Source organism: Gigantopelta aegis, chromosome 3, assembly GCF_016097555.1.
Source record: "Gigantopelta aegis isolate Gae_Host chromosome 3, Gae_host_genome, whole genome shotgun sequence".
NCBI classification, from domain to species: domain Eukaryota; kingdom Metazoa; phylum Mollusca; class Gastropoda; order Neomphalida; family Peltospiridae; genus Gigantopelta; species Gigantopelta aegis.
In genome coordinates this window covers 24607253-24679341 of record NC_054701.1, presented here as the reverse complement: position 1 = coordinate 24679341, position 72089 = coordinate 24607253, and the positions used below count along the sequence as shown (strand labels likewise).

The 72089-nt window shown below is 37.3% G+C and overlaps 2 protein-coding genes across 3 annotated transcripts; one reads left to right on the top strand and one right to left on the bottom strand.

Moving 5' to 3' along the window:
- Window positions 1-27715: 27715 nt before the first annotated feature.
- On the bottom strand, window positions 27716-41618 carry LOC121367740 (leukocyte receptor cluster member 1 homolog). Of its 2 annotated transcripts, XM_041492080.1 has the most exons (8): window positions 41575-41618; window positions 40451-40515; window positions 35522-35621; window positions 34928-35092; window positions 33425-33542; window positions 32240-32309; window positions 30972-31068; window positions 27716-28729 (listed from the first exon to the last, which is right to left on the bottom strand). In XM_041492080.1, the coding sequence occupies exons 2-8, from the start codon at window positions 40471-40473 to the stop codon at window positions 28448-28450; spliced, it is 855 nt and encodes a 284-aa protein (XP_041348014.1). In that variant the 5' UTR covers window positions 40474-40515; window positions 41575-41618; the 3' UTR covers window positions 27716-28447. The 2 variants fall into 2 exon arrangements, with proteins under 2 accessions (XP_041348014.1, XP_041348013.1); XM_041492079.1 differs by lacking the exon at window positions 41575-41618 and having other exon boundaries at window positions 40451-40576.
- A 340-nt stretch (window positions 41619-41958) lies between these two features.
- On the top strand, window positions 41959-59365 carry LOC121389438 (ester hydrolase C11orf54 homolog). Its single transcript, XM_041521070.1, has 9 exons — window positions 41959-42129; window positions 43511-43609; window positions 46074-46147; window positions 47334-47435; window positions 49453-49533; window positions 50775-50861; window positions 53184-53333; window positions 53744-53857; window positions 56823-59365. The coding sequence occupies exons 1-9, from the start codon at window positions 42054-42056 to the stop codon at window positions 57009-57011; spliced, it is 972 nt and encodes a 323-aa protein (XP_041377004.1). The 5' UTR covers window positions 41959-42053; the 3' UTR covers window positions 57012-59365.
- The last annotated feature ends 12724 nt before the right edge of the window (window positions 59366-72089 follow it).

Here is a 72089-nt window from a genome sequence, read left to right as displayed (position 1 = left end):
GTTATAAAATGTATAGAAACAGTCGCGGCAAGAGTTTTGGAAACTTTCAGTGTTATTGTTAAGAATGTGTTACTGCTAAACAAGTGAGACATTTAAACTGATAACTGAATGTCAAGTTGTTGTTTTTTCATTCATGACATTATTGTGTTTAAGTGTTGTGGTAAATAGTTATATACTCTAATGTTTCTTTACAGTTATTATGGTAACTCGGTTTAAACACAAAATGCAGTAAAAATGTTTTTTTTAAAAATACACACACCCCTAAAACAAAGAAGAGAAAAAAAAGAGCAAGCCCTTCCTCCAATAAACAAAAACATCATCAACAACAAAGAACTAAAAACCATAAAAAGAATGAATGAATGAAAGAATGTTTAACGACACCCCAGCACGAAAAACACATCGGCCACTGGGTGTCAAACTATGGTAATGCAAATAAATAAAGTGATGATCAACATCAATATACAAATTCAAGGTTTAAACAAAAACAGTGTAAAGAACTGTGCAAAAATACAAATACAGATATCACAGAATTTTACGGACACCGAATTTTACTCTAAACTTCAATTTGTGCTGTATTGGCCATTCTCAAAGAGAATGTTACACCCCTGCACCACGGTGAGGTTACAGCACGCGCAGGGGCATAAAAAGAAATACACGAAACGAAAAACGAAACAAAACAAAACAACAACAAAACCCACTCAGTACTAACATTCATAAAAACAACGGTGGTTAAAAAGCTATGAAGATGTTTAATAATTTGAAATCATCAATTAAAATCTATTTGAGAGAGAGAGAGAGAGAGAGAGAGAGAGAGAGAGAGAGAGAGAGAGAGAGAGAGAGAGAGAGAGAGAGAGAGAGAGAGAGAGAGAGAGAGAGAGAGAGAGAACGTATGTTAGATGAGGAAAACATCAGGTCTTCGAGACCTTGGAAGAACTTAAATCGTTAAAGTGTACTACTGGTCTTGTCGTTATGACTTATTAATCACCACCTTTCCAGTCACTGATTATACAGTCCTTTGTTGTCTGATCCTTACAATACTCATCAATATAAGTAGCCATGCCACAGGTTTTCTGCTATGTCTTAATTATAAACATAATGATAACAACAGTGACAATGAAAATCTACACCTGGAAATTAATTAAGCATCACCCAGGTTTGGCCTTGTGGCTTATATTTTTTGTTTACAATACTATCTGAGGATATCATTACCTATTTGTTATTCATCTCTTATCACAACATTTCGTGTTTAATCACACCAATTATTCAGTGCACAAGGAAGGTATTATGGAACTGAACAATCACAGACAAATGTGTGTAATCGGGATAACATTGAAGATGAATTTCATTTTATTTTAAAGGGACATTCCTGAGTTTGCTGCAATGTTTAAGATGTTATCGACTAACAGACTCTTTAACGATTGTAATTACATATCAAATATATTTTTTTCTGCATAAAATATTAGTGGCTGTATATTAAACGTGTTTCTGACCGGTCTAATATTTATACTAGGTTACATTTCATTTTATTTCCTTAAATATATTTTTTCGTACGTACGAAATTATTTGAAGACAAAATCCAGTTTGGGCTTCTTACAAATATTAAGACGACCAGGAACGCATTGAATATAGAGACACTGATATTCTACACAAGAAAATATATTTAATATGTAAGTTTAATCGTAGAAATATTTTATTAGTCGTAAACATCTTACAGTGCAGCAGACTCAGTAATGTCCCTTTAATATGTCCATTGTATTTTCATATTCATTACTGCCTGTTGAGCTCCTCTTAATCCTAATGCATGTACAAAGGCAAAGATTCTGAAGAACGGAACAGAAGAGATTTGTATTTCCCACAAGGCCACCAACTGTCAGCAAAGATTCTGAAGAACGGAACAGAAGAGATTTGTATTTCCCACAAGGCCACCAACTGTCAGCAAAAGAGGATTATGTAGATGTAACAAATACATTTTGTATATACATATAAGAGAGGACCAAACAAAACAGTATAGGTTTTCAGGAGGAAAAGTGGCTATTCACACATTTGCAGTTGAAGAGTTCGCGTATTCTAATCACTTTTGGGCCAGTCGGGCAAAGAAAAATTCCGGAAAGCATTATAGAAACTTAAAGAAAATTATCTTCTTGACTGTTTAAGGAGTTTTAGACTATTAACTACTCAGCACGAGCACGAGAAACTGGCCATGTCTAACAAAATAGTTGGGGGGTTTTCATTCGCGCTTCTTTAATTAAGTTTATTACATATAAAAAGATAATGAAAATCGTATGTCAAACTACTGAAACGTCAGTCGTTCTAACCAAAATGAAAACTGAGCAAAATTCGATAGTTATTCATACCTATGAAACTTGATTGCTAAACTATTTTCAGTTGTTCCATTACTTATTATATAAAATGTCGAATACATGTTAAAAACGAAATACTATTTTTTTATATAGTACCCAGTAACAATCAACACCTAGGAAACAATGCGATTTAAAATATTTGTGAGTTCAGGTCAGGGATTCGAACCCACTACTGAAAAAACTTGTACTTTCTAAACAAGTATATATAGAATATCCGGTTACTACGTTTTGATATCGTGGTTATTTGGCGAGGTTTAGATAACGGTGTAACAGACGAGCTTCAGCGAGCCTGTATCAAAACGTAGTAACCTATTTTTTTTTTTTTTTTATCATGCAACCCCTTTCAAGTTATATTTTTGTAATATGTTTCAATCAAAAGCGGTGTAGAAGGTATTAGTTTTATCGTGTAGAAACTACTACCGGAAATCGGACAATAGCAGGTGCCCGAAAGCCTAAAAGTTATATGTTTCCAAATTTTAAATAAAATACTTATATTTCAGTCTGTTATGTCACAACATTACAATTTTTGTACATTTTTCTGTGAAAATAAACTCAAGTTTATGTGTGACCTGAAGAAGATCTACATCACTGGCTGCTAGTGACTGTGACGTCAGACGCTGTTCCAATGTAAACATTATTTGCAGGAAGCTACTTGCTTTTTATTTTTTGCATCTTTTTTTTCTTTCTTTTTTTTTGGGGGGGGGGGGGGGTGACAATCCATATAATGCAACAAAAGTTATAAATTAAAATAGTGATATTTCATACATCAGATGGATCAAATATTTAAAAGGCAATATATTTAATTTTTAACGAGTATAATTTAAATTGAAAATCACAGTGTTTTTGGTATATCGATCTTGATGTCGCATATTATAGAAACAACAAGTATGTATATATACAGTTCTACAAATACACGTTTTAAACAAATCCATGTCTTTGTAAGCCCAAACTCAATGCTTTTGATTTATTGTGACATTGTGCAATTAAACTGTTTGTCAAAGGCGTCCTTAACTTAGATGTTCGAATTATTTTGGGGAAAAAACCCCAGTCTACTTTGTTGACAAGCTGCCAGCAGGCAAACAAGGACATGTACTACTGAAGCGGTATAAATATGTCTGTAGAAGCCTAGCACAGACATCTCAAAACAGGTCTATAAATCTTGTGACATTTCTCACTGACCACAGAGTTATTCCAGAAATTATCACATATGAGTAACCTGGACGTGGAAGCTTTTCGTATTTGTTTATGCCTGACGAATGATCTATAGAGAATAACACATGAGTGGACGTTAGATACCATTTATCTTACAACGAGTTGTTTATCTAACGAGCGAAAACGAGTTTGATACGTTGTTAAACAACGAGTTGTAAGATAAATGGTATCTAACGGAGACGAATGTATTATTCTATTTCTTATATATCCTCAAAAAACCTGATTTTAAGCAAATTTTAACATCTTTTTCGACAAAAGGTTATTTACAGCCCTTGCTTTTGTAGCTAAGTTACGCGTCACAGACAAATGATTGCCAGGGCCCATGCTTATAAAACTTAAAGTCTAGACTTTAATAAAGTGCAGACTTTAACGTCATGCTATTTGAATGGCGTTGCCATGACGTGAAAGTCTGGACTTTATTAAAGTCTAGACTTTAAGCTTTATAAGCACGGGTCCAGGTTAATCATACGTCACAGTGTAATCGATTCGATAGTGCTGTTTTTTTCATTGGATGTATAGCATTAGTGACCTGGTCATCACCTAGGAGCAGCCAGTCGTATATCTTGAAATTGTTAACATGTAAGCAAGTATGGGTTACAGTGCATGACTGTAATACCCGCCAATCACCCCTCTTTTTTGATCCAACATCTTTTGTATGTACCTATCACCCCCAACACTCATATCCCGATTTTTAATGTAATTTCTTTCCAAAAAAAATGTGATCAGAAAGCAGCTCGGCTAGCCAGCAGAAAACACCTCAGAATAGCCCATGAAGGGGTCAATTTTTTTTTTTTTTCGGGGGGAGGGCCCCACAGACCCACAACCACGAGCTTCGCGCCTGCGGCGCTCGCGGTGTCGGGCTTCGCCAGACACCTCGACCCCCCCCCCCCCCTACAAAATGTCCTGCGCACGCTCCTGTATGTCAATGCCTATGCACCGCATCTCCAACTTCTTCGGTTCTGATAATGAAACAATTACAACAAACAAACAATCAATCACTTACCTCTAATGATATATCCGATCAACATTTGCAAGAAATATTGCAACAGTCCAGCACAGCAGTTAGATGTCATCATTAGGTTGTATTAGAAGATCCACACATAGGCATTTTATAATTATACACATGTAAAATAAATATGATTATAATTGTCAAACAGCGATTCTTTCGCACATTTGTGAAGTTAAACTATATTCAGACGAATGTACGTAGTATCGCTTTGACATAAATATGCATATTAAAACGTAAAAGCATTGTTGACGTCATATCAAAGGACAATCTAATTAAAATTAGCTCCACAATTACAAAATAATTTGAAAACATTCCGAATTATCCTGAGGGTATACGACATGTTTCGTGTGAATTACGAATGCCTTAAAACATGTTTTATTTTATAAAATAAATAATTTGTAATGTAAAACTGAAGACTGATTTAGTTGGGGGGTTTTATAAACAAATAAATAATTTTTAATGTAAAATTGAAGACTGATAACCCACCCCGTACGTATTGGTATGGTTCGCTGTACTGCGGCCACTAAAATAGACTCGCCCGATATTTTTAGAATTTGTATGCTCCCAAATAACGTTATAAAAGGCGAAGTGTGATTGGTCAATATTTAAGTTATTATTTACAGACGAAATGTTACCTGGACATTGGGGACTACGCAGTGTTGTTAGTTTTAAATCACTGGCAGGATTCTGCAAGTAAGGTTTTGATTGGTGGACATGAGCTCCAGCTGGCTGGTGTTAGATCCACATGTAATTGTGGAGCTAATTTTAATTAGATTGATCAAAGGAATGTTGACGTTTTCACGGTAACGTCTTCGGCAATTTTCGTAACTTAACGGAAACTGTCGAAATGCCATTGGAATGAGCACCCCCAGCACCCTCACCCCCACCCGCACTGGATCCACGCCAAACGGGGAATACAAGTAGCGCAGAACTATCATGTACAGTAATAATCCATTGTCTGTCACCGGCAGGATTGATGTTGCATAAGATATTTATTAAGTACATTAAAAAAAATTCCAGTTCTTCGCCAAATTCAGAATGTAATATCACCGTGTTAACTTGTCGGTCATCCTTATTGGATGTTTCAATAAAATAAAATAAAAATAGTAGTAAATAAAGTTAAGGGGTTTATTTTTATCTGTTGTGTGGTGGGATAGGGATATTAATTCAAGGTAAAATCGTTACATTTCACAAGAAAAATCAATATTTTGGTCGTTATGCAGCTCCAAATGACTGTATCTTAAAACTGCAATCTCTGGGTTTATATATATTATTTAACCATTTAGAACAGACCAAGCTTTTCGTCTACATCGGCGAGAGTCTAAGAAAAAAAGTGGATTTAGAAAATTGTAAGAAGATTCCTAATTTACATTGCTCAATTTGGTTAGCTTTAAATAACGTACAGCATTTGTTTTAATGTAATATAATATTATGTAGCTACTGGGTGTATACTACCAAATCAAATCCCATAGACGACAATAGTAACATATGTGGCTAAAACTCCTACTTGCAGCGTATCAACCGACATAAACGCCACGAATATAAATACTACGACCCCTCACACTTAAAGTTAATCAGAAAAAATTGGGGGTCAAGCTGCTCGTTTCTGAGATAACGGGTAGCGTCTATGACTACCCTAGTTCCGCACAAAATTCGAGTACTTTTTTTTACAGGTACCCCATACATGTTTCACGCACAAGGCTACTTGACACACTGGTACTAGATGAAATAAAATTGCATATTGTTTTACCCAGATGAAACTATTATTTTTTACAACCAACACACTCGCATTTATAACCAATCACAGGACTTGTGGTGTTCACTTCTCTATCAAAAGTTCGGTGCACCTCCAACTTTGACCCAGCCGGAAGTTATTTGGTTTAGTACTACCTACTGTGTGACACGAATTAAAAGTATTTTTTGGTGACCCATAACGTTCTCCAAAGGAGGGGTCACGGGACCCTTATGACCCCTACCCCTTTAAATCCGCGCCTGCATCGGAACAGTAACCAGTTCTTGACCATTCAGTGCTGGGTGCAAAACATATAGATCTACGAGACAACATTGACGGTATAACCTGTTCAAAACATATAGATCTACGAGACAACATTGACGGTATAACCTGTTCAAAACATATAGATCTACGAGACAACATTGACGGTATAACCTGTTCAAAACATATATATCTACGAGACAACATTGACGGTATAACCTGTTCAATTCAATTATTTTTACTACTAGTAAATGAAATTATTTGCTTGTAATTTTTGTGGACATGCTATTCAAGGAATAGTCTCTAGATTAAAACATATAGAAGCTGTTTCATGTATTTTTATGTGTTTTTGTGTGTTTGTTGTTGTTGTTGTTGTTTTTTGTTTGTTTTTGGGGTTTTTTTTTTTTTGTGTGTTTTTTTTTTGGGGGGGGGGGGGGGGGGGGGGGGTTCGTATACAATTTTTGAAATTGTAAACGAGTGAAAGTCATATTTTCACGAATTGCGAAGCAATGGTTTTTACTCATCACGAATTAACATAAAAATCGTTGCACCCCCACCCCTCCAACCCCCCCAAAACCCTCCACAACCCCCCCCCCCCACACCAAAAGACAAAAAACAACAAACCCACCAAGACAAAAAAACTACAAAAAACAAGAACCCCCTCACCCCCCCCCCCCCCCCCACCCCCCACCATGATGATATATTTGTTATATACATCTTTCCTACTTTTTGACAATATCTTACGCTTATTCGGTCATATTTAAATTAATAATTATTTAATAATACTGCTGTGAAAACAAACTTGGACAAAGAGATTGTACCAAAAAACTAAAACTAAGAAAAAACAAAGAAAGAAAAAAGAGAAAGAAAGAAAAAAAAAAAAAAAAAGAAAGAAAGAAAGAAAAAAAGAAAAACGGAAAACAGACAGGAAATTGTATCACGATTATTTGGCTTCGTCCACAATCAGTTTTCAAATATTTTACCGTCAAGGCAAATCATATCCATTTTTATAGGTACAATTTTTTTTTTAAACATGATATAGTGCATTAAATGAGTATTTTTACGGGGGTTGAGAGAGAGAGAGAGAGAGAGAGAGAGAGAGAGAGAGAGAGAGAGAGAGAGAGAGAGAGAGAGAGAGAGAGAGAGAGAGAGTCTGTGTCTGTGTGTAAAGAAATAACGAGGCAGCGACACATAGAGAAGAGCAAGTTGGGGGTAGAATGAGAAAGTAACGGGAACTCGCTTCCGCCACATAGGCTATTCCTACCAAAAATGCACAAGGGATCTTTTATATGCACTTTTGCCACAGAAAAGCCAATACATAACACGATCTTTCATATTATATTATACCGGTCGTGCAGCACTATTTGCATCATTTGGTACCTGAAGAAAAATAAGTCCACAAACGACAATCAGAGGCGGATCTAGTGGGGGAGCCCCAGGGGCCCGCCCCTACCCCTAACTTTTGCGACAGTTATAATTTTATTATATATTAATTTTCATTGTTTCAAAGTTCCCTTGGCATTCCGCCTCATGTCATTGAGGCCCCCCTAAATGGATTTTCTGGATCCGCCACTGGCAATCGATGCTAGAACCCATCGGATCTTTTAGACGACCATGTGAGCTAAGCCACGCCCTCGTGAGAGTATTGCGTCATAGGATACAACAGTAAGTAACAGACTATTTTCTTGCACCAAGAAGTCGGTAATTTTTTTTTCTCTAAATACATATACAAATATCAATAATGATATTATGACAGGTCATTACACCCGTGGGGCGTTGATTATTTTCCTGTTTGTAAAGTCAACAACCTATCTTGAACTTTGGTTCATAATCGAATTAGGAAATGACAATTTCCGGATTAAAACTAAACGTGCATCGATACGTCCGGTATAGTAACAGAGCGAACGATGCACTTTAAAAAACATATCTCACGTGCAAAATTGAGAAATAGCTTAGCTTGTTTAACGACACTACTAGATCACATTGATTTAGGAATCATCGGCTATTGGATTTGTTAATTTGAAATATAGTGTTACAGAGGAAACCCGCTACATTTTTAATTAGTAGCAAGGCATTTATAAATACCATCCCACAGACAGGACAGCACATGCCGCGGCCTTTGATATATCAGTCGTGGTACACATGCAGTAACATAAAACAGCCGACGGGGATCGATCCCAGACCGACCGCGCATCAGGCGAACACTTTACCACTGAGCTACCAACTGTCAGCGCTAAATTGAGAAAGTATTATTTTAGTATTCTAGATCAGTCAGAATAGTGCTTGCATGAAGTCCTGGGATTGTAGGATCGAACCCCTCTGTGGCGCTATTCTCTTATTTCCGCCCCCCCCCCCCCCCCACAGTGCACCACAACTGATATATTAAAGGCCATGGTGTGTGCCGTCCTGCTGTGGGAAAGTGCAAATGGTGAAATGGTTTTCCTCTAAGACTAAGTCAGAATTAGGAAATGTTTGACATTCAGTAACTGATTATTAATAAATCAATGTCCTCTAATGGTGTTATTAAACACAACAAAATGTAATTAATTTGTTCTATAGCAAACATTGTTGTATGTGGCATGTTACACGTACGTATTTTTTCTTTAAAGCTCCAATCTTGCCTATACATTAATGCAAAATTCTCTCGCTCTCTCGATCATCACTCGTTCGATGCGTGGTCGGTCTGGAATCGATCCCCGTCGGTGGGCCCATAGGTCTATTTCTCGTTCCAGCCAGTGCATCACGACTGGTATATCAAAGGCCATGGTATGTACTACCCTGTCTGTAGGATGGTGCATATAAAAGATCCCTTGTTGCTAATCGAAAAGAGTAGCCCATGATGTGGCGACAGCGGGTTTCCTCTCTCAATATATGTGTGGTCCTTAACCATATGTCTGATGCCATATAACCGTAAATAAAATGTGTTAAGTGCGTCGATAAATAAAAAAATTTTTTATCTCTCGGTCATACACTCACACAGGCCTACATACACACAGCGTCACTTACACTCAAACACATACACAATTATATTCATACGCGCTCATGCAGTGATTATCCAGAAATTAAGTCTTAAAAATGTTAAAGGCAAGTTTCTTCGGCGCCTTCAATAAGGTGCCATCCCATACGGCTATGCTGATCTGAGAAATCACAGCTGACAGCACTGGGTGCAGCTTTCCTCTCAGTGAAGCGTGGTACAGGGGCAAGTTATTCTTATCGACCCGATATCGACAGTTTGTTTTAATAACCTTTTCATATCTCCCTCGATTGTCGATTCTTCTCGCCCACAACATCCCACCTTTTTATCACGGCACCAACCCGTATCTGTGAGGCTGGTCATAAATGCGGATATGTCAATAAGAGCGTTATGATAGCAAAACATGTTATGGCGGCTCAAGCAATACGATGAGAGAATGATCTGGTTTAAACAATATTTATTTGACGTGAAATATAAAATATCTCACATTGGGATTGACCAACAGGCGATAGTCCGTATTAAGGCATTTCCTAATATTTTATAAGCTAACAACCCATATTAAAAAATAATAATAAGAGAGCGTATTTTCACCACTCAATACGATAAATAAAGGATTCGTCACTTGTTTTTTTAAATATGGAAAATATCTACCGAGTCTATGTCTGCCGGTACAAATACGAGGTTGATATTTTACACATGAATTCTATTTATCCAATAACACTTCTAAAATAACATTTTCATTCAATATTTAGTAAATTACAGTACTAAAGTCACCTCCATCGGTAATATGACGCACAAATTACATTGACGTCACGCACTTTAACTAAATCTTATGAAAACGTTACGCTTAGATATACAGATCTTGATGGCTTTTAAACAAATGACCCATTGATAGCAACCTAGAGACCTTGAAGATTTGCATATACATTGAAATTTGCATACCATTAACCGGATTAATACAATTTCTTTCTTCTTTTTTTTCAATTTTATTTCTTTATATAATATGAATAATACAAAGAACATGGCACATTTTAAAACATAAGTAAGAATATTTAAATGAGAACATATATACAGTCATGTATGGATTTTAAGTGAATAATTGCACAAAATGTTGTATATAATTTAGATGGTTTAATAATAATTAATAAACTATACTGCTTATACTGAGGTAGAGGATCTGAAAAGTTATGTTTGTCTGCGTAAAACATACACTAAATTATCACATGCGTTTATGACGTGGATATCACAGGTAAGTTATAGGATAATATAAACTATTTTGGCATTGTTTTAAAAATATTTCTTGGAATGTCTCCAGTGATTTGTTTTGTTACGGATGAGCCTGCCTCCCACCTCCGCGTCCTCATTATCAAAATAGCTCTTGTTAATAATACTGTCTGTAATGATAAAAGTGGTATAATTGTTATTGACTAATGTCTATTGTTCATATTAGCCTACCTCTAAACCATTGTTCTACCCGATAACGCTAATACATGTACAAATGACTGAAGTTTTGTGATGCAATGCAAAACATATTACATAGTGTGTAGGCAGACTTGTTAGTCTCGCGCAGTTAGGGACAAAACCACCACTTATCGTGTCGTTACTTGTAGCAGCTTAATATAGTCCAGTTTAGGAAATAGTTCCTTATTAAAAAAAATAAAAAAAAATAAAAAAATCTGATATGCCTTTTAAAATCTTTCTTTGCTGGTTACAAGTAGGTTGACCTCTGTACTATTTAAATAACCCATTGGTTTAAAGTTACCTGTTAATATATGTAGTACTAACTGATAACAACTTTGCAAGTGGTATAGTGTCACTTGTATAGCAGCAACACGAGGCGGTGCTCTGGCATGAAAGTGGTTAACTGACAGCAACTGCACACGTGGTGTAGTGTCACTTGTATAGCAGCAACACGAGGCGGTGCTCAGGCATGAAAGTGGTTAACTGATAGCAACTACACACGTGGTATAGTGTCACTTGTATAGCAGCAACACGAGGCGGTGCTCTGGCATGAAAGTGGTTAACTGACAGCAACTGCACACGTGGTGTAGTGTCACTTGTATAGCAGCAACACGAGGCGGTGCTCAGGCATGAAAGTGGTTAACTGATAGCAACTGCACACGTGGTATAGTGTCACTTGTATAGCAGCAACACGAGGCGGTGCTCTGGCATGAAAGTGGTTAACTGATAGCAACTGCACACGTGGTATAGTGTCACTTGTATAGCAGTAACACGAGGCGGTGCTCTGGCATGAAAGTGGTTAACTGATAGCAACTGCACACGTGGTATAGTGTCACTTGTATAGCAGCAAACCGAGGCGGTGCTCAGGCATGAAAGGGGTTAACTGATAACAGCTGCACACGTGGTATAGTGTCACTTGTATAGCAGCAACACGAGGCGGTGCTCAGGCATGAAAGTAGTTAACTGATAGCAACTGCACACGTGGTATAGTGTCACTTGTATAGCAGCAACACGAGGCGGTGCGGTGCTGGCATGAAAGTGGTTAACTGATAGCAACTGCACACGTGGTATAGTGTCACTTGTATAGCAGCAACACGAGGCGGTGCTCTGGCATGAAAGTGGTTAACTGATAGCAACTGCACACGTGGTATAGTGTCACTTGTATAGCAGCAACACGAGGCGGTGCTCAGGCATGAAAGTGGTTAACTGATAGCAACTGCACACGTGGTATAGTGTCACTTGTATAGCAGCAACACGAGGCGGTGCTGTGGCATGAAAGTGGTTAACTGATAGCAACTGCACACGTGGTATAGTGTCACTTGTATAGCAGCAACACGAGGCGGTGCTCAGGCATGAGGGTGGCTAACTGACAAAATCGTGGTCGACCTATGTTGATTTTTTGCAAGGTACTTGTAAGTCGAAAACACTCCTTAAAACAAGTAGTCACAATATCCTCTCGATGGTGTTGGATTTTTCACTGAATATATTCTGACATAGAAATTGTATGGAACTGCATGGAGTAATTGATGGTGGTGTGGAATCTTTACATTATTTCTTTCGCATTTACGCGAGCTCCGCCCGGTGCATTCTGATCAGAACTGGACCTAACCTCAAATAATTAGGGGGAGGTGGGTGTAAAAAATAATCTAGGAACAATAATATACAATTTAGCCTTCTCCAGCAAGATAAAAAAAAAAACGATTTTATATTAAAAAGGACTAGTTTACGAGTTCTTCGGGATGGGGAGTGTGGTGGCGGTGGGGGAGGGGGTGCATCTGTACCTTGCCGCACACTAGGTACGATCGTACCGAAACAAGTACATAAAATGAGATTCCTTTTTAAAAAATCGGAACATCCAATGTTATTTCCCATAATATCCACACATTCAGCAATTTCTTACATAGCCTGCAATAAGTGGAGAAAGCCTTGACAGGTGTAGTGAGGGGTGCGGGGTGGAGGAGGTAGGCGAATACACAGTGCACGTGTAGACTTGGTTATATAATAATACTCGTGTATAAAGAAATTATCTGTGACAAATAGAGAATACTGTACTTCTTTCAGTTTAATACATGCATTTTTATGAAGTAGGACTATATTTTTTTTAAATGTCTTACATATCTTAGCAAGCGAATACTAACCCTGGTAATTTCATTTCTTTTCAACTTATTTTCGTGCTTATATCCAATTAAGGTTCAAGCACGCTGTCCTGGACACACACCTCGGCTATCTGGCCTGTCTATCCAGGACAGTGGGTTAGTTGTTAGTGGTTGGTGACAGAGAAGAGGGTGTAGTGGTCTTACACCTGACCACTGAGTCGTTGAAACTCGCTCTGTGTGGGAGCCGGTAACGGGCTGCGAAACCTGTACCTACCAGCCTTATTTCCGATGGCTTAACCACGACACCACATGAGGCCGGTCCTGGTCATTTAACCAGATACGTTAACCCTGATACCAAAGCTTTATTATTAAAAGCTGTGAAACAACGCAGAAGGTGTAAAACTATAGGTTATATTACTCTGACCAGTGCATGTATTTCTGACACATATTGATGAATATCGCACTTTGTTACATAATAATGAGATATTCTGAATGTTTAACGACACCCCAGCACTAAAAATACATCGGCTATTGGCTGTCAGACTATGGTAAAACTTGTTACATAATAAAGCGATATTCTTCAATAAAATACTCTTTCGTGCCACACTTCATATAATTATGTACTATTATGCATTTATTATCAGCACATTATGTAGAATTCAAATTGTTAAAAATAATGACAGGCTTTGAGACTGCTTATATACAAGTGCTGCAGAATGTATATGTGTATGATAAAATCCACTTGTTATAAATACAACTGCTGTAGAATGTATATGTGTATGATAAAATCCACTTGTTATAAATACAACTGCTGTAGAATGTATAGTTGTATGATAAAATCCACTTGTTATAAATACAAGTGCTGTAGAATGTATAGTTGTATGATAAAATCCACTTGTTATAAGTACAAGTGCTGTAGAATGTATAGTTGTATGATAAAAATCCACTTGTTATAAGTACAAGTGCTGCAGAATGTATAGCTGTATGAAAAAATCCACTTATTATAAATTCAAGTGCTGTAGTCACACACACACACACACCCACACACACAACACAACGCTGTAGAATGTATAGTTGTATGATAAAACCCACTTGTTATAAATTCAAGTGCTGTAGAATGTATAGTTGTATGATAAAATCCACTTGTTATAAATACAAGTGCTGTAGAATGTATAGCTGTATGATAAAATCCACTTGTTAACAATCTAATTAAAATTAGCTCCACTATTACATGTGGATCTAACAGCAGCCCTTTGGAGCGCTTGTCCAATTGACCTTTCATTCGACCAATCAAAACCGTACTTGCAAAATCATGCCAGTGATTTGAAAATAATTTGAAAACATTCGGGTTTATGCCGAGGGTATACGAAATAATTCGGGTGAATTACGAAGTATGCCGAAAACTAATTTCAATATAAAATTTTATATAAAATTCGTTTCAAGACAAAAAAACCCAAAACAAACTGTGATGGTATAGCCATAAAATCTGTTTATACTAGTATACAATACAGAGTTTATTACTGCACTTTCCTCCCTGTTTTTTCAATGTTGAAATAGACCAATAAGTTCGCCTATTGCATAAATAGTCTCGAACGATATTTTTAGAATTTGTATGCTCCTGAATAACGTTATAAAAGGCGAAGTGTAATTGGTTGATATTTAAATTGTTATTTATAGATCAAATGCCACCTGGACATGGGAGTCCATGGAATGCTGTTAGATCTACTGGCGAGACCAGTAGAGCTAATTTTAATCAGATTGACTTGTTATAAATACAAGTGCTGTAGAATGTATAGTTGTATGATAAAATTCACTTGTTATAAATACAAGTGCTGTAGAATGTATAGTTGTATGATAAAATTCACTTGTTATAAATACAAGTGCTGTAGAATGTATATTTCTATGATAAAATCCACTTGGTATAAATACAAGTGCTGTAGAATGTATATGTGTATGATAAAATCCACTTGGTATAAATACAAGTGCTGTAGAATGTATATGTGTATGATAAAATTCACTTGTTATAAATACAAGTGCTGTAGAATGTATAATTGTATGAATATAAATTAAAGTGTGGTTTTGTTTAACAACACCACTGGGGCACATTAATGTATTAATCATCGGCTATTGGATGTCAAACATTTGGTAATGTTGATACGTAGTCTTGGAGGAAACCCATTACATTTTTCTATATGCACTTTTCCACAGAAAGGACAGCACATACCAGTAGCGGCAGTTGACCGGTTCACAGCTGGTGTCTCGAGAATATTTAAAATATTTTATAATTTAAACTAGATCATCCAGATCAAATGTTTTTGACTGTCGCACGCCTTTCTTCATTACCTTTTGACGGAAGTTGTAAATACATTTCGAGGGGCTTGCCTGAGGTGTTTGCGTCGGTGGATCGAATCAGCTCAGTGGATCCTTTCTCTGGTTGAACTTTTGCTCGTCCCAACCAGTGCACCACGACTGGTATATCAAAGGCTGTCGTATGTCCTGTCCTGTCTGGGAAAGTGCATTTAAAAGACCCCTTCTAAAAATGAAAAAAAATGTAGTAGGTTTCCTCTCTAAGACTATATGTCAAAATTACCAAATGTTTGACATCCGATAGCCGATGATTAAGTAATCAATGTGCACTACTAGCGTTAAACAAAACAAAATGTGTAACTTTAAAATAAATTTTGATTCATGATACAAAAGCGCTTACATTTGATATTTAATATTTTTAATACCACGTAGGTCTGTTGGAATTTTGTTTAATTCAAACAATACCAGAATTATTTTATTTAATGTTTGAGGTTATTGTAATACAAGCAGGTATTGATGAATTATGTTACATTATTGCAAAGTATTGTTTCCCAGATGTCTCTATTCTTGGATCAGCTCTTACTCAAACTAATAATACAAATACCTCAAAGGTGTGCATTACAAATACCAGTATGGCAAATATGTACACTCACTTGACAATGCATTCAATTATAATAATGAATGGTCCATAAATAAAACATCAAAGGACTGCAGACATTTTGCTTTAGGAGAAAAAAACAGGACATGGTTTTTGGCATGCACGTGAATCTGTTGTAGATGCATTCTCGAGTGCCATGCAAATGAATTAGGATTACCGTCCAGCCATGCTTGAACTTGTGAACTAGCTGAATGCTGAAAGAAAAACATAAAAACGCAAACCTGGTCGTAACGCCAGCTTGGCGCGTTGTGGCAGGTGACGTCTGGAAGTACGCCTTAATGCTGTCGTCTGACAACAAACAAGCAGATGATAACCAACGCCCACTTATTGTCCAGTGTGACAAACTAAAGGCTCATGGGATGTGGTGTCCCTCTCGTTTTGCAACTAATTTTGACTACACTCATCTCGTTTCCAATCGTTTCGCCTACGGCAACTAACGATGGCACCTATGTCTATGAAAGTAATAATAATAACACGAAGAAAGGAAGGAAATGTTTTATTTAACGACGCACTCAACACATTTTATTTTACGGTTATATGGCGTCAGACATGTGGTTAAGGACCACACAGAGATTGAGATAGGAAACCCGCTGTGGCCACTTCATGGGCTACTTTTTTCGATTAGCAGCAAGGGATCTTTTATATGCATCATCCCACAGACAGGATAACGCATACCACGGCCTTTGATATACCAGTCGTGGTGCACTGGTTGGAACGAGAAATAGCCCAATGGGCCCACCGATGGGGATCGATCCCAGACCGGCTGCGCATCAAGCGAGCGCTGTACCATTGAGCTACGTCCCGCCCTCCAATAAGTTATAAAAATTACAGCTTTACTGGAAACAAAGAAAAATGTTTACAAAAACATTTTCGCTCTAGGTATCATTTAAACACCAAAATGTTAATCTCTTTTGCTCCACTATATCCAGAAGAAAACGTTAACACTTTAATGCAATCCCCCCACCCCCATCCCCGAAAAACAAACAAACAAAAAAGACCCGTCCCTCAAACAAGAACAATAACTAAAAGGGAAACAAGGTAAATAAAAGAAAAAGGATCAAGGAGACCAACTTCATTTATTTTCGTTCAATGATTATTGTATTTTTATTTGTAAAGTGTTTTTGCCCAGAACCCCCCCCAATTGATGTGAAATTTTATAGTAGAATGGGCTCATAACTAATACCATTTTAGTGTTATATATTTATTATAATGAATTTCGTCAACGGGCGCTATTACTAGCCACTCTAATCGTACACCAACCAAACAGAACTCACGAACAATGTTTTAGTCAGTATCGACTGTTCCCACCCCACCTTCCCACCCCCACCCCCGACCCCCCCCCCCCACCCAATTTAAAATTCACACTCAAAAAAAAAAAAGCATTGCGTCGGGCACGTCTATCCCAAGCATACAACCAGAACAGAAACGTTTAATTATTTTTAATCAAATCACAATATATGGCGATACATAGAGACTTGCATGTAATTGTCTTCGTAAACTTTAGATACTAGGCTTATAAACACTTATTACTGATGTAATCAAATCTTACCCAGTCCAACTTTGTTTAGAGTTTGTTAATACAAGTTAACCATTTGAATTTACCCATATGTTCGGTTCCATTTGTTAGCATGAATTTATTTGTATAATATAGCTGATATTTTAAAGGGACACACCCTAGTTACGTTTATTTGTTAACCATTACGGCGTTGTTTTTCGCTATTAAACCCCATTTTTTATAAATAAAATTGCACTTTACTTACATTTTATTATTTAGAATACACATTTCCATTCACCTGAAGTGCTTTTTGGTAATCCTGATGTTTGTAAAACCACGAAATGCATTTTTTGCATTTTTTCACAAAACGTGTTGTCGAGAAAAAACCGTTAAGCAAGCGAGGTCCAATCTATTTTTAATGTCACAGACGTTGGTATATCACGTGACCGTTATCATTTTGGTTCGGTTTGTTTTCTCGTGCACGGTTCGCGCAATCAACATCCGATTTGTTGTTGTTCATTTGTGAGATTTTTCTTCACAGTTCGTGAACATTTTCAGTAACAAAAAAGTTCAGACAAGTAAGTGTCTCAATACAAAACGTTACAAACCCTTAAAACCAATAATTTTGCTAAGTCTTACGATATCTGGAGAGGGGATACAACCAGGACAGAACAGTTGGAACATGTCCAGGAGAGGTGAAACGAACGCACCCCAAGTCTGTGAAATTTGTCGTGACGTAGGCATTGTTGTGCTTCTACCGGTGACATCAGAATACTAACTTTCAAAATTATTTCAAGCAATTGGGACATGGGGATTCCCATGGTATTTATCGATATAAAACCTGCTTTTTCACTCTATTTGATAAAAACGTGATCTAAGTGTGTTACAGGTTTGTAGATTAACTAAATTATAATTTATTTTCGCTGGATGGAACTAGGGTGTGCGGCTTTAAGTGGCTTACAACGAGCTACTCTCGGCTTACTAAATTCTAAAACTATATACGTAGCTCCCTTCTTTACTATTTCGGCGGACCGTTCAAAAATACACCTAATTTCCTTCTCATAAATGCGCACCATTTCTCTTTGCACTTATCCTTCAGGACTCAAAATTCCATAGCACAAACCACCCCTCCGCCTGTTACCGATCACGGTCGAACTGCAGGTGATCTCTTGCACCTGACAGTGCAGGCGGTCACTCCTTCACCCTCCCCACCCCTTTCCTGTCCTGGACGGAGGAACCGTCTGAGGCCGACACCTGCGTCCAGGACAGGCGTGCGCTACAACAGCTTGTTCTGAATGTGCACATTAAACTCTCTGACTTGACCTGACCTAAGTGGCTTACCTGTTATTACTGAAGCCCAGAAACTGAACATTCTCGTTTTTATGTTAATTTCTAAAGGGTAAATACCGAATTCGCCATAAAACATGGATAATGGAGCACATTTTCTTACTCTCAAGGTATCTCTAAAACAAAATGAATTGTATCTGTTCAATAATTTGATTGTTACCGAAACCCCAGATTTCTGATCCAAGCAATTGTGCTTTCAAATAGTATAAGCTGACAATGTATAGGTATATTTAAGTTTCTGATTCTAGTATTTAGGACAGCTAACCGTTTCTTAGCTTGTGCTACTAACGCCTTTTTTGTTTGATAGAAAGACACGTTTTTTGGTAAACAGAATGCCAAGGTATCTACAGCTGTCTACTATATCTATTTTTATATTGTTTATATAAAAAAAATATTTGTATTTGACGATGCCATTGTTGCAAAGAAAATAATTTTGGTTTTATCGATGTTAATTTTTAATTTCCTTTATTATAGACTGGTATCTGGTAATTACTCGAGACCTTTGTTACACACCTATATCCACAGGCGTACGGGCTCCTTCCTTTTTAGAAGAAAGAAGAAAAATGCCTGAATCTGGATAACAACATTTATTCATATTAGCAATACTAACAAACAAGTACTTATCATGATTAAAGTTACGTAAATCCGAAAGATATACACTATTTTAGCTTCAACAATATTTATTTCCAAATTTCATACAAGATTCGATTAGTCAGGAATAAAAAAAATTCGAATCTATTTTCACTAGCGGAGTCGAAGGTGGCAGGGCACTCGGATTATTTGTCACTGAAATTAGCTGTATAGTATTAGAAAATAATTATTAAACAATTATTCAAAGTAAAACATCATATAGTGCCCAAAATAACTATTTTCGCGGGGTTGCGGTTTTGAGTGCGTGTGCGCGTGCGTTTGTGCGAGAAAGAGATTGAAACACAGAGAGACAGAGATAAATCGAGGCAGAGACAGAGACAGACAAGACAGACAGAAGGTTGAATCTTTTCAGAACAAACATTGGGCAAATTCTTCTAAAACGTTTCATTATTTTGATTTTTTAAATTTGTTTGTGATTGTTTCAGTGCTTGCTAGGATGTATATAGCTGATTTCTTCCGATCTTGTTTCATTTTACACCACATATAATTTTTATGCGGAAATAAAAAAATATTTAGGAATCTCAAGGCAAATTCCTGCCGATTCTCCAAAGAAGTGTCATCATAGACGCCAATGGGTAATAAAAAAAATATCAAAGAATATTTTGTTTTATGACGTAAGACAGTGGAATGCTCTACATCACATTTTGACATATTTAGGCCAAAAACAAAAAAGTCATTACTTGTACTTCTCTTTGTTAGATGGGAACTGTGTTTTCATTTGACATCTCCGATTTCCCCGCTAATCAGTTTATTGCGTCGTCGTTGTCCTCCTGTCGTGACTGGCACGTGAACGAAGGTGTGGAACCAACGTGAACCTCAGCACCATTGTGAAGTGCTGATTGAAAATATCGCTGAATAAAACGAAGACGACAGGGTGTATCCAGTTGTTCATTAGGTGCAATTAAATTGCAATCAGAATAAACACAGCTTCCATTACATGGCATGGTGTTATGAAAAGATATTTTGTATAAGGTCAATAACGTGACAGAAATGCAAGACGCTGGAATTGTCATTCGTATAAATAGAGACATTGGCACGTCCCAACGTTGTCTTGTTTTCCTGAGTAGCCATCTTGTAAATGTGTACTTTCCACAGTCAATAATAACATTAGAAGTCGTGATAAATCCAGTGGCGCAGCGTGGGTTGCCAGCGCCCGGGGCAAGGCACGTATTCCGACCCTAACCAGTGGACCGTTAGCACTCCCCGAGTCCCTTCCACCAGTCCAGAATTTTGCGCCCAGGGCAGCCGCCCCGGTGGCCCCGCCCACGCTACGCCACTGGATGCATCTGAATGTGTAAGGTGTTTTTGTAGTCGTCAACTGTGTTTGATCCGTCTGAAAAATGTTCTAATTGTTCACAAGTCATGTTTATTTAGTCAAATGTTTATGAACTTGTGAAATGCATATCTCTACTTTAGCTTTAATAATATTTATTATCTTCGACCCGCTCAATTAAAAACAAAAATCAAGAAAAAATAAACCCAGCCTGGACAACTACCTACAAAATACAACACAATGTATACAATGTCGATGGGTATCCAAGTTGGTAATCTAACTAAAGGAAAGGAAGAAATGGACTATTTCTTAGACTTTGGAAGATGATAATAACTGGTAGAGCCAGTGATATATTAATTCGACTTCCAGTAGGTGTGTAGCGATATATTCTTTTTATTTTTAGAGTTGGAGGCGATGACCCCCTCCCCCCATCCCGCCACCACACACACACATACTTCCGAGGTCTATGTTTAACGAAATCTCGGCCCATTTTCTATCAAGTGTGTGTGGTGTCTGACATATGAAGAGTCTACAAGAGAAATGATCTAAGTCAAATTTTGGTGAAATGAAGATTTTGTTTTCACTATCTTAATATATCGACATCTTAGTTTAATTGTGTATTAAACTATTTGTAAAACTGGTAAAATTGTTATGTTATTCTACTAGTAATTAATTCATTCTGCTAGCCTTAATTGTTGAAAAACATAAATGATCAATGTCCACAAGACCAAGTTAAAACGACAACAACAACAACAACAAAACACAATTTTTTTTAATTTTTTTAAATCAACAAAAACATTATATCATGTAGCCTATAACATCATCAACAACCCACAGCAGTACAGTATGCAGTGTTGTTTATGAGCAGGGAATGTGGACACATTCAGGCAATATCAACCTTTAAAAACAGTATTTCTCTAAAACTGTAAAATATGACTGATCGTTTTTCCCGTGGACTCTTAATTCAGATGGTTATATCCACATTTGGTTGATAGAGAGAGAGAGAGAGAGAGAGAGAGAGAGAGAGAGAGAGAGAGAGAGAGAGAGAGAGAGAGAGAGAGAGAGAGAGAGAGAGAGAGAGAGAGGAAACCCACTACCTATAAAGTAGCAAGGGATCTCTTAAGACTTTTATATATGTACTTTTCTACAAACAGAACAGTACGAACCACACCCTGAATGTGTTGTACCATTCCGTGAGGCACTTGTTGGCACGGTGAAAAACTCGAGTCCATCGGGGGCGATCGATCCTGTGACCCATCTCACCTCACGCGAGCTCTCTGCGACTGAGCTATATACTAACCCTCACACTAAACGATAATTATAATCCAAAACATTATAATCATAGTGTCACTTTACAATGTAAATAATCCAGGTAAACATGAAGAGCTTTCAAACAACGGGACTCTTCCGCAAGTACGTACGCCCAGAGCAGGGTGGTGGTCGGGCAGGATATGAGAAGAGCTTACAAGGGAGGATCGGGTTCACCAACAGTGTACATACGCCGGTGTGTTATGTAGAGAATACCACACTAGATTAATTAGAAAATTAGATACCCTTTATCTTACAAAGAATTGTTTTAAAATGTATCCAACGAGCGAAACCAAGTTGGATATGCTTTTAAGTAGCTCGAGTCACCTCCAGCCCTACCTCTTATTTATACTGATATATGGGGTAAGACTAGAGGAAAGTTTATGCAATGCTTTGGCAATTGTCCACGACCAAATGGTTGCAAGCTACTGTTCAAAATACACATTTTTCATAACTCTGATGTGGTGACGTATAGGGGCGTCGGGTTTCTTTGTGTATCGTTGGTACTGGTTAACAACATGTAAGTTTAATGTCATGACTGGACTCGAGAATAATCAAATTAAAGCTCTTTGGCATCAGATTTAGGAAACAATATGTATTTTAGACACAGTAGCTTACAACCATTTGGTTGTCGACAATTACCAAAGATTTACATAGTCTTTCCTCTAGCCTTATCCCACATATCAGTGTCAATAAGGTTTGGGGCTGGAGGTGAATCGAGCTAGCTTTTAACTTACTTATAAGTATTTGACGTGCCTATATCCATTTACGGTTCAAGCACGCTGTCCTGGGGACACAGTCCAGCAGCCTGGACTGCCTCTCCAGGACAGAAAAAAGTGGACTGGACAAAAGGTGCTATGGCTTTATTTGGCTATTAGGGATCTATAAACGATACATTAGTGGGTCTACCTTTTGATAAAAATAAGATTATGGTCGTCGTTCTAAAGTTTTAAATAATTTGGACGATTTTGACGGTCCCCTAAAATAAAAATGAAAGCAGACATGCAGACCAATTTTGATACCACAACCTAAGAAAAACGCTTTTAAACAACAAGTTGTAAAATAAATGGTATATAACGGACAAAAATGTAATATTTGAGTTCTTATACATGTATATCCATAAAAAAACAGGTTTTAATCAATTTAAACGTCTTTTCCAGATAGAACTTATTTTCAGTTTCAGGGTAACCTATACGTTACAGACAATCAATTTCGATCGTGCTTTATATTCATTGGATTGTATGGCTATCGCGACCGGGTCATAACCTAGGAGAAGCCAGTCGTATGTCTTTAAATTGTATGTGTTACCAAAAATAACGAATGATGTTCTCCAAATGTTAAGTTTGTTTATTGGTGTAAAATATATTCAATCCAAGCACCTAATTGTATGCAGAGTGCTTCTCAGCCCTTGGATCGATGTACGCTCGTAAATGGGGGAGGGGGAGGAGGGGAGGGGCAGAGGGAGTTAGGGAGCAGAATATAATCAATTGTATACAAGGTGTACATGTCGGAGGGGGTTACAAAATTCCAGATTTTGCGCGCACGTATTTTATTAATGCACCCCCCCCCCCCCCACCCACCCACCACAACAATAGTACTAGATTTACTGGTTTGAAAATCGTATATAATAAGCTTGATTGTGATCTAACATTCACATTGTTTTAAATAATGTAACAAAATCATGAATAGTATAGTTGAAGACAATACCAAGCTGTATGATAATTTAATATGACCAGTTCAAAAGCATGCAGTTCCTTCAGTGGTGACACAATAAGCATTGTCTTCGTCTTTGAGCAAAACAAGTTAGCGCCCATAACAAACCCGGCGCTGCATACCCCAAAATTTCAAATTAAGATCCGAGGTAATTTAAAAGCACATCTATTTGATTCCGTCTACATCATAATTCGCCAATTAACTCATACACCGTAGTTTATTTCTTTTTATGTCTAGTTTAAACAAGAACAGTAAACGGTTTTGAAAAGAAGAAAAAAATAGGTAAACGTCTCTTACATGTTTTCAATGCAAATCTTTGAATACATGTGATAGACTATTTGTTTTTCGTGTTTATCTTCAGTTACGGTTCAAGCACGTCATCTTAGTCACGCACACTTACTTTCTCTCTCTCTTTGTCGATCTATTTATCTCTCTCTCGTTTCTTGCACGTCCCAATGCAAATCTGCATTACGTGATAGATTATTTGTTTTTTGTGTTTATGTTCAGTTACGGTTCAAGACACACACACACACTTTTCTCTCTCTCTCTCGCTCTCTCTCTCTCCCTCTCTGTGTGTGTGTGTGTATATATATATATATATATATATATATATATATATATATATATATATATATATATATCCCTCTCTCTCTCTCTCTCTGTGTGTCTGTCTCACTCTCCATGACAAAGGTTAATTGTCTAGGACAAGGGCTAATCGTCAATTGTTAGTAAAAGAAGAGAGGTCCGTGTAGCGAAATTACATACTGCCACTGAGCTGTTAATATTCACTCTTGTCTCAAGGTTTAAACCAGTACTGGCAAGTGGACAAAGACCCTCCCAGCTTAATCACCATTATACTGCTGAGGACGTTCTACCACCGACAAACGGTTAGTGATCGGGACTCCAATTAATCACCATTTCGTTTAGATCCTCTCTGGTGGAAAGGGCACTGGCGTCCGACGTACAACCAAATCAACAATATGTCAGACCAAGTTCCGGCATACAAATCTATCCCCTGTGCACAATCTAGACATATGCAAATGTGCATTTGCCTAACACGAGGTGTGTTCTTTTTGTCCGTTCTGATTTTATGTTCGTGTTGGCGTTGTTGAACATTAATTCATTAACAAATAACAAATTGAACCAGTTTAAAAAAAATAAAAAAATGACTGTATGATCATTGCCCACCCCCACCTCCAAATTCAACGTACTTGTAACATGAAGACGTTTTGCCAATGGATTGGCACTCGACAAACTTTGAAGGATTTACTCAAACATTTGGACAAATCCAATGGTGCGAGTACGGGGGGGGGGGGGGGGGGGGGGGGGGGGGGGGGGGGGGGGGGGGGGGGGGGGGGGGGGGGGGGGGGGGGAGAAATGATGGTTCAGGGGTCGAACACCCCCTTCTCAAGTAAATCTTTTTTAAACATATTTTTTGTCGACCCCCCTAAAAACTTCACTCTCCGCTGTCACAGCCTAGACCCCCTGCATAAATTTCTGCAAACGCCTCAACTAGGATTATGATCAAAAGGAAGGAAGGAAATGTTTATTTAACGACGCACTCAATACATTTTATTTACGGTTATATGGCGTCGGACATAAGGTTAAGGACCACACAGATATTGAGAGAGGAAACCCGCTGTCGTCACTTCATGGGCTTCTCTTTTCGATTAGCAGCAAGGGATCTTTTATATGCACCACCCCATAGACAGGATAGCACATACCACGGCCTTTGATGTACCAGTCGTGTGCACTGGCTGGAACGAGAAATAGCCAAATGGGTCCACCGACGAGGATCGATCCTAAACAGACTGCGCATCAAGCGAACACTTTACCATTGGGCTACGTCCCGCCCTGACCAAAAGGAAAGCTATATATGACTGCATCTCCTGGCTGTTTGGTGTCTTAGCATAGTAACTTCCCCCTCCCGCCATGGAATCGTGGACTGGCTACACCAGAACCCGAATCCATGGTGGGCGTGCCCGAACCGCAAGGATGTGGGCACGTTAATATAGTTCCCTTCCCTTCCCTTCTTAGCATAGCAGCAAGGGATCTTATACAGACATTTTAACACAGATAGATGCACTTCAGGCGAATACACATCAGCATAGCATCATCGATACTACAGGTTAATTGTAAAAACATAAAATATCACAAAACATTGTCATAATGCTATCACTAGCAGTTTTGGAATAAGCTGACGAATATCCGATATTATATGTTCCCAGTCTAGAATTCAGGGTCATTTTGGTCCCAATACCTCTCCGGACTCGCTCCAGAAACATGTTTACGAGTTCACAATTCACTGTCGGAATATTACACCTTGCCTTTTTAATATGAATCATGTGTAGGAGAAACCACTGGTTCCATTTACTTTTCCACCCCCAACACGTTTGAGATTGGTGCTTTCCGATATATTTTTCAACTTGAACCAAACCTACAATGCAAGGTGATCTATGGTACCAAATGCCCTTCAATATTGATATTATGTCCAGGAACTTGAAATATTTTAATATCTCCCTTGGAACGTTTAACAAGCTGAAACATTCTCTATACAGTGTCAGAAGAGTTCAGGTCCATTGTTTGGCTTGTTATCATCTCTAGAGGAACATGGCAGTCAATTCCACCACCACTGTTAATACCTCCCCAGTTTATTACCAAAACAAAATCCACAATGGCTGTCATTAGTTACTATATCCTCTATAGTACCAGGAATTTGCATCACCTCAGCATGATAATAAATAAAGTGAAGACAAGAACAAAATTTGTCAATGAAAGATAATTACAAAACAAAAGACAAAACAAACAGTTATATTATAACAATGTAAGAATAACAATAATTCATTTGCATAACAATTGCATATGGGTAGAGCAAAAACAACAATACATGAACAAACATCTGCATCACCAAATACATATGTAATTTAAGCCTTATAAACCTGATACTAAAGTACTAATCAAAATTATACCCAGGTGATTTTCCAGTCTTATATATTAGTTATGGAATTCCCTGGAATAAAAACCATAAAAATGTGTGAGTATTATCATGAACATATGTAATTTGAAACAGACTATAATACCCAGTTTTATACTAAACACACCTGAGACCACCCTTCTGCTTAGCTTAGTACTTGTGACCTGACCTGTCAGCTTTAATCAATATCAATCTGGGTGTTATAGTCTGTTCCAAATTACATATGTTTTGCAGTAAAATTGTAAATACGTCTCATATTTCTGTCTATAACAGGTCATTTATTGCCATTTTTTGTACCGGTTGTTTGAATACCATAATAGGTCATGATAATACTGACACATTTTTATGGTTTTTACTCCAGGGATTTTCATAACTAATATATAAGATTGGAAAATCACCTGGGTATAATTTTGATTAGTACTTTAGTGATAATAATATACCAGTACTAGTATTCAGGTGGAATACAGTGAAGATTGTGGGAAACTAAATTGGAAATCCGAGATCACACATTTAGCATGTGCATCACACTTATTGCCATCCATCCACTGCTGAAGATTTCTTGGAGGTATTATCAAACACACACAGTAACACATGGACACAATGTATACTGCTATACATTATAAATACATAACACTGCCTGGATCAAATGCATCATTTGCCCATCTGTTCTTAATGGTGTGTTAGCTGGTAAACCCTCTCCGATGGTAATGTTTCTTCAGTGAATTGTCCGGCCTCGGTGGCGCAGTGGTTAAGCCATCGGACTACAGGCTGGTAGGTACAGGGTTCGCAGCCCGGTACAGGCTCCAACCCAGAGCGAGTTCTTAAGGGCTCAATGGGTAGGTGTAAGGCCACTATACCCTCTTCTTTCTTACTAACCACTAACCAACTAACAACTAACCCACTGTCCTGGACAGACAGCCCAGATAGCTGAGGTGTGTGCCCAGGACAGCATGCTTGAACCTTAATTGGATATAAGCACGAAAATAAGAAGAAAAAAAAAGAAAAGTGAATTGTCATCTTGCAAGGACTTTTTCAACCTCAAAATTGTAGATGTTATGACACAAAACAAAACTCACTGTCAGCTTATAATAAAAACACAAAGTGTGTATTGGCAGAATTTAGACTTACTGCACTGATTCGCAGAATGGATGAACTGGCAATAGTCAGAACTTACGCCCATGACAGGCTTGGTCCGAATGTGTATGTTAGACACCCTGAACCGAACTGAACTGAACTAAGGACATATGACAGTACACAACCAGGACATCCAAACAAATGAATGTCCAATTAATCGTACTTAAGATAAGGACTGTCAAAGGCAATATAATACTTCGTATTCAGCAGGAAGGTCATGGCCCATAGTGCTAACAATTTTGCCTTCGCCAATTTTCATATATTTAAGAGTATTTCCTTGAAAGTTATTCAAAACATTTATTAGCCAAATACTAAATGTTTTAGCTACTTTGTATGGAAATTTGCAGCTGGTCAATTTGGCAATGTACAGGATAAGCCCTGAAGGTAAGGAACCAGAGACCAAAGACACACATGAGCACATCTTTGATACATCAGTGACAGCCATGTAGCACTGGCTAAAAAGGTAGTGCTACAAGCTAGTTTCAGTCAAATGGATAATCACGTTTCTTCTTTGGCTGCCTCACAAAGTCTGGATTGTACTGTGAATTGTATTTCCTCTGTCTTTCTGGCACAGGTTGCTCTTTTACTTCTTCTGGGACGTCTCCACGCAGTTTAGCTAAAAGCGCCTCTGTCCTCTGTCTCTCCTCCTGTTCTCGACGTCGACGCTCGGCACGAAGCTGCTCCATTGTTTTACCAGTTGTAGGTCTTGGTAACGAGGGGTCAGATTTCTCAACATCTTGGCTCTTGCTTTTGTGTTTGTGCTTCTGAAACAATGAACCATTATATCAGTAATATATATATATATATATATATTATACAAGCTTGTGTGTCGTACTGAGGATTATTGTATTGCCCGAGCTAGAGCGAGGGTAATATATGAATCCTAACACAAGTTTTGTAAAATCAGTACGACTCTCACGCGAGTGTAATAATTTCTTTATTATCCACATTATCCAAACTATTATTTTTATGAATAACAAGCTAGGACCATGTCAAAACGTTTGAAACGTAACTAAAAAGAGACAAAATGACATTTTTTATAAGCGTTTACACTGAGGAAGCCACATTAAGTTATGAAGTTGCTTCACAAAATTACGTCATTCGTTGTGCACGTGAAATCATTATGACACACGTGGGTTATACTGATTATATTTCCCTGAATATCTTGAACTATGTGGATAATAAATATATATATATACTAAGACAAGAGAGTTTAGCAATTTGACAAATGTTCTTAAATTAAAAAAAGATTGTGACTGTCAAAGTGAAATAAAACACTGGATTTAATTGATTCATCGTTTGTTAAGAGCACATTAACTGGAGATTTTCAACACAAAATGAAAGTGCAACTGTCACATCATTGAATGTAGCTTGTATTTTAAAGTACAATGTAGTGGTGCCAAACTGATAAATGTTTGGAGGTTTTTTGAACAGTAAATCCATCATGCTAACATACTCCACTAACTCTTGGTTTAGAACACAAGTCAATTTAGACAAAAGCTGATTTGCTAGGGTTGTCATGGGAAACTTGATAAAAAAATATTTAAATAAAACCGTTGGACAATGTTTAGTCAGTAGCTATTAGCTTTTGGTAATTGCAACACTGTTAAGAGAACAAGAGAACAAGAGAATAATAAGACTAATGCTACTTGTATTATCAATTCCTCCTCCTTTCCTCTATAGTTACTTTCCTGCTTATATCCAATTAAGGTTCAAGCATGCTGTCCTGGGCTATTTGGGCTGTCTGTCCAGGACAGTGGGTTAGTAGTGTTTAGTTCTGTTAGTGGTTAATGAGAGAGAAGCCAGAGTAGGGGCCACACACCTACCCACTTAGTCATTAACCTCACTCTTGGTGGGAGCCGATACCGGGATGCAAACCCACTACTTACCAGCCTTAAGTCTGGTAGCTTAAGCACTATGCCACTGAGGCCGGTATTATTATTAATTCATTCATTCACTTCAACTTATGGTATGGGATGGTAATTGGTGAACTGTAAAAAAGAGAAAATCTAGAGGGGTCCTGGAAATTCTTGAAATCCTAGGTTAAAATCTGTGCCATCTGACACATTTTGGAGGAAAGGACGATTAAAATGTGAGGAAACGCAATGTTCCATGAGAGGAAAACAGCTGATCCAAGGAGAATTCCCACCCCTGAAGTAAGGGTCAAGCACACTGTCCTAGGCACACACCTCAGCTATTTGGGCTGTCTGTCCAGGACAATGAGTTAGTTGTTAGTGATTAGTGGTTAGTGAGAGAGAAGAGGGTGTAGTGGTCTTACACCTACCCACTGAATCGTTGAAACCTGCTCTGGGTGTGAGCTGGCACCAGGCTGCGAACTCTGTACCTACCAGCCGCATGTCTGATGGCATAACCAATATTAATTACCAAGGAGTAGGCTTTATATGCACTGATTGAGACACATCTGTCACAGTGCCAAGACTTTTATTTTTCTGTTAATTTCCTAACTGTCCAAACCTCCTATTATGGGTGTTTGAAGCACTTGAATGCAAGGTTTGAAACATTCTGTCTCCTACCTCCTATTATGGGTGTTTGAAGCACTTGAGTGCAAGGTTTGAAACATTCTGTCTCCTACCTCCTATTATGGGTGTTTGAAGCACTTGAGTGCAAGGTTTCAAACATTCTGTCTCCTACCTCCTATTATGGGTGTTTGAAGCACTTGCATGCAAGGTTTCAAACATTCTGTCTCCTACCTCCTATTATGGGTGTTTGAAGCACTTGCATGCAAGGTTTCAAACATTCTGTCTCCTACCTCCTATTATGGGTGTTTGAAGCACTTGCATGCAAGGTTTCAAACATTCTGTCTCCTACCTGCTATTATGGGTGTTTGAAGCACTTGCATGCAAGGTTTCAAACATTCTGTCTCCTACCTGCTATTATGGGTGTTTGAAGCACTTGCATGCAAGGTTTCAAACATTCTGTCTCCTACCTCCTATTATGGGTGTTTGAAGCACTTGCATGCAAGGTTTCAAACATTCTGTCTCCTACCTTCTCCTTGTGTTTGTGTTTCTTCTTCTTCTCCATGTATTGTTTCATGTCATTCAGGGGATCCATCAATGATTTTCTCTTGTATTCCATGTCAAACCTAAAAACAAATACACAACATATCATGAACAGTTTACCCAAACATTAACAATGAATTGATAAGATTTTGATTAATAATATCTAAAATATATATATTTTTCTAAAATGACTTACTACATGCGGATGTGGTAGGGTTATGTGAACTGGTGCTACAATTCAAGAGAGGAATTTACCACAATGGGTAAGCATCTACATAAAATAGACTAGTATACGTCAAACGTTTGATCCAAATCGGAATTTACTCAATCTACATGGTAACTCCATGGATTATTCTAGGATATCAAATTTGTGAGGATAGCAAGCACCTAAATTGTGAAACTATTCACATATATGCCTTACATCCACAATCTGCTGAAACATTACTGAGTTAAACAACACAAAATTAAAAGTATGTGCATGTAAATAAAACCATTTCTGTATATTAAAAAAAGGGCTAACAATTTCAGAAGAAAATACACAGATTGTGAACAAACTATAAACAAAGTCCGACAGTATTAGCTCTGAAGGTTAAAGAGACAGGCCCTAGTTTTTAAACACTAAGACATATTTTCCACTATTAGATCCATTTACAATCACCGAAATCAAACATTACTTATATTTTATTGTTTAGATCATCAATTTCTGTAGAACCGAACTGTTTCTGGTCATCCTGTTGTTTCTAATATCACAAAATGCATTTTTCATATTTTTTAAAATGCATGTGCGTCTGAGAAGTAGCGGGTATTGATTTGAGTTCTAGTCTGTTTTTTAAGGATATTTTCTGGTTTTAACATCACACTCTCTTTTGTTTCACTCTGTTGTAACTTTATCCAAGTGTGTTACAGGTTTGTAGATTAACTAAACTTAGTGTCCATGTTGTAACTTTATCCAAGTGTGTTACAGGTTTGTAGATTAACTAAACTTAGTGTCCATGTTGTAACTTTATCCAAGTGTGTTACAGGTTTGTAGATTAACTAAACTTAGTGTCCATGTTGTAACTTTATCCATGTGTGTTACAGGTTTGTAGATTAACTAAACTTAGTGTCCATGTTGTAACTTTATCCAAGTGTGTTACAGGTTTGTATATTAACTAAACTTAGTGTCCTTTTTTACGAGTTGAAACTAGCATCTACGCCTTTAAGTTCTTCAATGACATATACTTGTATTTTAATTAAAACACATAATCCTCCCACCTCAATGTTTGTACTTGTTCTTCCTCTTTCTCCTTTTTCTTAGATTTCTTCAAATACCACGGAACCTCGTCTGAAGGATTGAAGTAATAAATGTAAGCAATTAAGCTAAAATGCAGATCTGAACATTTAAAACACTTCTGATAAACAAATGTCATTTAAGTAAATCAGAACAGTCAAAAACAACTGCCCTGTGGTTTTATCAATTTAAAACAGCAGGATATCTTTTCACTTTTAATAAATGTAATATTAAATGATTAGTTAAACATTAAAAACAATTTTTACACCTTGTATAAATTTCCCAAAGATACCTAGGGCATGGATGGCAATTATTGAACTGTGAAAAAGAGGAAATCTAGAGGGGTCCCGGAAATTCTTGAAATCCTAGGTTAAAATCTGACACATTTTGAAGGAAAGGATGATTAAAATGCAAGGAAACGTATTGTTCCATGAGAGAAAAACAGCTGAACGAGAATTCCCACCCCTGCTAGGGTCATTCACTAACTACTGTCAGTTGTATCATGTTACATTACTGATAGTCAAATCACTCCTGTGGTTGCATGCCTATTTACTTTTGCATTTCAATACAATTTCTGTCCGAATATATTCTGTGATAAAACAATACTGAAACGACTATGTGACTGTTAGTTTTAGGGAGTACTCTCCCTTGATTACCTTGCAAAAAACCCCAAATCAACTTAGGTTGACCATGAACATTTTCATTAAGCAACCCTTATGTCAGAGTGCCACTTAATTTTGCTTTTATGTGACAGTATGCAGTATACCACTTGCACATTTGATATCTGTTCAGGGCTAGCTCTGGCACTTGCCAAATTTGCCAAATGCAAATTTTGAAAGCAGCCGGCGAATTTTATTTTAATTTGGCAAAATAGTTTCATATAATGAGTAACATTTAATTTTTAAAATGTCAATTTCAGCAATTTTTGAAATTTAATAACCAATTTGGCGAAATGTTTTGGTCACCCAGAGCTAGCCCTGCTGTTAGTACTAAAATTAACAAATAACTTCATACCAATGGGGTATTTAAATACTACACCAGTCATCCTACTTGTAATCATCAAAGAAATATTTAAAAATGCATTCTTTTTTCTTAATGAAGAACGAATTCCTAAAACATACAGTATTAATACTAGTTGTATCAGGCTATATTACTGACAACAAACTCACTCTGTTCATCAATAGAACTTTTCCCCAGGTATGTCAGCAAGCCTATACTCTTCTCCCACTTCTCCTTCTCCGCTTTCTTCTCTGCTTCATGTTCTTTGTTCTTTCCTTCCTTCCTCAACTGTTCAAAGACAACAGGTTGAGACTATAAACTCCCGCAATTAAGAAAATGTCCAAGTAAAAAAACACATGCCTTAAAAAAGAATTACCAAAAAAAGGTGTCGTGAAGAATGAAAAATACCAAGGGATTGCCGATTGTTGTGGGCAATTGCAGGGGTTGAACTGCACAATGACACAGGGTTTCTGCCAGAGAGTAAAATGGGTATAACACCATACCCAAATTTACGTAATTAGTAACACCCCCTTACATGTAACACGTATGCCAACAGCTGGCCACTGTCAAAATTTTAAGGCAAATCCCCCACCCACCAACACCTGAAAAGGCGTTGTACCATACCTGATGACCCCTCAATCAAGACAGTTAAATTTGTTCAAAAATTGCGAAATCTCACGTGATCTCTTGTTGGGGAATTCCACACTTGTGATAAGCCAATGAAAACCGAGATCGGAAGGAGCCCGTCAAAAGTGTCCCACTTTCGAAATACTGGCTTTGTTTTTGACCTGGATAAGCCAGCGTAGTGAAACCAATGCGGAGTGCGGTGTCATATATGTACCAAACGTAATTGGATGTTCTGCTCTATATGCTTAAATAATAAAAATATTCCGGATACTGCCGCTTTAAGTTAACGTTTTGACAAATTGAATGACTCTTATCATGACTGTATGATTTTCTTAACCCTAACCCTAAATCTAACCCATTTTCTTTCTGGGGGAGGCCCCCATACCCCCTTTTGACTGTGGTTGCATTCAATTCCATAGCACCATACACCAAAATTTATTTCTAACTGTGATATTAATTTCAGCAGTAATTTAACACATACATGTAACATGATGAACTCACAGTGAAGCAAATTTTCAAAGAACTCACAAAACAGAGTTGTCATAAACTGTCATTAACATCAGTCTTGTTTAAAAAGACCTATGTACAAAAATTAGTTCAGCCCTGTCATGGACAGAACTCTCTGGCGAAGTAAGAGGTTGTACCCACAACAGGCATGCTTGAACAGTTCTCTAATGGAACCATGCCAAATATTACCCACACCCCACACACACAATGAGTTCACACCAATGCTCACTATATGTATACAAATCAATTTCAAGTTTATAAGTATTTTTAAAGTGAAAAATGAGCAATGCCAATGTTGTTGAAAAAGATACTTGTAAACTGTCTCACTCATAAACTACCCAGATTCATAATTGTTTGTCAGCCATCACTTTGTCAACCAATAATAAACAAAATTAAAGAAAACAAAGAGAACCCATCGTGTTTTAGTACAGGACATACTGCAGAAAATGAAGGGTTGGGTTATAGTGAACCATATATCCGTAACAATGCAATGCTGTATATTAATTAGACTAAGACTTAATCGCCATCGGTTTCAGTACCCCTTGTTCTATGTCGCTGAAGAAGTTGATATGTTCTGTTTTATCTGAAGCTACAATTGCTGTTGTGTCTTCAGGTGTCTGGTTGCTGACCGGCAGTGTGAACTCAATACCTCCCAGTCTCTCCTTTCCTCTTCTTCTTAGGATGTCTGTCCGTGCTTCTTGCTCCTAAAATAACAAGAGGATACATGAATATATGAGAGAGAGAGAGAGAGAGAGAGAGAGAGAGAGAGAGAGAGAGAGAGAGAGAGAGAGAGAGAGAGAGAGAGAGAGAGAGAGAGAGAGAGAGAGAGAGAGAGAGAATGAGAATGGAGAGGAGCTTATACTGTGCATGGTGAATATCTCAATGACTCATCCTGAATATCATTTTTTCCAAATTATATACCCAGTATGAATGAATGTCCTGAAAATTACTAAGCTTTTTATAATCATTCACTTTTTAGGTTTATGTGTTTCAGTCCTATGAAGGGTTTTTTTATGCATGTGCAAAAACAACATTTATAGTTCTATTACAAACCCTGGACAAAACTCTGCATGTAAATACTGACCAAAACATTCAAAATGATACTTAAAGGAAGTAATTCTGACTATGCTTACAGCTAAAGCAATTTTTCTTTGCTTTTCTTTTTCTTCTTCAGCAGCTTTTGCCTCATCTCGATTCACCCTGTCGATATTCTTCTTTGTACGCACATGCCAGCTGAAAACAAGAAGAAAAAATTGCAATTACTGACATAATTGTAGTACTTGACAATCGACCTGAAGTTAATACATAAGCTACACCTTGCCACTAGACTATACATTTACACGATCAAGTGAACATGTACTTCAAGCCATATTAATCTTATCAGAATCAATTCTTTGGAATGATCTGGAAAAAAGTCAATTATAAAATCGAAAGCTATGTTTAACCCACTTACTGTTTTCAGATGTCTTCTGTTATTTAAATTAATTATTTGGAAGAATTTACACTGAGAATTACATATAAAAAAATGTGTTTACTTGTCATCTATGTGACTAAAATGAGTACATATCTTGCATGCATTAAAACATATTTATAACAAGAAATAAATATTAAACAAATATTACAGATGCAGAACCTATTTTTAAAGCAATGTAAAGTATGTTTGGCTACTACTGCTTTTCTTCAAAGCTAACTTACACATTACTTACAACTTTTTGCTTAAATAATACATATTTGACAAATCCAATGTATTTGGTCATTCTTGTGTTTCTAGTAGCTCGAAATCATTGTACAGGAATTTACAAAATTAGATCATCAATGCTCCTAATTCTGACATGCTTAAAACTGAGGTTCATTTTCTAAAGCATGGTTTACACAATCAACATCAGATTTGTGGTTGTCTGCTTGTCATTAATTTGTAAAGTTTCACTTTACAATTCAGAAACATTTAAAGTCATTTTCATAAACAATAAATTTGAATAATTATATAATGAAATGAATGTTGATAGCACTTTAAACTTAACAATTTTATTCAGATATAATTGATAAAAATCTACTTTAAGAGTTAACAGGAAGGAAGGAAATGTTTTATTTAACGACGCACTCAATACATTTTATTTACGGTTATATTGCATCAGACATATCATGGTTAAGGACCACACAGATATTGAGAGAGGAAACCCGCTGTCGCCACTTCATGAGCTACTCTTTTCGACTAGCAGCAAGGGATCTTTTATATGCACCATCCCACAGACAGGATAGTACATACCAAGGCCATTGTTACACCAGTTGTGGAGCACTGGCTGGAACGAGAAATAGCCCAATGAGTCCACCGACAGGGATCGATCCGGGACCGACCGCGCATCAAGCGTACGCTTTACCACTGGGCTACGTCCCGCCCCAGAAAAACGTTAACAGGAGCTATAGCTTGAATGTCCTCTAACATTATTGTTATATGTAAGAATAATGCTGGAGATGACTGTGTGTAATACTTCGGCAATTGTCGATGACCAAAGGGTAGTCAGCTATTATGTCTGAAATACAATTTTTTTCCAAAAGCTGATGTCACAAACCTTTAGTTTGATTATTCCCAAGTTGAGCGTGCATGAAACACTTCGTCTTATATCAGCATGCGGTTTTCTTCATCTAGTTTCGATACCGGTTACCAACATATAACTTTAATGTCATGATTAGATTCGGGGATAATTGAACTAAAAGTCTGTGGCATCAGATTTAGGAAAAAAAGAGGATATTTCAGACATAGTAGCTGGCTACCATTTGGTCATCAAAAATTGCATTCAGTTATTACATCTACACACAGTTATCTCTAGCTTTATTCTCACATTTAGAATAACGCTAGCGGACACTCGAGATAAGAGTCTGAACTATTGCCAAACAAAGTAGCAATCACTGAAATCTGCAGGCATTGTTTGGCGAATGCTGGTCAACTCACCCCTATGTTTGGACAACTCGCCCCAAACTTTACTGTCCATAAATAATTGTGACAAAATTAAAAATGGATGTCTACAACTTTGTTGTCATTTTATTTATTAATATTACAGTGAAACTCTGCTATTATGACCACTTATTAAATAGTTTTATATTAGTGAAATCCTAATATTGGATAAATAAACAATGAACTGTCAAGCCTACTTTAATGACATTTATGAGTTTGTCCCTTATAAGTTATAATATTTTTTTATATTCAAAAATATTTAATCATTAATGCACATTATCGCTTAAACTATTGGTATATTAATTAATTAAATGGTAATGATGAGTTGACTAAACAGTGTACGGTGAGTTGACCTGCTCCTTGTTTGGCTAAATATATACTACTCAAAAGAATTTAAGGGTCAGATGATATTTTCGACATTATTTTCTGAATGTCAATTATATTAGCTAGACCATAATGTCATGCATGGTATTGTTCCATTTTGACGAAAGTGGGTCTAAGCAACCTATCAATGAATTAAAATCCACTGTCATTAACACTGTCGACTAGTTCTAATGGCGAAAACATGCTTACATTTGCACGTAAATTAGGATGAAAGCGAAAGGTCTGCTAAGTGCCCATAACTTGCTTTTTCACAAAGTGCTTCATTTGCACGCTTTGCACGTGTATTCCATGTTCCCAATGCTGAATTTCCGTATAATTGGAGCTTGCGTTCGTGTACGGTGCACACTCCAAATTCGACAATGGTACGACTTCAACTGACTATAGAAGATCGAGGAAGGGCTATTGCTTGGCTTCAGGATGGCAATATGCAAAGAAATGTTGCTCTGAGACTTGGTGTCAGTCAGAGTGTCGTTGGCCGACTGTGGCAACGGTACCAAGCAACGAATTCTGTTCGAAATCGTCCACGTTCGGGAAGACCCCGAAGCACTACAAATAGAGAGGACCGCTACATCACCAATATGGCTCTACGTCAACGCACAACCACTGCACGCCAATTACGTGACAATCTGCGGACTGCGACTGGAACTCGAGTGTCTGATCAAACCATACGCAATCGTCTGAGAGCCAATAATCTACGCTGCCGTCGCCAGGCTGTTCGACCACCACTCCTACCACGTCACAGAACGGCCAGACGTCACTGGTGCACGTTTCATCTGCGGTGGCAACGTGTTCAGTGGGGTCGAGTGATGTTCACTGATGAGTCCAGGTTTAGTCTCCAGTTCAACGACGGTTGGGTCCTGTCTACAGACGTCCTGGGGAACGCTTCGCTGACGTTAACATTAGACAACGTCACCGGTTCGGTGGTGGCAGCGTCATGGTGTGGGGCGACATCTCTATCCACCACAGGACCCCCCTCTATGTGGTGGATGGCAATCTGAATGGAATCCGCTATCTGAATAAGATTATCCGGCCGTTGGTTCTCCCAGGCCTTCAGCAGATTGGCGGCGGGGCAGTTCTGCAGGATGACAATGCCAGACCCCACCACGCCAGGGTGGTAACGGACTTTCTCAGACAACAAGGTATCGCCAGGATGGATTGGCCAGCATATTCGCCCGACTTGGCCCCAATAGAGCACGCCTGGGATGAATTAGGCAGGAGAGTTCGGGATAACCATGCCCCTCCGGCCAACCTTCATAATCTGGGTCAACTTCTTATGGCAGAGTGGCAGGCCATTCCCCAAGAGTTCTTCAGACGTCTGATCAACAGCATGAGGCAACGATGTGTCGAGTGTATTCGCGCCATGGGTGGATTCACACACTATTAAACAAATGTTCTAATGTGTAAAATCCATGTTTGACAACCTTCAACTTTGACAGCATGTCATGTGACTTTCTTGTATACAGTGACGTTTATTTGTGGGTTTTTTGTAAATATGGAAAAATAAATAAAAAATTTGGTGTAGTTTACATCATCAATCTAATACACTCTGAAACTTATTTGGTTATAAATTTTTGACCCTTAAATTCTTTTGAGTAGTATATTATTACAAATAGTAACATGAGCTATCATAGCCCGAGTACTCTGACTGTAAGAGAGCTAGACGGACATTTGGACATAAACACGCTCTCATTACAGTCAGAGACCAACCTATGTCTTTTTTTGGTAATTCCTGACTACCAAACGGTAGGCAACGAGTCCCGCTCTAATACCACAACAATCCTATGTTTGACGTCAAATACCTTTACATCAATCATTTTCGAGTTAAGTGATACAAAAAAAATCCACATATTAATCACTAATACACATACTACAGAAAGAAACCCGACAGCACACACATTCAGCTACGCTTCGTGACACTCCGTCGCAACAATTACAAAGCTCGGCGATCTATTTCGAGACTGGGCGATTCCGCCTTGTGCAGCAGTTACAGGGGTCGTCTCATAAGAGGAGGCAGTACGTAGCACATACTTTTTCCGTATCCTGTCGATAACACCCCAAATGTATCCTTCAAATTCAAAATGGAATCAATAATGTGTAATTGTTTTGGTTTAATGACGTAATGAAATCCAAATTCATCCAAAACGGCATTAGCCAACTCTTCCATGTTGTAACTTCGCTTGATATGAGACGGCCCCTGTAACTGCTGCACAAGGCGGAATCGCCCAGTGCGCGATCACGTGGTCTACGTCTCGAAATAGATCGCCGAGCTTTGCAATTGTTGCGACGGAGTGTCACGAAGCGTAGCTGAATGTGGGTGCTGTCGAGTTTCTTTCTGTAGTAAGTGTATTAGTGATTAATATGTGGATTTTTGTATCACTTAACTCGAAAATGATTGATGTAAAGGTATTTGACGTCAAACATAGGATTGTTGTGGTATTAGAGCGGGACTCGTTGCCTACCGTTTGGTAGTCAGGAATTGCCAAAAAAAGACATAGGTTGGTCTCTGACTGTAATGAGAGCGTGTTTATGTCCAAATGTCCGTCTAGCTCTCTTACAGTCAGAGTACTCGGGCTAGAGCTATCAGTGCGGATTTCCTGTTCTGGTAAAAAGAACACTGCGAAAATGGAACATACTGTATTAATAAACACTGAAACAGTAACTCAAAATTGTTGGTGAACACTTGGACAATGCAATTATACACATTTTAACAACAATAACAACATACCTCTTGTGTGGTAATATATTCATTGTCTTTTTATGTTCAGTTCGTCAATAAAGCGTAAATAACACCTAAAAAAGATAAAAAAATACAAAACAATTTTCACAACCTATTCCCAAATGTTCGTTGCGCTGTGGTGCTCCAAAGAAGTCAGTGGAAGAATTTACAAACAACCTAGGCGGCGAGGTCTAAAAGAAGGACTCGAAATACGTACGAATGACGACACTGGCAAACTATCCGATCCTTATCCCCCTATTGTTTGGGTTGAGATTTTATTGTGGGTTAGGGTGAGGTTCCTTCTTTATACATGTATGTTTAATTTTATGTACTTTATTTTTGCTGGTCAACCAGACTATGTTTTTATTATACATATATGAACATGGAAATAAAGTTATTGTATTGTATTGTATTGTATCATTGTAATGGGATGGGGGTAACAGGTGGAAATATTTCCCAATTTAAACTACGGTTATTTGATGTCTAACGCTTGTGCTTCTACTGAATTATAGTAAGAACTGTTTCAGGAAAACGCATACCGTGGACTTTAAATAATAATAATAATAATAATAATTATATATATATATATATATATATATATATATATATATATATATATATATATATATATATATATATATATATATATATATATATATATATATATATATATATGAAACAGCCCTGGGCCACAAATAAAAACTCGACGAGTCCACTGAGAGATCAATCCTACTACCCATCGCACTCCAGCGACCACTGCGCTTTAGAAGCAGACGAACTTTCTCTTACATAGGATTAATTTCGTGTGTCCAAAGAAATATGATTTTAAACAATATTATTGATGTTTTAATAATGAATTACTTTTGCCTTTTGATTTGAGAAAAGAAAGAGAGGAAGGGGTTTTATTGTCCTCTATTCTTTACACACGTACTCTGAACATATGTATTAAAATAAATGCATTATTAAATTATATTATGACAGTTAAAGTTTGTTTTGCTTAACGACACCACTAGAGTAAACCTACATTGATTTATTAATCATCGGCTATTGGATGTCAAACATTTGTTTTGGTTTTTAACTCATAACAGTCTTAAAAGAAACCAGCTACATTTTTCTATTAACAGAAGAGATACCTGGTCTGGCGCTTATAAAACTTTTTAGAGTCTAGACTCGAGATTCTAATTGTCTGAAACAGTAGCGTCATGGCAACGACGTACAAATTGCATATGCGTGTGACGTCATTTGACATAGAGTCTGGACAAAGTTTTATAAGCACGCATGGCCCCTCCTGTCCCAGGACCGCCTAGCTTCTGATAAGTGAGAATGCGGACCTGGGATAGGCGTGCCTGAACCTATTTTGGATATGGGCACGTAAATAGAGTACTCATACCCATGCATGGCTTTTGATATTCGGGTAACCGGAACTATACGTACTTTTAGTATTTTATGTGTCTTTATCAATCCGTTCTTTTGACTATTACTATAGAGTTACGTCGCCTAAAAATGGAATGTTTATAGAGAGCGCTGTGTTCGTGAGAAAGCACATGTTGTGCAGATAGTGTAAATTAATCACGTGTGATTTTGATTAATACACACAAAACATAATCAAACCATGTCTTCAACGCAGCCCACGTTACCAGTGCAGAAAGCGCCCATGCACGTGCCTCCCCTGGAAGAAGTTCTAAACGGTTCATATACATACATTTAATAACCTTTCAGTTTGAGTTTGACTGATTATGAGAGAGAGGAGGGGAAGGTTACATATACTATGATACTTAAAATTTGTATTTAACCAACAGCTATTACTAGTATTAGCCTCATTATGTGGCAAACAACTGTGACACTACAGTATTCGAGTTTAAGCCTGTTGCCACAAATCAACAGTTTTAATACACTTTCCCACAGACACACCATTAAATTTACCATACTATAGCCTGCCTTTGATTGCACTTGTGGGACATTATTGGTGGTGGGGGTGATCGATCATGTAACATTGCATATCAGCAGGGATCGAAATAAGTTGAGAGTGGTCGTTCAGGTTACCAGGAGGTTATCACATCAAGAAAGTCGAGAATAGTACTTCGTTCTCTAGTTCATCAAGATAAACGTCTCCAGCACGATATTTATTATTGTGATGTTTATTGCTGTGCCGTAATGTCCAATTATAAATGTCAAAATGTTTAAAAAATGGACCGTAGATGTTTACCTTGGTGAACTATTCGTTCTCTAGTGCACGGCCGGTGCACATTCAGGGTATAATCTAGACCATTTTTTAAGGGTACCTTTTTGGTCAATTGGGAAAAATAACATTTCAAATGCAAGAAATGTGTTATAACCCACAGGTTACCAGGGCCCCATTCCACGAAGCGATCTTAGCACTACTATCGCCGTAAATGCCTACTATCGCGACCTTAATTTTTGTCTACGATAGCCAGCCCGTTCCATGATGCGGTGTAGCTTACTATCGTGCTATCCTTGCTTTGTTAAAAAGCATTTAATACACTTGGCTTCTAACTGGAAAGGGTAGCCAACAAGTATGCCTGCTATGTTTACCCGTACATCTGACAAATTCAACAGCCTCTGGTTTGAAAGGTGTGCTGGGGTGTTATTAAGCAGACATTAATTCCTGTCATTACAGTTCAACCCATAACAGACCTCACCATTTAAGGGGAGCTATCACTCTGGCTCCCCATCACTCCCCTGGGAGTGATTCAAGGAGAAAGATTGTGATTTTTAGCTCCCCTTAGCATGTGAATTTGTTTTTAAAGTACTACGAAAGGATGAAATATCAATGCTCAGTATGGCAATATCTTAAGTTTACTCTCTTCATTATTTTTTCATGCTGAGGTCTGTCATTATTTGAAATGTTCGGTTTGGTTCGGAACTCTATTAACGTGCCCCTATACCCCAAAGGTTTCAGGCAAGTCTGTCTCAGGTTCGGTCTCTGGCATGGCCAGTCACCTGATCTGAGAGAGAATTTGAAGTGTGAATGTTAGTGGTAGCATGACCAATTAACAATAAATTCTGAGAGTACAATTTTTAATCATTTGTTTTTATTTCTTCTTCTAGTCTTACAGGATGGTTTAGAGAAGAATTTCAGCAGCATTTCAGTGTCAGTAGTAGACTGTCCTGACTTGACAAAGGAGCCATTCTTCTTGTCTTCTCCAGGTAATGACATCATTTACTGTGATTTTTTACTTTTCTGACACCCAATAGCCGATGTGTATTTTTGTACTGGGGTGTCGTTGAACATTTATTCATTCATTCATTCATTCATTCATTCATTCATTCATTCATTCATTCACTCTCACTCACTCACTCACTCACTCACTCACTCACTCATTGTTGAAAATAACACAACAGGGATTTATCTAGGGTTTTTTGCCAGGGCCTATGTTGGATGGGATTTATAAAATTAGTAAATCATACTTGGGATATTATTTCAGGCCACGGAATGCTGCAGTACACCAATGTTATTATTATTATTATTTACATCAGACATAATTATATAATAGTATATATAAATATATATATGAAGAGTTTAGGCGCTAAACGCGATATATCCATTTTTCATTTTCAGTAAAAAAAATTAAAAAAAAATTGGCGTATATCGTGTTTTGATAAATAAAAAAAAAGGGATTTACCCAATACAATTTCATACGGATCAATCACGTTTGGCAGCAAATCAGCGGGCCTACGAATAGCCCTTACTGACATACAATAATGGCTTTCACTAAAAACTAGAAAGAAAATGGTTTATATCCCGTTTTGCGCCTGAACTCTTCATATATATATATATATATATATATATATATATATATATATATATATTGGGAATTTTAATGCAGAAATTGGGAATTTTCTGTGCCTCTTTATTTTGGGAATGACAGAATGCCTGGATAAATCCTTGCACACCTTTTCATTATGGGTTTTTTTCTAGACCTATATTTTCAAATACATGTACCTGTAGCTTGTTATGTAAAGTGGCCTTCTGTGAAATACTATGTGTGCAATTGACAGTTATGTTTTAACATTTGTTTCTGTTAACGTTAGCTCAACAAACATTGCAGAAATAACATGGTGTTAGCCTCATGCAAAATATCTGCTTTCACTGTGAATATTCAGTGCAAATTCGGGTGCATATCCAGGGGGAAGAATGCTGGGCATGTACTCGCACCCCTACCTCCAACTTCAAAGTGCCCTAAAAATACAATGTGTAATTTTTATATATATAAAGACTTTTTGTTGTAACCTACTGGTCTAACCGGAGGGGACTATAAGTTTCATCTCTGTCCTCCTGTCTGTTTTAGAAGTTTTGCTCACATTGTCTTGAGATATTGAGCTGAATTGTTGTATATAGCATTATTATGTTCTGCTTACAGATGAAGTTTGACTTTCATGGTGATTTACTCATTTATCACAGTTATGGCCCTTGAATTTAGGCGATACGAAAGAAAATTGGCTCAATAGGGGACATGTATATTGCTTTAGCAGTACTCTCAGAATGCTTGTTTTTGTTTAAGTAAAGATGCAATATCCTGGGTGTTTTTAGAGGAAGATTGTTTGATACAACACAGGTCCATGTACATGTACTTTGGAATACTATAGCCCTAGGAGGTCTTTTGTGATGATGCACCCCATCCTAGATAACTCCTGCAGCCATCCCTGAAATTACTTGTTGTCATTTAGGGCCTACTAGATTTAGGTTACATACCAATTACATTGTATTTGCATAACAGTTCTATTTTTCCATTACCTTTAAATAACTATCAATATATATTTTTTAATTTTACCATCATGATCAAACATAAAAATTAATTCAAAGTAGCTTCCAAAAATGAAAATGATCCACTGTTAACTGACAGGATAATGAGTTATATGGTAATCCGTTTCTGTGTTCAATTACAGTTTACAATCAATACTTATTGAACAGGAGTAAATCCACAATTCTGTGAACAGAGGGGTGTGTCTGTGTGTGTGTGTGTGTGTACATGTGTTGACTGGAAAATGTATATCATAAATGACTGCCAACAGGGACAATCAGGGTTTCTGCCAGAGGGTAAAACGGGTATAGCGCCATACCAAAATTGTTTTGCCAATTTTTTATTTTGAGTTAACCTTTTTGACAAAATTAATTACTTGTATTATTACTGTATGATTTTCTTAACTCTAACCATAAACTTAACCCATTTTCTTTCTGGGGAGGCCCCCCATACCTTCTGTTGACTGTGGCTGCATTCAAGTCCATAGCCCCATATCAAAAATTTCTTTCTGGCAGAAACACTGGGGACAATGTTGGTAGTATGTACTTCACCTCCAAAATGGGGAGGAGTTGGTACCATGTTGTACTTGCCCTAAATCTGGCCATGTTACGCTTTGTCTTCAAACCTATAGTATGTGTAGGAGGGTCTACATTGTAATGGAATACAGTGGCATAGGAAGGTGCCAAGACGTTGGAGGGGGGGGGGGGGGGGCACACTTTTATATTTATACACTTTCAACTATTATAAAGCAAAATATCTGAAGAGTGGGGGGCACATGCCCCCTTGGCCCCCCCCCCCCCCCCCACACACACACACTTCCTACGCCAGTGGAATATACATGTATATATATATATATATCCATTTTACAGGTATATGTGGTAAGGCTAGACTTGCCGATATTGGAGGCCCACCATTTCTCCTTCCTCTTCCTCAAAAGGACAAGGTAATTGTTCTATTCTCTTGCTCTCTAGGTGTACATACATACAAACTTCATAATTCCACTATGAGATGATTCGAATCGTCTGGGTGTCACCTGCCCAGACCATTCTGAAATGTGAGGCTTTGGTTGTTAACTTCTGTAGCCATAAAAACACACAGTTTTTAACAGTGATAGGGTCCAGGATGTAGCTCAGTGTTAAAGTACTCACCGGAGGTAAAATGACAGATGGCATCAGCATAATTCCTTTCTGATTTGTTGATCAAAGTGTAAAAATAACCATATGTTAGGCACTAAATAGTCATATTTGTAGCAGATAAAGAACCCTTTATGCAAATAAAAAAAAATGTAGTTGATTTTCTCTAAGACTATTACTCATGTACATGTCTTTACTTTTGTTTGACCCCCAGTGGCAGATGCATGTGTTTGTGCTAGGGTGGTGGTAAACATTCATTCATTAATTCATTCCTTTAAAGTGCAGTCTCTGTGTATTTCCCTGCACCCACCTGGCATCCTCGTCCTCTGCCGCTAATAAAGCTGGTCTGACCCACAGCACTAACAAACGGGTGCATAGTAGGTGGTTACAAGTGCCTCTTACCAATGCCAGAAATAACTACTGAACACTCCCCGAAGTGGTCAGAATAAGCTCACAGCTAAAAGCTGATGGGGAATGGCAGGTGTGTGGCACAGATAGCCACAAGAGAAAAGCACTTGTCGTGGTTGGAGAGACAAGGACTGGGATGTGGAGATGGACAGCGAAACAAGTTGAAAGATAGGAGTTGCCAGATTGGGAAGAAATGAGATGGAATTCAAAGGAGAGAAAGGAAAGGGGGCAGTGGGATTAAAAAAAAACCCAAAAAACAAATTCCTTCCTTTAAGACAGATGTCTGAATTACCAGATGTTTAACATCCAATAGTCATTGATCAATTAATCAATTAATTTTATCTAGTTGTGTCATTAAACAAAACAAACTTTAACTTTTAACTTTTTATTCCTGTCCTGAGTCAGGCCCCCGATCATATCTGAGGTCGGGCTCGGGATGGGCGTGTTTGAAACTCTAGTGGTATATGAGCACGTTAAACTAGCTACCTTCCTTTAACGTTTTTTAACCTACATGTTCCAGGTCAATCTAAATGTTAAAAAAACCACCCAGTACTTTTAACTTATGCCAAAACATCTGTTATATTTCAGAAATTCAACTTTAAACAAATCTCTAAGCTTGTAGATCTTCCCGATGCATTCATGATTGGAGCTGGTGCTGGGCCGCACCATGTTGTTGGAGTTAACTGTGAGGTAGGTTGTCGCATCAGGCTTCAAAATAGTGGCCTGCGAAAAGGCAAATAGCAGTCCCATTTTTTTAAAGGGACATTCCTGAGTTTGCTGCATTGTAAAATGTTTCTGACTAACAAAATGTTACATATTAAATATATTTTCTTGTTTAGAATATCAGTGTCTATATATTTAATGTGTTTCTGGTCATCTTAATATTTGTTAGAAGCCCAAACTGGATTTTATCTTCAAATAATTTCGAACATACGAAAAAATAATGTTTTAGGAAATAAAATAAAATTTAACCTAGTACAAATATTAGAATGATCAGAAACACGTTTAATATACAGCCACTAATATATTATGCAGAAAAATATATTTGATATGTAATTACAATTGTTAAAATGTCTCTGTTAGTAGGTAACATATTGCAGCAAACTCAGGAATGTCCCTTTAATTAAGACCTAACGGGTAAAATAGAAATTCACTTGCTAAGACTACTGCAATATCACAGGCCATTTTCCAAGAGACAGATCATTTCGTCAGTTATTTAGCTTGTGAATCTGTTATATTTAAATTCCATAATGCTCCAAAATATGCCTTAGAGGACCTCATTTTCTACACACTAAGCCGAACATTCCATATTTTATCTTAGAAGTGCATATTTTACTTCCCTGCACCCTGCACTTGCAAGTTACATGTCTTTCAGTGAATTGTCAGATCCACATCATATTTATAAGCGTATGAGACTTGTAGAGAATCAAGGGACTCAACTGCCTCCCCACCCACCAATGCTGGTGCAAATCTTCAGGCAATAATGATTGAAACATTCGGGAAGAATGAGCTGACTGAAAACTTTTCACCATGTATTTCCATCATTCTACTCACAATATTAGTTGTAATCTAGTCTATGAAATGAGCGGTTATTTGCCAAAAGTCGGCTCAAGTCGCCGAGTTAGTAGTGGTAGAGAGAAGTTGAAGTCGCCATAATATTTTGGACCCAGTCCGATTTCAAAAACGAAATCGCACAAAACGAATGTGAAAATGTGCAGTGATTCCTATGAAACACTATATATGTGTCTGGCAGTAATGCTAATATGAATAAATGTTGTTATTTAAAACTGAGCATTTTTATTTCATTTGGGCAAAAATCAGTCTGCCCCCACCTACACAAAAATGGGAGGCCGAATGCCTATGTATCCACAATATATTTACAAACATTGATCTATATTTGTGCGATATTACTCAAATGGTAACAAGTTTGGGGAATTGACTAATTAAGAAAGTCAATCTGTATTGATAGTTATTATTATAGCATACAACTTTGGTCATTTTGTAAATTTATGTAATAAGATTTCATTTGTGACAAGAATAAAACAGATTTTAGATATATTCTTTGTTGTATGAAAACACTGCATTTTGTGAATATATAATTATGGTCTCATCTGTTTAAATAATCTGAGAGTTGTGACTGAACTGAGATAGCTTATCTCAGAAATAGGATTCAGTACATTGTTAAACTTTGTGAGTTTTCCCCACTACGGTTAGTAGTTATGAAGCATTTATGAATAACATTAATTATGCTAGTAGTGCCTAGTAATTTATTTTATATCATATACCATATTGTTATTGTTTTAATTTGTTAAGGATCATGCAACCATGTACTGTAAAATGGGCTTAATGGTTTGTTGTAAGTGTTGAATGAGAAAGTTTGGTGTAATATAACCTTACACCTCACAGTGAGTCACTGAAACTCACTGTAGGTGGGAGCCGGTACTGGGATGTGAACCTATATGCACCAGCTTTAAGTCTGAAGGCGTAATCATTATGCCGCCAAGGGTTTTCTTATTCATCTGTTTTTACACGCACACGTTCTGATAAATAAATAAGTTATCACATCTGCATGTATGCCATATGAAATTTATGAAGACATATTTGAGAATTGGAACATTTCCAAATGATTTGTTTATCTTTTAGCTGTAGATTTATCAACAGTATGCAGATTATAGACTACACAACACTTACTTTTTTTTTCCTACAGCTTGTTTGCAATGTTCATGTTCCAAAAGACAAGGATAACGATTTGACTAACCAGTCTTATACAGTGAAGGTCGGCCAAAAGGTATTGGTATACTCTGTGGGATATTTATAATTTAATATATTTTCATTGTGTATTCGTATTGTTCTCATGTGCTGAAAATAAGAAATTATTCAATATTTATAAGTTGTTTTTCATGGGTTGACTTATAAACAGGTCAATAAAACAAATTACGTTTTCAGGGCTTGAAATTAGGGACTCGACTTATAGCAAGTATCGACTTACAGGCGAAGATATACAGCATATAATCTAAAAGTACATATTGTACCAAACAGTATAGGAAGCTTCACTCTTTCATCCACTGTGCCAAATGTGTATGCTTTTAACAGAGTAATAACAAAAAAGTGAATAAATTCCTCTTTGGAATATGGGTTTTTTGGGGGGTTTTGTTTTTGTTACATGGTAATATTAATGTCATTATTTTTGTTTGACCTGTTCACCTGTTTATCAAATAGCAAAACAAATTAATTCATCATATTACTCACTGTATACAAACAAACAAACTGATATTAATTAAGAATGTGTAATTTATTGTTCCTATTGTGGGTAGTTGTAATATTTTTTTGTTCCACTATGATACTTTTCTCTTGAACTCTTATTGAGTTTTGATTTAATTGTTCTGAAACTTGGTACAGGGATTCTCTGGGGAGGTACATGTATCTACAATCTAACGGATACTTCTAATTTTTTTTATTTTAAATTAAATTAAAATTTTAAAACAAATTAATTTTGAAGTTTAACTTTAAAAAATGAAAGTCTATCTCCTACTTAGAGTTTTGATTGTATCTTACTAAAACTTGATTTAGTGGGTTGTTGTTGTTTTTTGGCGCGGGGGGGGGGGGGGGGAGACAGATTTCTAATGTTTTTACATTAATGAATTTTAATTACATTTAAAATGAGTAAAATTTGAAAATTAACATTTAAAGTTTTAATGTTTATCTGCAGCTAGAGCTTTAAAGGCACAGTTCTAAAACTTGGTCTGTTTAACCCCTATTTTTCAGAAAACTCCACACTTTTATTATTGCTTTTTTAAATTTTATGTTGAATTATCTCTTTGTCATAATCAGTCAATAAATGTAGTAAACTATAAATTTATTATTTTGTTATATTACTTTTATTTTGCTTTTCTAAACTTAATTTTTTTTTTGTAAAACAGTAAAATGTCTTGGCCGACAAGTAGGCCTATGTTGTTTCTAGTTTATATTGCCTTTCCTGTTTAAAGGGAGCTAATTCTGCATGTCTTGGTTTTTTTTTGTGTCTATTAGGATCAAGGATGTGTAATGGAGAAAATGACTTGTACAGACTTTTGTCTGATGGGGAACTTTCTCTGTTCTGAAGGAAAGCCAGGGAAGGTGTGTATAATACAGTTTTGCCGTAACAGATCACTTTAACACTGAAATAAGTATAGTGTTATTGTTGGAGAACCCTTATACAGATTATGACAAATATTCACAAAACATCGTAAGTCTAGTTTTACACATAAACGTAAATCTACGACTGAAAAGCTATGCACGAAACAACGTAAACGTAAGTTACATGTAAAGTTGGATGTAAATATAAGAGTGCCTCCAGATACAACTAATGCTGCACGTAAGTCGTGTACATATAATAAATCAAGCACGCTCGCCGTTATTTACGGAAACTGGCAGCATTTCCAATAAATGAAGCAGTTTGCGATGACGAACGCCCACGGATTGAACATATTTTTGTTTGTGATCGAACAGATGTTTTCGACTCGGCCAAGTTCTCCCAAGTTATGTTTTCTTTTTTGAGAATATCCTAAAGTTCGTACCAAAACGCGGATCCTCACCAATACCAAAATGCCATTTGTTATTTACCCGGTAGCCATCGTTACTAACAGCTTTTTAAAACCTTTTTCTGGTGAGAGTGTTAAATCATAGATTTATGTCCAACTAAGTTATGTTTACATTTACGACCGTCTTTGAGAATACAGTGTTTCTTGCACATAAACGTAAATCTATGGCAGACGTAAGTGCTAGTCGTAGACGTGAATTTACACCTTTTTGTGAATATGGGTCCAGGGCCCCATTCCATGCAACAATCATAGCTAAGTTTAAGTGCAGTGTGTGTGGGTGGGTAATTTTTGGCATGCTTCCATCAGAGAACTGTTCAAGCACACCTGTCATGGGCATGTAGTAGTGTTGGTATAAAGTGGCAGTAGCTAGTGGGAATTTCCCTATTAGCTCAGTTGGTAGAGAGCTGGACTCTGGTACTGAGAGTCTTCTGTTCGGATCCCCATATTTGGAGCCGAATTAGGGATTGGGTGTGTTCTTAATACAAGAATACAATTATAACCCAGTCAGGACCCGTAACAGTTCAAATGCCTGTGGCCCATAGCTCCGGGACGTAGCTTCACTTAGGGGGGTAGTATGTAGTAGTGTTGGTATAAAGTGCTCCTACTGGCAGTAGCTGGTGGGAATTTCTCTATTACTATTAGCGCAGTTGGTAGAGCACTAGACTCTCGCACTGAGAGTCTGTGGTTCAAATCCCCTTACTGGACGTTGATTTTTATCTGTTACAGGCACAACCTCTCACTTCACCAAAGAGTTCTGTCCATGACAGGGAGATTAATTGTAGTGACTTAGGATGACTTTTATTGCTGACACATAAGCATTACAACCGTTACACAAAGCAGGCTAAGTGCCCCATGAAAATAATTTAAAATTTACAAAGAAAAAAGTTTGTTTTGTTTAACAACACCACTAGAGCACATCAATAGTCATTTTCTATATTCTCATATATTTGCATGTGTTTCTCACTGAACGCAGTTTCATAAAAGGTATCACATGTGTATGTATATTAGGTTTTAACACAAAATGAGTTTGTACCCGTCTTACTATCTTAGAAAATCATCATATCATCATCTTATTGCCATTTGCCATCTACATGTATGTTAGTGGCTTACAACTGCCTTGTACCAGTTAATATGTTCACAGTGAGCTCCGTGGTCTAGTGGATAAGCTGCTGGACAATCAAGCTGACGACAGTGGTTCAAATCCCGCCAAAGCTGGCTCACACATTCATTCATCTTTCTTATCTATCACCCTCTGCCTATCATTCTCATTATCTTAATATAAAAAACTTTCCAATTTCTCCCACAATTTCAATGTGTTTCGACCCTTTCTGTCAATTTCCTCTGATTCTGTCTTCTGAGCTGTCCACACCATTGCCTACCTGTCTCAACCTCCTTCACGGGTGCAGTCTCTGTGTATTTCCCTGCACCCACCTGACATCCTTGTCCTCTGCCGCTAATAAAGCTGGTCTGACCCACAGCACTAACTAACGACTGCCGGTAGTAGGGGTGCATAGTAGGTGGTTACAAGTGCCTCTTTACAATATCAGAAGTAACTACTGAACACTCCCTGAAGTGGCTAGACTAAGCCCACAGCTAAAAGCTGATGGGGAACAGGTGTGTGGCACAGATAGCCACAAGAGACAAGCACCTGTTGTGGTTGGATAGACAAGGACTGGGATGTGGAGGTGGACAGCGAAAGAAGTTGAAAGATAGGAGGAGTTGCCAGATCGGGAAGAAATGAGATGGAATTCAAAGGAGAGAAAGGAAAGGGGGCACTAGGATAAAAAAAAAAAATATGTTAATATGTTCACTGTAATTATGACAGTAAGCTATGTCATTGTTTATTGTGTTTTTCTAGGTTTTAGAAGTTATTGCTAGTCAGAGAACAGGCCCGCTAAATTTCATGTCGTGTCTGCAGAAAACTCTAGCCAACTACTACAAAGAAAAGCCTGTTGCACTTGGTGGAACATTCCTGGTAGAAAAGGGGAAAGCCCGACTTCACATTATGGTAAGTCGGTGTATTATTCATATAAATGAGGGTGGGACATAGCTGATGCACGGTCGGTCTAGGATCGATCCCCATTCTGTGGGCTCATTGAGTTACTTCTCCTTTGAGTCAGTGCACCATAACTGGTACGGTATGTGCTATCCTGCCTGTAGAATGGTGCATATAAATTATCCCTTGCTAATGGAAAAATGTAGCGGGTTTCCTCTCTAAGACTACATGCCATCCAATAAATCAATGTGCTCTAGTGGTGTGAAACAAAAGGAAACTTTTTTAAATACAGTTTATTAAATTCTTGAAAGATGACCTAATACTTACAAAAATTAACTATTCAAACTGTCATTATTTGTGTGGAAATATTGTAACCCCATGTTGATATTGTTTATTGTGATTTGTTTATTTATTTATTTTAGCCCGACTTCTCTGACGTTCCTCTGAATTGTGATGATGATGTGAACAACTGGCTCAAGTTCTATGAAATGGATGCTCCCTTGGTGTGCGTTGGAGAACTGGTGTCATATGATCCGGTATGTATTTACTGTGCAACATTTTAACACCCATTTTCATACAGAAGAGGGGCGGGAGGTAGCCAATTGTTAAAGCTCTCACTTCAGTGTTCGAGATTAACGGTATCCCGATATCCCGGGGATACCAGAATTTAACTTTGGATACCAGACTTCAAGAACCCAGTATCCCACCGGGATGCCATATAATACTAAATCCTCAGGTGGGATACCAGATTTTGAAATGTTAGTATCCAACTGGGATACTGGCCAAAATTTTTAATCTCGAACACTGCACTTGGTGCACAGTCGGTCTTGGATCGATCCCCGTCAGTGGGCCCATTGGGATATTTCTCGTCCCAGCCAGTGCATGACTGGTATATCAAAGGCCGTGGTATGTGCTAACCAGTCTGTGAGATGGTGCATAAAAGGGATCCCTTGCTACTAATGGAAAAATGTAGCGGTTTTCCTCTCTAAGATATATGTCCGAATTATCAAATGTTTGACATCCAATAGCCAATGATTAATAAATCAATGTGCTCTAGTTGTGTCGTTAAACAAAACAAACTTCTTTTTTCATACAGAAGAGGTTTAATAGATTCTCTTACATCCGTTATTGTTGAGAGTTGTATTAACTTAATGTTGAAGGAACAATAATCTAGCATTGTTTGTCATTTTCTAGTCATCTTATAATTTTGAATCCTGCATTCCTTGTAAATGTATGTGTTGAGTGCGTCGTTAAATAAAACACTTCTTTCTTTCCTTGTAAATGTGTGCAGAGGTTCACACGATCTTTCATTAATGAAATCAACCTTCCCATTATATGCATGTATGAGTACAAAGGAAGATGGGAAATGTTTTATTTAACAATGCACTCAACACATTTTATTTACAGTTATATGGCGTTAAACATATGGTTAAAGACCACACATATATTGAGAGAGAAACCTGCTGTTGCCAATTCATGAGCTACTCTTTTTCGATTAGCAGCAAGGGATCTTTTTTATGCACTATCCCACAGACAGGATAGCACATACCATGGCCTTTGATATACCAGTCATGGTGCACTGACTGGAACAAGATATAGCCTGACGGGGATCAATCCTAGACCGACTGCGCATCAAGCCAGTGCTTTACCACTGGGCTACTTCCCACCCCTGTACAAGTACAAGGCTTGAAATAACCAAAAGGAATATGACCTGCTAAAAAAAAAAAAGGCCTCCTGGAGATAGACCTCATACCGGCTAACGCATACCCTAGCCGTTAAGACACCGGTGCTACCTTAGTATATCAAAAATAACAAAATAAACTGTGAACTAAATCCCACCAACAAATGATTACGAGAGTAGCATATCCTAATGGTTTTGACAAAGAAAAAAAAATGTTTGGTTTGTTTAACGACACCACTAGAGCACATTGATTCATTAATCATCAGCTATTGGATGTCAAACATTTGGTAATTTTTTCTAATGCAGCAAGGGATCTTTTATATCATAATATGCACTTTCCCCACAGACAGGATAGCATATACCACAGCCTTTGATATACAATGTACCAGTCGTGGTGCACTGACTGGAATGAGAAATAGCCCAATGGGCCCACCGACAGGGATCGATCCCAAACTGACCACACATCAAGTGAGCGCTTTAACTCTGGTTTTGACAAAAATGAGAATGCCTCATTTCAGGAACGTTTTTCCTTCCTTTCTACACATTTTAAAACTGTGATGCCATTATGTTTTATCGTTATTAGTTCTTCCATTAACCCAGGGCTTAAACTTAAAGATTTTGTTACCTACGACACTTCTGATCTATCCCAGGTCAAGTGACTGGCCATGCCAGAGATTGGACCTGAAACAGATGTACATGAAACCTCTGTGGTATAGAGAGGAAATATTTTATTTAACAAGGCACTCAACACATTCTATTTACGGTTATATGGTGTCAGACATATGGTTAAGGACCACACAGATATTGAGAGGAAACCTGCTGTTGCCACTTCAAGATATGAAACCTGCTGTTGCCACTTCATGGGCTACTCTTTTCGATTAGCAGCAACCCACAGACAGAATAATACATACCATGGCCTTTGTTACACCAGTTGTGGAGCACTAGCTGAAATTAGAAATAGCACAATGGGCCCACTGATGGGGATCGATCCTAGATCGACCGCGCATCAGGCGCTGTGGTATAGAGACACGATAATAGAGTTTTGAGTTCAGAAATTTTGAGATGCTTTTTTCATAGATAAAATGCTCACCTACGGCAATATTAAGCCTGTCTATGGCAATTTTAAACCAGTAACCATGGCAACAAATGTAAAAACTAACCATTCTGCGTGATTCGTACAGATAAAATCATTGATAATAACTTGGGAGGAATCTATGTATTCATAGGGCAGGATTTAGCTCAGTGCTTGCTTGAAGTGCTTGCATTGCAGGATCGAACCACCTCAGTGTATCCATTCAACTGATTGTTGTTGTTTTTCCACAACTGGTCAATGTCATGTTTTATTTAACGACACACTCAACACATTTTATTTACGGTTATATGGCATCAGACATATGGCTAAGGACCACACAGATATTGAGAAAGGAAACCCGCTGTCGCCACTTCATGGGCTACTCTTTCTGATTAGCAGCAAGGGATCTTTTATATGAACCATCCCACAGACAGGGTAGTACCTACCACGGCCTTTGATATACCAGTCCACAACTGGTCAAAGGCTGTGGTATGTGCTATCTTGTCTGTGGGACAGTGCATAAAAATATCCTTAGCTACTAGTGGAAAAATATAGCGGGTATCATCTATAAAATGTTTGACATCCAATAGCTGATGATTAATAAAGCAGTATGCTCTAGTGGTGTGTTTAAACAAACTTTTTTTCTTTTTTTTAATTTTTGCTATAGGTGCCATCATTAAGTTTGAGCTCTGTTAAGTGATCTCTTCAATTCTAATTTTATTTTTAAATCACAGAGTTTATGTTGTAGGGTTTGCAACTCAGGATGGAGCACTTCCATTGCTTCAGCCAGCACGGCCAGGGTGGACACTATCACTACGACACGACGCCGAATGAAGTGAAATACCGGGGCTACTTCTCTCTAGCAGAGACCATCTATCGCATTGACGAACCCAAGGAAGGAATCACATTTGGTCGCGATGACCATGATATCAAATAATAATAATAATAATAATAACAATAAATTCTTTATTTATAGAAGGTAGCTCAGTTAGTTCTAGACTATTCTCCCCTGAGGCCTTCTTACTAATTATAATAATAATAATAATAATAATGATCATAATAATATAAAAAAATTAAATCCTAACAAAACCATATGGGTACATTTGTATGTACAATATATACAACCATCAAAGATGTTAAAACATAATTATGTAGTAGAGCAATCATGTTTCTACAAAGTGTTTGAAACATTTTTATTATATATATTTAAAGTAGTACATTTTTAACATCATTAGGTAAACTCATCCAGATACCAACTCCAGAAAATTGAAAGCTTTTCTTGTAGTGCTCTATTTTTGGTGGGAGAGCTCAGTTCATAAATTGATGACATTGGATTAAACAGATTTTTGATGTACTGAGGAGTAAGTCTATTTACTGAATCCAACTAATGGTCTGATTTTAATGTACTATAGCCATAACGAATAGACCAAGTGGGGGGGGGGGGGACACCCATTAGCCAATGGGCTTGCGTAGTTAGGGCTGATATTTACATTTAGGTGAACAAGGCTGAAAATGCTAAAAAGAATTAAATAATTACGGATAGTTTCTCTGGCACTAATCTATCTAGCTTTTGAAATGGCACTTTTGTTTGCCAAAACTTAGCTCAAGTCACCAAATTGTTAGCAGTAGTCATTTCCAAAACAAAATTATACAACAATTGTCAAGACATTAACTTCATTAATATTATAAATATGTTAGCACCTTGTAGGTCCTTTGACAGATCTTCGTTCACTTTGGTAAGAGACTGAGGCCTAATTCACAAAGCTCTCTTAGGCTCTGCTAGACAACAAAGTATCCTCTTTGCAAGTGTTTTAGCATTGCACAGCGAGATCGCAAAGTTGTGAGAGTTTAGTGAATTAGGCCCCTGGACATCAACTCATGCTGCTAAGTTACCCCGTACTGGTGTTCAGTTCTCGGATGGATTCATTTTAGCAAACCCAGAAAATACTAATTATTACTTACATTAATTATCAGTTACTTAATACTATTGAGTATTCAATTGTTTTTTCTTAACTTTATTACAATTCAAACTTAATGTATACTTTGGAATGTTTCCAAATGAACACAGAATATGACAAAACACTACAAAATGTACCAGGAAGGGAGAAGTCCTTTCTACATTTTTAACCCTAGATTGGTGCTTGGATTTTTCTGTGCTGATGCATGTTACTGATGATCAGTGTTTATTAGATAATTGTTGTGCCATATATACTTTTTATATACATGGTTTGTTTGATATATTGTTTAACTATGTTAGCAGAAATTTTATTTGTTATTCCTGTTATTGTGTGATTATCTACACAGGGTTTCTGCAAGAGGGTAAAATGGGTATGGCGCCATACACAAATTGTTTTGCAGATTTTATATTTTTCAGTTGACCTTTTGATAAAATTAATGACACTTATCATTACCATATGATTTTCTTAACCCTAACCCTAAACCTTGAACATATTCTTTCCAGGGGAGGCCCCCCATACCCATGTCAACATTATAAATATTCAATTGCTTAGTGCCATACCCCCCAATTTTTTTTTGGCAGAAACACTGCTTCAGAAAGGTTTTATATGATGTGAAAATCATCTTTGAAGATTAGAGTAAGTAAGTTAAAAAGAACATATCATTTGTATACTTCAATCGACTGTTCTTGTAAAAAAAATATAATCATTCTGTTCTTGTTATTCAGTATTGATGAATTATGTGTAAAATTTCATTTTGTACTGTGCCAAGATCATGCACTGAATTTTGAAACTGATTCTAAATAATTGTTCTCATTATCATGTATTATGTATGATATATGAGATACGGGTTTATGAGGAAATTAATGATCTATGATTTAGACTGTTGTCATCAGTCAGAGTAATTAGAACTTAATATCCATTTTACTTTTTGTCTCATGGAGTCTGTGGAATGGTGGGAAAAAGCAGTGTGTTTCCTCTCTAAGACTGTATGTCAGAATTACCAAATGTTTTACATCCAATAACCGATGATTAATAAATTAATGTGCTCTAGTGTTGTTAAAAAAAGAAAAGAAAAAAAAGATGCAGACTTTTTCAAATTAAGACTTTTTCTCGGGAAAGGTGCAATGCAGGCTGTCCAGCGATCATACCGGTATTTTTTTCTACTTTATGGACTTTGTGCTATTTTCAATATGGTTTCTTGAAAATACCTAGTTTTTCCTACTTTTTTGTTTCAAAATGCAGATATGTGCTGTTAAAGTGTACATATACATATAGCTTGTGTCATTTTAAAGGCATATAATTGTCACAGACCACTGACCTATTTAATGGTCTAACAAAAGTAATTTGATTTGTCCCTAAATGTACTTTATTCAACCATTTTCATAACCACCATACTCCATTTACTAATGATATTTTGTAAAAAATATTGAATTATGGCAATGGTCCATAATTCAAAAACTAAAATTGCCGAGAGGATTGACATGGATTTCACTCCATCATGGTTCAGTTAAGGTGATGCGATAGCTAGATTTGGTTTCCAACAATTAATGTAATTTTTATTTATTATCCATTTTTAGAGAAATAAGGTCCATAAATCCGTGGCAGTATACCTTTAAAAGTCAGCAGTTATGGGAATTTTAGTTTTTGTTGTTGTTGTTGTTGCGGTTTGCAGCAAGATAATATCTCCCAATTTGCGGCACCATATAATTTCAACATATTAAATTTACATCCTGAAAGTCAGTGTGGGATGAGATTTCATTTCTGTGTATTTCTGTTTAAACTATAGGTTTCATCTACATCCTTCTGTCTGTCCATCCGTCTATCCCACATGTAGTTTTCTCTATGTTTTTTTGGTTTTTTTACTCAATGCCTTGAAATATTTAAAATAACTGTATAACGTGACCATAACATAAGATTCACATGATTTTGGATTGAATACAAAATATAGGTACAAACTAAGCACTACAAAGCAATTTAAAGGTGTTTTTCGTAGTAATACGACTTTTTTGGATTTAACACGTGTATTTCCCCAGTATGAGCATGATTATTAATGTTGCTACGTACTGTTTCAGTCCTACTTTTCCCTTCTATTTCCCTACTTTAGATAAATATATATTATAATTCCTATTTTTGTCCTACTTTTTTCATAAAAAGTGTGCTGGACAGCCTGACAATGTTTAAAAAGGGCATCTACAGTATTTAACGACGGTGTGTGATGTTTAAAAAGGGCACCAACAATATTCAAAATTACACTAAAAGTTCATTTCAATCTTCCCCAGAACAAAAAAAGCTAACCAAGATGTTACATGTCTCCCACTAAAAGGAAATAAATGAATTAATTCCTAAAGTAAATTGTCGAGGTACATCGAGACATGGGGGGGGGGGGGGGGGGGGGTGCACCCTCGCACCCAGCACCCTCCTATCTGGATCCACACCTGTGTCTTCATTAGAAATAACCAAGAACATGATCACATGTGAGCAGTCGTTCTGAATGCATTAAGCTGTTGCAGGTTTATTCCAGAAACTTTGATTGGATGAATGAAAGGTTGCTTGGACATGGGATAACACTGGGTTCGCTCATATATTAACACAGACGGTCGATTTGGACTTTATGGTCTCATTTCAGAATATACGTATTCTTTGTTAGATTTCGTTTTTAAAATCTTATTAATTATCGTAAGTACCTTTGTTATGAGTATGTATACTGAATCATTTTACACAGAGTCATCGCTGAAACCACGAATCTGTTACTGGTTTGTTTTATAAAATAAAAAATATATACAATTTTAGTAACGATTGTTATCAATGTTTTGTTTTGTTTGGGGTTTTTTTTCAATCAGATTAAAATCAGCTCCACTGGTTAATAACTATTACCGGTAGTGGAAAATAGTAGTGTTTATGTACTGCTACTGTTTGACTCATTTAATTTACACCGGTAAGCACGTCATCAAACTTAATGATGTTAATACTTATGTACTTTTGTTCTAGTGTACAACTAGCAAGGTTCACACCTAGTGGTGTAGGTATGCAACAAGATTGCCGATTGCGTCTGTTTTGGAATACAGTTTGAGAATCCCCTGCGATTATCAAATGGGTCTACTAAAAATATATTCTGTCATGATTTGATGAAAGGAAGGTTATATATTTTTTAAACTTTGGACTCGGGGGGGGGGGGGGGGGGGGTGTACAAACAACCACACAGTAATACAGTATGTATTAGGCCTACGTTTTAACTCTAGTTCTTCCCATTATCGTACAAAATGTTTTTTTGTAAATCATTTCAGTTTTGGTTTGACGTAAGAAGAAAAGTCAAAGTGTTTTAGAAATGATAAAAAAAATAAAACCCCCCAAAAAACCCTTATTATTTTTATGTGTAATTTAGAAAACAATCGGCTCAGAAATAACTAACTTGTAGTAAATTCCATAGTATGATAAAAAGGCGTTCCCGGTGGGAATGTATTATAGGTCGCCATTTATTATGTTGACTAGTGCACTGACTGGGATGAGAAATAGCCCAATTAGGAAATTATCAAATGTTTCATTGTGTTTTTCTTCTGAGAAATGCACATGCCTAGGATCAATAATTAATGTTATTTCTACAATAAACGCATTAAAACGTCAAGTTCTACGTGTGTACCGCACGATATGGAATCGTTTTAGTTTGTTTGCTTTTCTTTCGTGACTCGTGCACCTAGTTCCCGTATCCTGAATTACGATCGTAGAAATCGCCACGTGCTGTGCGCGTGAACATGCAGTTTATGTAAATATTCCCCCTCTAATGCTGTTGTTTCAGGCACTTGAGGCAAATTAGGAACACGTGATCACCTGTATAAAATTAACCCTATTCACAAACAGGAATTAGACTGATTCTTCTAAATACTGTCAAAAAACAAACATGGATATATGTCTTTGATCATATGTACACAGACTCTAGATACGCAAATCATAGATTTAAGAGATAAGGTAAATTGTATATTGCAGGTATACAATCCACACTTGGAACAGTGTGCACAGACAATTATTACAAAAACATTACATGGGATTACATTCAACAAATTTATGTATTTAGTTACTGTTATATAACAATCACTAACTACTACCACCTACGAATATACATACAGAGAGAGAGAGAGAGAGAGAGAGAGAGAGAGAGAGAGAGAGAGAGAGAGAGAGAGAGAGAGAGAGAGAGAGAGAGAGAGAGATTATTACCAGTGTTTTGGTATTGTCGATATATATTAGGAATAAAAACAATTGTAGTTTGCAAGTATCATACATTATTTTTATTCCTAATATATGATATTGACGATACCGAAACACGAAGAAATGAAGGAAATGTTTTAAGGACGCACTCAACACATTTTATTTACGGTTATATGGCGTCGGGCATATGGTTAAGGACCACACATATATTGAGAGGAAACCCGCTGTCGCCACTTCACGGGCTACTCTTCGATTAGCAGCAAGGGATCTTTTATATGCACCATCCCACAGACAGGATAACACATACCACGGCCTTTGATATACCAGTCGTGGTGCACTGTCTGGAGCGAGAAATAGCCCAATGGGCCCACCGACGGGGATCGATCGCTTTACCAATGGGCTACGTCCCGCCCCCGAAACACGAGGGTAATAATTTCTTTATCATATAATCTTAAGCGTAATACAGCGTATTTGTGTAAAGTCTATATGGATTCTATATTCTTCTTTATTGAAACTTTGAGCAATAACTACTCATCAGTTATAAATACAAATAACATGCTGGAAAACGAATGAAAGGTGTAAAATAAAAATAGCATTGTTACAATCAAAGGAGAATATAATAGAACATGTCTCTAAGTAACAAAGACATAGGTTTCACGCGTTTTTTTTTTTTAATACTTTCAATAGATATTTACCTAAATTACACAAATGTGTAATTCTGTAATATTATTTGTACTTAGCAACTGTATTAATTTGAAAATAGATAGATCAGGGCCGTAGCTAGGATTTTTTGTTGGGGGTGGGGGGTGGGAGGGGGTGGCAACTGAGTAGTTAATAGTCTAAACTTAAACAGTCAAGAAGAAAATTTTCTTTTAGTTTCTATAATGCTTTCCGGATCCCCCCCCCCCCCCCCCCCCCCCCCCCCCCCCCCCCCCCCCCCCCCCCTCCTCCCCGCTAGCTACGGCCGTGTAGATGCACCCTATAATATTTTTTAATATATAAAACTCTTAAATGATTAAAAAATGGACAACATAATACACAATGAAACTCATCTTCTATCTCTACAAGTTGACAAAATACGCAAACTTTATTACGTCTATTATTATTATTATAACGCCCATCTTCAATAGCTAAGTTATGTGAAAACAGTCGAATTCTTGTGATGCACCTTTCTGGACTAGATTTCATGAGGTAGTTTTGTAAAGTCATATCCTTTACAAATAATTTATAAATATAAGAACATTTGGTCGATATTTGTAATATTCCTGTAAGCGTTTTGCTTGCACTGATTTATAATTCTCTGCCATAACATGGGTAAATAGAAGTTAGCATTTGCTAATGAATCCTGGTTCAACCACAAATAATAAAATCCTAGGGAGCACAATAATTGTTTGATATGAGCTGTCCAATTAATATCCTTTTCACATTTATACCTGAGTTCATCATAGTATGTCATATACAGTTATTTGTATTAAGTGAGTGGAACCAGTATTTTAACGTGCGTACATGGGACAGGGGATAACTACCTAGTTCAAAATATACCATGATATTGGTCGTGGAGCCTTTAACTTTAAAAATATCCTTGCAGAAATCCAAATGTAACTTTTCTATTGAAGCAGCTTTATAGTATCCCCATATTTCACAATAGTAATACAAAATACTTGAAATGTACTTATTAAACAGAGATAAAGAAGTCCTTAAATTCAACATTGAATGTTCAGTATTTTTTTTTAAGTGCATACATGGTTTTCCGTCCTTAGTCTGTGATGATTTTAATAACAAGAGTAAATTTACAATTATAATTAAAAGTTGAACCTAAATAAGTGAGCTGGTCTACAGTATCAAATAAAACACCATTGTAATACCACCTCTCATTATCTTTTATAATACCTCCGTTTTTAAACACTACAGTCATATTTTTTTTTTATAATACCACCGTTTTTGAACACTATAATTTTAGTTTTTGCAATATTGAGACAGAGACACCATTTTGTGTTATAGTGGTGTACAGTATTTAATATTGTTTGGGATTAAAGGCTCGTTGAATTCAATGAGGAATTCATTTAAAATACTAGTAGCATCAAAGCTAGGGCTTTTGTCACGCTTCATATTTTTTTATCGCAAACATTATTTCACCCATAAGTTATTTCGCAACCTAATTGTCCATACAAGCTTTCATAATTTATAAACTCCTCATCTGGATCAGCCTGCTTTCCTGAAGTTTTAGAATCTGTTTTAACTACTACTTTCAAATGATAAAACAATTAACATAGAGGTACATTAGGCGTTTGACGTTTAAACTTGGAGAAATTACGATTTTTTTTTTTTTAGGATTATGTATTCTCAAATATTCTAGGTGATTTCCTTGCCAACTCTGATTTTTAAGACGCCTTTCTAATTTTTGTGGCAAGTCTGCAAGTTGCGGGCGATTCGGTGCCACAGGTTCGAGTCCCAGCAACGGTACTGGACAATTTGTGAGGCCAGACAGGATTTAATTATCCCCTGCGCCAGTGCGTTAATATCAATGAATGTAATAGTCAACCTCGATATATATATACTATATATAGATATTCATACATCAATACACACTAGCCAGTGCCAGGTTTGCCCACTGTTTCATGCACGAAAGCGGGATCGTCCGCTTAGCTTGTAGGCCTCATGCATATGGTCGAGTTAAAAGAGCATCCGTTTTATGGATGTCCTAATATCTCAGAATGTATCGTGGCAAGTCTGCAAGTTACGGCCAATTCGGTGCCACAGGTTCGAGTCCCAGCAACGACATGGGACAATTTGTGAGGCCAGAAAGGATTTAAGTATCTCCTGCGCCAGTGCGGTAATATCTATGTATGTAACAGTCAACCTCGACATACATACAATATATAGATATTCATACATCAGTACATACATACATATACATACCTACCTACCTACCTACCTACCTACCTACCTACCTACCTACCTACCTACCTACCTACCTACATACATATATATATATATATATATATATATATATATATATATATATATATTATATAGATCTAGATCTAGATCTACATATACATATACATATACATATACATATACATATACATATAGATATATATATATATATATATATATATATATATATATATATATATGTATGTATGTATGTATGTATGTATATATATATATATATATATATATATATATATATATATACTCCAAAAAAGGGGGAAGGGGGCATTGATCCTCGCTAACCCCCATACGCTTATGAATAAAAGCAAACTGTTAGTAGAACTTTCTAATAGACAACAACTATCTACTGGGTACATCTTTAATTCGATTACTGAGGTCGTCACAAACACGGTGGAGTAACTACTGACATGTAACTAAAAACCAGCTACACAACTGCTGGGTAACTAATGGAGATACCATACAAATAAACAACTCATTTCAGATTAATTTTCTAATAACGAAAAAGTAGCATTTCTACTTAATTTCTGGTGAACTAACGAAGCTGCCAGAAGCAATCAGTTTAATAGTCCTCTATTTCTAATAATGATAATTAATAAAGAAAAGCTAGCTTTGCTTTTTTTTCTGGAAATTTGCAAAAGAGATAAACAAAAGGTAGCGACTCGGTATATTTCTATTCAACTAATGAAACTATCATAAACAACGTATTTAAGTAATGTCTTAAAAAGAAGGAAAAAAAGCCACCCCCCAAAAACAACAACAAAAAACCCCCACAAAAAACGCCCACACCAACAACACACACAAAAATAAAAAAAAAAAAAAATGCTTTAGGTAAGGGTGGGTGGGTTCCGAAACAATATGTAAATGTTTATAATTTGAAATTATACATTTTACAGGATACCTCAGAGAGAGAGAGAGAGAGAGAGAGAGAGAGAGAGAGAGAGAGAGAGAGAGAGAGAGAGAGAGAGAGAGAGAGAGAGAGAGAGAGAGAGAGAGAGAGAGAGAGAGACAGAGAGAGATTGGTTATTGTGAACTGTTTCAAACTGATGCGTACATCAGCGCTACTTAATACAGGTTTTTTTTAGCGGGGGGGGGGGGGGGGGGGGGGGGGGGTTCCGTGTACCAGGGAAACTTCCCATAATCCGCTCCTGGTAAAGTGTAATGATTGAAGAAATCAACTACCAAGTTTTTTTGTTGTTGTAATAGCAAATAGCACAGGGGCGGAAAGTAGCCCAGTGGTAAAGCGCTCGCATGATGCGCGGTCGGTTTGGGATCGATTTCCGTCGGTAGACTCATTGGGTTATTTGTCGTTTCAGCCAGTGCACCACGACTTGTATATCAAAGGCCGTGGTATGTACTATCCTGTCTGTGGGATGGTGCATATAAAAGATACCTTACTACTAATGGACAAATGTAGCGGGTTTCCTCACTAAAACTATGTTAGAATTACCAAATGTTTGACATCCAATAGCCGATGATTAATAAATCAATGTGCTCCAGTGGAGTCGTTAAACAACAAAGTTTAGATGTCGGACAAGGAGAGGTGGTCTGAGGAGATTGCTCATAAGTAGTGCTGTCTCTAAATACTTAGGCGCGTGTGCAAGGGTGGATTTGGGTGTTCGAAACCCCTTCCTCCTCAGGCAAATTTTCTTTTTTCTCTAAATATTTTCCGGGGGAGCATGAGTCGAACCCCCACCCAACCCCTAAAAACTTCGGTCGCTTGTGGATAAAGTGGATAATATGACAGTCTATACAAATCATCAAAATATTTCTGTCATGGAAAGTCGTGCTCTCACCAAACTGCGCAAAAACCGCAAAATTGTTATAAAACCTACAGATAAGGGGTGAGCCACTGTCATTCTATAAAGAGAGAATTATAATGTGGGAAGCCCACCGAGAGCTTAATAATTCAGTTAAGAGAGCATTTTATCCAGATCAATGGTCCAGATCCAGATAAAAACAGTATTGAATTGTTAGAAGTAAGCTATTTTGAGTTTGATGGAGAAATGTGCCAGCAATATTAAACTTAAGGCTACAAGATCAGATAAATCGGTTGACATTTTGGATGTAACAATATATAAACGTACACAGTTTGAAACATCAGTGGCCTAATTCACAAAACTCTCTTAGGCTCTGCTAGACCACAAAGCATCCTCTTTGCAAGTGTTTAGCATTGCACTACGAGATCGCAAAGTTGCGAGACGTTAGTGAATTAGGCCCCAGGTTACCTAGACTGCAAAGTATTTTTCAAACACACAGACACACACCAACGTCTCCGCTGCAAGTCGTTTCACTCATACCACACGTTTAAATTTTAGATTAATAGATTTCTCAGAACTTCACGTAACAAACACAATTTCAATGAGACTGGTTCACTTTGATTTAGTGCTTTAAAACCAAGGGGATACTCAACACGGTTTTTAAGAAAAATTAAATCTGAAACTCTTCGAGAATTAGACAATCCCCTTAGGGCAACTGCAGACTATAAACCATACACAAACATCAGCATAACCAACCACTCCAGATAAGCGCTGGTTCCTTTGCTACTTGTAACAAAATCAGGTGTAGACTTCAAACGTACTTGAAACGCAGTCGACTTTCAAAAGTCAGCAGATCAAATATCAAATTCGGACATATTTGAACTGTGATTAAAAAAATATCTAATCACCTGTAATTTATGTAAAACAACCCCCCCCCCCCCAAAAAAAAACAAAAAAAAAAAAAAAAAAAAAACACAACAACAAACCAACCCCAGTGTATAGGACAAATCTACCTGACCATTCATTAGATGAACATTTTGAAATAATTCCAATTGAACAACCCCCGATACTTGGTTCAAAAGACGAAACAGACCTCTTGAGACTTGAACGAGAGGCCTTCTTGATTCGTACATTATAAACAAAAAAAAAGCCATTTGGAATCTATTAAATGTGGAATCTGATAAAGTCGTAGAAATTGATTAAAACAAAATTCAATAATAATTTACAATCGACGCAGGGTTGATATTCGTAACATTATGAAGGAGGAATTTTTAAATCTGTAAACTGTTATGAAAAAAAACCCATTACAGCACATTCGGTTATTGCATTAAAAAAAATCCAAGTCTCAAGGATATCTTAGTCTCCACACGACTACCCGCAGCCTAGGCCTGCGTCTAAGGCTCTATACCAGTCCAGGTTTTAGCGGTTGGTTTGTTTGTTATCTCTTTTCCTAACCATCTTTTAAAAACCAAATACATCGTATTCGGCTTATAAACACAACATAGTACTAACAAAACAACTTAAAAACAAGACAGACCGAAAAACAGTCATATTTTGAATATCACAACGGTCGATTTAACATCAGTTTCGAATCCCTGTGTTGGAGGTGGGTGGGAGTCCCTATCTCCCACTTTTGATGCCTATGTCAGTGTGCAGACATCCATTTTGCGATGACATCTTTCTGTTATTTCTGTATGTTCGGTATTCTGTTTTTTTCCCAATTTCTTTTTTTTAAACTGAGTATATCACACACACACACACACACACACACACATACACACACACACACACAGACACACACACAGACAGACATGCAGACACACACACAAAGAAATACACAGACAGACATGTAGACAGACACACACACACACACACACACGCACACATACACAGACACATACACAGATACACACACACACACAGACATGCAGACAGACAGACACACACTCACATACACGCACACATACATACATACACAGACACACACATACAGACAAACACATACCGACAGAGACACACACACGCACAGACAAATACACGCACAGACACACGCGCACAGATGCGCGCGCACACACACACAGGCACAAACAAACACACACACACACACACACACACACATGCACAAACACACACACACACACACACACAGAGAGAGAGAGAGAGAGAGAGAGAGAGAGAGAGAGAGAGAGAGAGAGAGAGAGAGAGAGAGAGAGACACACACACACAAACACACAGACACGCATAGAGACACATCACACACACACACACACACACACACACGGACACATACACATACACGCGCACGCATACACAAACAGACAGACACAAACACACACCATATATACACACGTACAGACACACACACGCACAACAGACACATATAGACACACACAGACAGACGGACATACACACACACACACACACACACACACACACACACACACACACATTCTTGTGTCTGAAACGGATCTGTATGAAAAAATGTTATCCAAACATAATCCTGCCTCATAACGGGAACCTGTTAATTTGGATGAGTTTTCTTTAAATGTTTTTGCATTGCAAATGGCTTTAGCATATTGCAGATACCTTAAGTTGCGGTAATACCCGTAATGGTCAATATTTAGTACATGATCATACACATACATGTAACAAAAACGTTGTAGAGCTGGATTATCAGATTTATTAATAAATAAATAAATAAATAAATAAATAATAAATAAATACAAGCTTAATTTATTTTATTAAAGGTGCAGCGTCATAATTTGTCTAATCCGTATAATCTGCACTGACGACAATGCGCACCTTCACATTCCGTATATCAAATATCCTAATCTGTCCTGGATTTTAACAACCGTCATAAACGTAATCACATAAAGAGGGCAGACCTCACAGTTTGTAGGGTGGAGAAGTCTACGCACTTGTAATGCTTTGAGGGCGGGACGTAGCCCAGTGGTCGGTTTAGGATCGATCCCCGTCGGTGGGCCCATTGGGCTATTTCTCGTTCTCGCCAATGCACCACAACTGGTATATCAAAGGCCGTGGTATGTGTTGTTCTGTCTGTGGGATGGTGCATATAAAAGATCCCTTGCTACTAATGGAAAAATATAGAGGGTTTCCTCTCTAAGACTACATGCCATCCAATAGCCGATGATGAATAAATCAATGTGCTCTAGTGGTGTCGTGAAACAAAACAGATTTTTTTTTAATGCTTTGAGGTTGCTGTATTATTATTTGTTTTTACGTATTAAAATAAAAATATAGTAAACATAATTAGAGATGTGTGTTAAAAGCAGCGCTGATTTAAAAAAAAAAAATTGCGATTATAGGCTTTGATTTACTTTTTAAATATGAGCCGTTCTTACAAGAACATGCTTCCTTCGTCACGTTTGGCTTTACGATTTTTTTTTCTCGTGGATTGCGAAGATGATACTAGTTTGATGTGCGAAGAACCCAACCTCGTGCAATTTCCCCTTCTAAGGAACTAAGGTAAATTCGGCCCACTATATTTAAACCTGCACTCTAAGAACCATCCTCGTGCTAGTATCCAATTAAGTTTCAAGCACGCTGTCCTGGCATTTAGTATCCCATAAATACATATGAGTCGTTCAGTGATAGTTTAGATTTTATTGTGGTTGGCGATGATGTATGTTTGATAACTGTGGTTACCTTTCAATAAACAGAGAGAGAGAGAGAGAGAGAGAGAGAGAGAGAGAGTGTGGAGTGGCTTTATACCTTCTCACTGAACCAGATCCCGGGTGCGAACCATGTACCTCTCAGCTGATGATTTTACCACCATGCCGCCGAGCACAGTGAGAGACACGTGTTTTGCAAAACAGTATTTTTAAAAATGTTTTAAGACCTTTGGGTTATTTCTTTATGTCTTTTTTCAGTTTATACTACAAACACACCTCCCCCATAACTGAAGGAAGAGTGATGCAGTGGAGGTTAGGTTTCAAGAAAACAGCTTACCGATTAGGTATATACTTAAAAAACCGGCCTCGGTGATGTAGTGGTTATGCCATCGGACTTCTGGCTGGTAGATACTGGGTTCGTATCTCACCTGAGGCAATGGGGGATTTTTCATGCCAACCCAGAGTGAGTGCACCGCTAGGCTCAATGGGTAGGCGTAAGGCCACATACACCGAGTTTCACCCACTTCACGGGTATGATTATGGATGTGTCTCCCGAGTGTATGACCCTACATGGGGGATGATTACACGGCATGCACTGCAGGTTCCGTGTGCCCCGGGCTCGGGTGATACCGAGATAGCTCAACTGACAGCAAGTGTGGAGCACGGACCTGTCAAGTAGTCCCATACCGAAATGGAAATACTGCGGCTTCACCATTCATCTCATCATCATCCATGTTTGTAATGTCAAAAAATACAAAAAAATGTCTTTCCCTCTGTGTACTGTTTTGACATTTTGTCTGTTTATTAGTGCATGGATTAGTAGTCTCTGTTCTCATTTGTGGGTTTCTTTTCTGATGCAGCAAATACAACCAGGGTGTAGGCGTCATACCATCTCGTTTTGTAAGACCCCTTATCTGGCCTACTTGTAAATTTTTATGTTATTCCCACTTCTCAATACACTATATTTCTTTGTTCCTCCTGTTTTTATTTCTACTGATCTAGTTACCAATCTTTTACCTTTCTTAACTGTAAGAGTACATACACATTGCATCACTTATTCCTGTCTACTTAACGCTTCCCTTCCAAACAAGCTAGATTTAAAAACAACCAAAAACATGTTTTATATTAGAGTATCAAATATGTAACATGGCGTGCTTACAAATTATGACACTAAACTGCCAGGGACTAGGGCACTCTCAGAAATTATCTAAAATGTAAACAATTTGATATTTACTGTTTGCAAGATACCCATTTCACGCTTGATTTAGAACCATATATAGAAACACAGTGGGGATACAAATGTTTGTTTAACTCTTTCTCCAGTAATGCTAGAGGAGTTGCGATAATGTTAAATAATACATTTGAATATAAAATACACAAAATGAAAACTGATGATTCAGGAAACATTATAATACTAGATATTACTATCAACAAAGAACAACTAACAATAATAAATATATATGGACCAAACAATGATATTCCGAGCTTCTTTGTAAATATTCTACAAGAT

Bases quoted from the DNA above. Each gene is read 5' to 3' on its own strand.
- LOC121367740 (XM_041492080.1), bottom strand. From the start codon at position 40,473: ATGAATATATTACCACACAAGAG. The intron at 35,622-40,450 runs GTATGTTGTTAT...TCTTGTTTTCAG, and splicing joins AATATATTACCACACAAGAG to CTGGCATGTGCGTACAAAGA. The intron at 28,730-30,971 runs GTAGGAGACAGA...TCATTGTTTCAG, and splicing joins AACACAAACACAAGGAGAAG to AAGCACAAACACAAAAGCAA.
- LOC121389438 (XM_041521070.1), top strand. From the start codon at position 42,054: ATGTCTTCAACGCAGCCCACGTTACCAGTGCAGAAAGCGCCCATGCAC. The intron at 49,534-50,774 runs GTATTGGTATAC...TGTGTCTATTAG, and splicing joins CAGTGAAGGTCGGCCAAAAG to GATCAAGGATGTGTAATGGA. The intron at 50,862-53,183 runs GTGTGTATAATA...GTGTTTTTCTAG, and splicing joins CTGAAGGAAAGCCAGGGAAG to GTTTTAGAAGTTATTGCTAG.